This window comes from Quercus suber, unplaced genomic scaffold, assembly GCF_002906115.3.
Source record: "Quercus suber isolate HL8 unplaced genomic scaffold, Cork oak 2.0 scaffold_62, whole genome shotgun sequence".
Lineage (NCBI taxonomy): Eukaryota > Viridiplantae > Streptophyta > Magnoliopsida > Fagales > Fagaceae > Quercus > Quercus suber.
The window spans coordinates 45,486-117,574 of record NW_027069527.1 but is presented as its reverse complement, the minus strand read 5'-3'; the positions used below and the strand labels follow the sequence as shown (position 1 = coordinate 117,574).

Genomic DNA, 72,089 nt, shown 5'->3' with positions numbered 1-72,089 from the left:
TGAGTAAAGGTGTTCAAAAATTTGCAAATCTGACTTTGATCAACATAATTAATCACAAACAATTTCACTGAAATACTCAATCATAACTGTCAATAATTTTGTAATTCAATCAACCCCTCCTGGTATTTTTTATTGAGATATCTATAATTCAAATCCTCCGTCCAAATCGCAACTATTGAAGTATCAATATATATACATACACAGTTATCAAAAAAAATATATATATATATATATATACATACACACACAATCATAATTGGGTTTTGTAACCTAAAACCTAACTTGTTTTTATTAGCTTTTGGACCTTTCAACCCTCAAATTGGAGAATCCCACCTACCTAGTGGTTTGATGAATCATTGACCTTTGTTTTGCCATCCTCACCTCTCACCAGCATCATCCATCCTTCACACTTGTCGCACATCAAGTATGAGTCGCACCTAATCTCGATCTAAAATATGAGTCGCACATAATCTCAATCTTTATTCGATATGGCAAATATGATCCGCGTTGATGCCACTAGTTAATTGATCTACCTCCTCTAGCATCTAATTGGCAGAACTAGTCATCGGCTTGAAAGTAATCTTTAACAAATCCTTTTTATGTTTAGTGATTGTCCAAAACTCAATCTAATCACGTTGGTTGACAATTTGACCCTCAACTCAACCAAACCCAACCCATGAACACCTCTATTTGAGAGCTTAAACAATTCACTGGTTAGGTCTGTTCTGGGTTTCTTCTTCCTTTTTTTTTTTTTTTTTTTTTTTTCCTTCTTCTTTCACTGGTTCGGTCTTCGTGTTCTGGTTTTTTTTTTTTTTTTTTTTTCACTGGGTTCGGTGAATTTGGGTACTGCAAAAAAAAAAAAAAAAAAACTGCATCAGGTGACAGGTATGTGGCCCACAAATAGTGTGAAAAAAATTGAGTGATGGAAAGTGAGTGATGGTGCCAAACAAACATGGTATTTTAGAGTGATGAGTCATGGAAATTGAGTGACGAAAATTGAGTGATGAAATTTTTGCATCGAAACAGCCTCTAAGCATTCCATGGAACATACTCATAGGTGGAGTTTAGATAGCATTTTCAACGCTTGCGTTGCGCATTTGCATCTATTAGTAGGTCCTGTGCATTGTTCATAGGACCCACAAACCTCTTTTTTCATCAAATTTTTCATTAAAAATGGGTCTCACGACACTTTTACACATTTAAAAATTATTTTGTTATAGTATTTTAGTTTTCAGTTTTCAACAATAAGCGGTATCCAAACAAACCTATAGTGTGCGTTTGGGAAGCAACGAAAATTATAAATTATTTCACTATTCAGCTAATTTTTGCTACTATTCATAGACCTTACTGCACTTTTGGTACTATTCATAGCCTCTACTGTACTATTTTAACTAACTTTTACCTTTATATACAATACTTTCAGCAATAAATTTTTAGTTTCAACAAAATAAGCGATATCCAAATAAACCCTATATATATAAATTTCCAAAATGCTGTATAAATGAGGGAATATATTATGGGTCTGTTTGGATACCATTTATTTTACTGAAACTGAAAACTTATTGCTGAAAGTACTGTAGATAAAGGTAAAAGTTAGTTGAAATAGTACAGTGGGGCCATAATAGTAGTAAAAATAAGCTGAATAGTGAAATAATTTTAATTTATAATCTGTATCCAAACGGAGGCTTAGTGTGCGTTTGGATTGAGATGAAAAATTAAAATTATTTTACTATTCAACTTATTTTTTTTCTATTATATTATGGGACTTACTGCATTTTTAATACTATTCATGGCCCCACTGTATTATTTCAACTAACTTTTACCTTTATTTACAGTATTTTCAACAACAAGTTTTCAGTTTCAGTAAAATAAGCGGTATCCAAACACACCTTAGTGTGTGTTTGACAAAAATTATTTTGCAAGCTTGTTTTACTATTCAATTTATTTTTGCTATTATTCATAGGTCCCACTGCACTTTTTGGTATTATTTATGGGTCTTACTATACTATTTCAGTTAGCTTTTACCTTTATCTACAATACTTTCAGCAAAAAGTTTTCAATTTCAGCAAAATAAGCAGATCTCAAACAGACCCTTAAAATAATAAGCAATTTCAATGATTATTCAATGAAAATTTGATTTCTTGAAAATTTAGTTGTGTGTTTGATATAATTTTGTTTAAAAAGACACACACACACAGCAACAACATCATCATCATCCTCATTGTGGTTTTAAGATTATCTTGTATTTTCTTAAGACATTCAAATCAATAACATGTGAAGATAGGGAGGTGCAAATGGCAAGGAAATTGGGTGATGAGTGAAAATGAGAACAAGTAGATAAGGGTGTATTATTTAAATCCAATAAAAGTTACTTAAACATTTTCATACTCTCCTATAGTTCGCCCAAATTTGGATGAAAACATGATTTGACACTTTTAAGNAACCCAGAACAGACCTAACCAGTGAAAGAAGAAGAAGAAAAAAAAAAAAAAAGAACAGCCAACCCAAAAGAAGAAATGAAAAAAAAAAAAAAAAAGTCAAAACGTGGTCAAAAGGTGCGACTGGGTACTGTTTGTGGGTCCTCTATATGTGTTTAATTACAATATTGCCATTGAGTTATGAGTTATGGAAACTGAAAATAGCAAAAATGTGTTTTCAATTTTCATAACTCATAACTCAAAAATCAGATAATTGAGTGATGGAAATAGAATTATTGTGCAGCCAAACAACCTTTTTGCTATGGGTCCCACCATTTTAGAGAATTGAGTTATGAAAACAGAGAATTGAGTTATGAAAATAAGTGTACCAAAGACCCTCTTAACTTGCAAGGCTGTTAGGCCCACAAATGTTGGGACTCTATTTGTGAATGGAGTAAATTCATAAGATAATTAGTTGTCTCCATTAAATTGTTAAGAACTTTGTAACTTAACTAGTTGACATATATATATTAGAGCAAAATTTAGGTACAATATCTTAAGTGTTGTTCCTAAGGTTCACCTCTTAAGATTCAGCCATATGATTACTTAACTAAAAAATACACTTTCATCCTATGAGAAAAAATCCACATGGCAGATTCTTAAAAAGGGAACCTAATGAACAACACCTAAGTACTGTACCTAAGTCTTACTCTATATATTATATATATTTTAAAGGGTAAAACTTAGGTACAGTACTTAGGTGCTGTTCTTTATGTTCATCTCTGAAAATTCTGCCATGTGAATTTTTTTACATGAGATGAAAATGTATTTTTAAGTTAACTAGCAACATGACTGAATCTTAAAATGGAAACCTAATGAACGGTACCCAAGTTACCGTACCAAAATTTTGTCCAAGTTTAAAATCCTAGTTGGCACTTTTTGATATCTCTAAAAAAGACATTTGAAGCTTAAATACTCACTCCTATAATAAAAAAGGTTTAAATACTCACGCTTCCAACTATTGAATTATAACTTTCTCAAAATAAATAAACTATTGAATTATTAAAAAACAAATTGACCCATTAAAGTGTTTTGTTGTTGTTTATTTATAGAGAAATGCTAGAATCACAATATTTTTATAGCAAATCATAAGTGGCAAGTTGTTATGGTTTGTTACTAGTGGGATAAAAAAGTAATTTCAGTAGTAGGTTCAAATTATGAACAATAACAATTAACCACTTATGATCTGTTGTGAAAATTATGTGGACGTAACATCTCTCTTATTTATAATATAGCCCATTAAATTGTGCTCTTTCCATAACATATATATATATATATATGAGATGGGTTCAAGTTACACCTGATGTAACTCTTTAGAGTTACACCTTTTCTAAACCATTGGATTTAAGTAGATCCAACGGTAAAAAAAGACACTAATTAATACTAATATTCTGATTTGTATCTCATTAATTATCTCTTATTTATTGCATTCCATACCTATCTCTAATCCTAAAAAAACACACAAAAGTGTGCGTCTCTCTCTAATTTTTTTTTCCCACCATTTCTCAAAAAAAAAAAAAAAAATCATCTTCCACTGTCACTGCTTCTCCTTTGAAAATGATAAATTAACAATCAACATTGGCGAAGCACACTGGAATTACAGCTGTCGTAACATCAGAAGCCTTGAAATATACAAGACACAAATGAGAAAGAAAGGATGCATAACGAGGATAGTAATTCCAAGCTTTGCATTGTAGTCTCCATCAGCCTGAATCAGTCAATTAAATTTTAGTCAGCGACAATAGCTAGGAATGACATGAACATATTTGGTTTTACAAGGTTCAAACAAGACTTGAGATTTAGAAAGTTTCAGCCTCGGTGATTGCAAATCCTAGGAAAATTGTTGGTAACACAATTTTGTCTTTCAAAGGAATGAATTGTTTGTTGATAAGCACAAGAGTAAGATTATTTTTATATTTAAGACTATGTTGTATGGTTGGAAGAAGTACCAAACCATTTACTGAATTAAAATAATATAAAAAAATCAAACAAATATATTTGAGTTGGGAAAACAACAAAAATAAAAACTTGTATTATGCATTAAGGGAAAAGGATTGGAAACCGAGCTTAGAGTGGTGGAAATGTTGGATTCCACAAGACTGTGGAAGACTCCATTTATATGGCGATTATCCATCACTCCTTGGCCAAGACCACGTCCATCGTCTCTTACCAATCGGTTGTCAAGCATAATCCCTAACCAATATCCCTCTTTATTTCAATAACTTAACTGGATTGTTTGGTCTCTTTTTTTTTTTTTTTTTTTTTTGCCGATGACCTGACGGTGGAGGTGGAAGAGCAGTGGAAGAGTAAGAGACAAAGAGATAGAGAGGCGTAGAGTGGAGGATTTTTTTTTTTTTTGTGCTCTTTCCATAACATATATATATATATATATATATATTTTAAGAAGACATAACATAACATATTGTCATTTAAAAAAAAAATAAAACATAACATATTGATTTAATAAATTAGAATTATATGTTTTTAAAAAAATTAAAAAAAAAAAAGAACTATAGACCATTTTTAAAAATCTAAATAACCTAGTGAGTACTGAAAGTTGCTGGAAAATGGCCTTTATATATATTTTATATTTTTTTTTCTAAAGCAAATTTGATCAAAAAGATAAAAGGGCACCGTTGTTTATTTCTCTCTCTCTTAAAAGCCAGAAGATAGGAGGTGGCCTATAAATTTGTTTAATATCTAGATCAAAATCAAAATTAAATCAAACACACATTAATAGGTAAGAAAAAAAAAACACACACACACACACACACGAAACGCGCGCTTATCGCTAGGGTTTTCACTTTTTTAGGTTCAGTGGGGAAGAAGAAAAATTAAAGTAGAGCATTAACAATAAAATTTTCACTCTCGGGAAAGAAAAAACTGTAAGTTTTTCCAGCCAATTCTTCCATTCATTGCCTCCATTATAGTGTTTCAGTGCTCTTCTGCATCAGCATTGCTCTTTGGTTGCCAAAGGCACTGTTTGTTTCTCGTTAAAATCTTAATTGGGCTGTCCAATTCATTTTGCTAGACTTTTGTTACTGTTGATTTAATTGTCATATCACATTTGTTTATTTTTTTGGAAAATTTGTATAGATTTTTATGCATATTTTAGGTATTTTGGTATTCCAATTCTCAATCACAAGTTCTTTTTCTTTATCCCATTGGTTTGATTTGATTTTGGTTAATAATTAGTTGTTTTGCAAGTTAGAGTTTGATTTTTTTAGTGATCCATTTAGATTTTAAACAATGAGAATTTACAATTTTTTTTAATCCTTTTGGGTGAATAGATTTGTATTTTTTGTAGAGAAAGTACTTTTAATATTTGCATTATAAGTACTTTATAGTGCCATTTATTTAGACAAAAGCAAAGGTTAGTCAAAAGAAAATAATTGGATGAGCGACATATTTTAGCTTTTGCAATTGTATTGTTATTATTATTATTATGGGGAGTAAAATCCCAGAGCTACTCAATGGGCCTGGGGCACCATGTTGAGGAGTATTATATTTCCGAGGAGCAATAGTTGGCTGGAACGGCCCATCTAAAGGCAGGAAGCCCAAAAGTAGAGGGGGAGTACCGTCCAAAGAGGCCACTACTGGTCCGAAGATGTCTTACTCCTCGGTCACAAATAACCTTGATCAATCAAACGTGTGGAAGGTCCAAATGATCTTCCTAGCAATCCCAATGATAATGATAAGTTCTGGGTAGGTCTGGAGATGATCAGAACTAAAAAATATTTAAAGGAAAAGCTGCTACCACCGTATTTAATGCACTGCAACAGCTTTTCTGGCTGCATTTATGTGGAGAATACCCCTAAATAGTGTAACCTCAACTACCGCCACTCACAAAGAACTAAAGTAGACACATGACGTGACATGTACTTGAGTAGATACGCAGATGAAGAACAGGTGGACGATGGAGATGATGGGAAAGGGTGCTATATAAAGAATAAGGGTCCCTGATAATGGGGGACGGAGAAAAAAGAAAGAAAAGTTTTACTGTAGCTCTGAATGTTGTAATTACTGTTCACTTAATAAAACATCTCTTCGGACATTCATTTAGGGAGTTTTTCAAGAATTATTTCATGTTATCAACACTGCAAATAACCTAGCCAACCTTTGTTTAATTCATAACCAGCCCAGCTCTTTCGCCCACTCTCTACAAATTCATTGTCCTGAGTTCGTTGGGCCTTTAACCCATATCTTTTGGGCTTGGGCTACAAACACAGACCCTACAATTATTATTATAGAAATTTAAGTATGAGATTTTACTAAAAAAATTTTATTTAATAATCTTGACAAATTTGTAATTTTTGCAGAGAAAATAATCTCAGTAGATTATCAACAACAAATTATTTTTCTAATTGGTCCAATTAATCATTGTTTAGCAATGATTAATATGACATTTTGTTTGTTTGCAAAGCATCTTCATATGAGTATATTCTCATTCATTATATCTTTATGAATATATTGAGAAAGCTATATATTCAAGAAGAGAGATCATGATTATACTTTGCAAACTTCAAAAGAGATAGAATGCCTTGGAATTAAAGATAACATTAAAATAGAATATTACAAGTTGAAGATTTTTGAATGGTAGGAAAGCTTTATTTTTCTCATTCCTTTCTAACTATCATGATTGGAAAAACTTACTCCTCACCATAATCTATCACTAGTGAATTGGCTCATAATATGAGTTGATGAAAATTTTAATATAAAAAGAAAGTAAAAAATAAAGAATAAGAAAAAGAAAGCAATATGACATTGTTTATTTTATAAAGAATAAAAAAAAAAAAAAAAAAAAAAAAAAAAAAAAAAAAAAAAAANGTGCAAGACCTTCTTAGTAACTAAAATTTATGCTCAAAAATTAAATCAAATAAATCCAAAATACCTTAACAATTTCTTTATGAATAGATCTCCAATAATTTAATAGGAACAAAATCCAAACCTCATGTACATAATGCCAATTGGCCAATAAATATAAAACTATTAGAAGACCATCCAATCCCAAAATCACTAAGCTTCTTTTCCTGCCCACAACACAACATCAAACTCCCAAAACTTGGTATTATTCACAGTCTGAAACTAGAGGGGAAAAAAAGAAGGGCTGAGTTGACAACTCAATAAGTAACCAAAATCCTATTAAGTTCTATCAAGCAATAGATTTGTAAAGTATAAAATGTAATATGTGTTTTCAAAGTTATAATATTCAATGTGTTTTCAAAATACTGAAGAAGTTTCGTAGTCTCAAAATAATAAATTGCACATAAATCACATACTTTAATCTTACAACTATATCATAGATGGTTTAGAAGAGAGTCAGTTTTCCATGTATCAAAAGCTATAGCTTACAATACGTTCCAAAAAATACATAAGCAATTTAAGTGAGTCAAAATAGTTAAATACTCAAACATTTCCAAAATCACATATGTAGTTTTAAGGACTCAAAATGGTTCAGATACTCAAACATTTCCAAAATCACATATGTAGTTTTAAGGATTCAAAATAGTTCAAATATTCAAACATAATTCATATTCTTAACAATCTTATGACTATGGTCACGTTATATCCCCGTGATTGAGCATCAGAGTACTAATGAATAACCCCCATTAGCTGGGTATCAGAGTGCCAATGAATAACCCCCATTGGTTTGGGTATCAGAATACCAATGAATAACCCCTATTGGCTGGGCATCAGAGTACCAATGAATAACCCCCATTGGTTTGGGTATCACCGTATCAGAATCAATTCATAGTCAGATTGTCCATAATCATATATATCAAATCATAGTTTCTAACAAAAATATATCTTATTCAAATACATATATATAATCATATATTCAATATTCAAATATATTTGTGATATTTCTATATTCTTTACTTAAAATCAATATAGCAAAAAAACAATTAAATAAAATAAATCTTATATTCAATGCTCATATATATTTGTGAAAAATCTCTATTCTTTACTTTCAATCAGTATAGCTAAAAAAAATTAAATAAAATACATCATATATTCAGTAATCAGATATATTTGTGATAATTCTTTACTTGAAATCAGTAATACAATGGAAATAAAATTATAACAACTGTAAACAATTTTCAGTAGTTAAAATTACGCAAAATAAAACTAATTCGGATAAGGTTACTTACCTCCAAAAGCTATTCCAAAAAGAACTTTTCCTTAACAATTCCTCTAAAATCTTTAGATATTATCTAGAACAATTTTCAAATATTTTAATTCAATAATCAAATAATTTAAAAGGGACTTATAATGGTACCGACCAGATAAAGAGACCATAATTCCTCCTAATCATAATATTGTTCTATATATATATATATATATATTTTCCCTTCTGCCACAACTAAAATAAAAAATAACACTAATAGGGGGAAAAAAAAGGATGAAAACAGAAAAGAAATTAAATCAAAGCTTTTCTTCTTCATTTTCTTATTCTTAAATAAGTATATTAGATCAGAAGAAAATAGACCAAACAAAAGAATTTTATTTTCTAAAAAGAAAAAGAAAAAGTGGGTAGGCCGGGGAAAATGTCAGTAAAGTACATTTATCACTATCAAAGTTCTACTGTTTTAATCAGGTCCTAGTGTTGTTAACTGCAATAATGCTAAACCTTATGTCACTGCAATTGATTTTGACCCTTTTTCAGTGTATGTCAGCCTTGATGGTACTTAAAAAACGTCAGCCTTGATGGACATAAATTGGTATGTGACTGGCATCTGACTACTTCATATAAAATTTAGATAATTTGTCTAATTTACACTGTGTTTGGTTGGGTGAAATTTAAAATGGATAGAAAATGTAAGAAGGAAAAGGGAGTGGGAAACTGAGTTTTTGGAAATGGGAAGAACACAGGGAGAGTGGAAAACCCAGGAGAAAATTTTCTCTCCCGGGCCCACAATTTTTTTCCTCCCAAATTGGGAGGAAAAGCAATGAGAGAAAACTGCCTTAGTGTAGTTTTACCATAATGCCCTCCCAAATTTTTTTTTTCAATGTGACCTAAACGTTCTCTTCTCTCTTTTTTTTTCAACGTGGCCTGAACGTTCTCTTCTCTCTTTTTTATTATTTTTTTTTTCAACATGACCTAATCTAATTTTTACATTATAGTGGTGGGTTTGGGTGGTAAATTTGGCCATAAGCTTTGGTGATGAAGATGGATATAGAGTTGGTTCAATATAAAAGAATGTCTTAGTTTTCACATATGCATGTGTGAGACAAGCATGCAATTTCAACATTGAAGTGAAATTTGGCTCTGTTGTCCAAAATTTATATAACTTGTTCAGACAATGCCTAGAAAATTCATGTGTTAAAGCTGATGGAACCGTAGAGGATTCACTTTTGACCCAACCATGATAAAGTTGCAAAACATTTGAGCATAATACAAACAATATGTGGCAAACAATTTTAAAATGGGGGACAAATTATAATTAGCATAAATCACAACACTCCTAATAGACAGCTGAACACCAAAAGATAAAACAATGAAAAACCGTTACTTAGGCATATCACATATAGTGACAATCATTCATCCATAATTACCCTAAGACAAGTTTCTCACCTACATTTCACATAAAGTGAGAACATACAAGAAGAATCCAACAAGACCTAGCACATGGATGTCAAAGAAATAGTATGCGATTTGGAATTGAACATTGTTAGAATAATGGTTAAGTGCTTAGATTTAAGCTTTCTTAATAGTTTAAACTTTTGGACAATTGGTACTTTATCATGGTTTAAACTGAACATAATCATAAGTTTAAACTGAGCCCAGAAGTCTTTGTTACTATGTAAGGGGACTATATAATTACATATAACCATACTATAATGATTCTAAATAAACCAAGAAATTTAAGCTGTTCACCAGAGAGTACATATAATTACACAAAACCACAAACAACAAAAGTCGTGGCTTCCATCTAACCATTCTGTCTAACTATGCTGGAAATTGCAACCCATGAATTAGCAAGAAAACTAGTCTCATGCCTGTCAGCAAAAAAGCACTACATAATCAAATGCAAGAAAAATCAATTAAAAGAAATATTTAAACGCATGATACAATGATAATCAAAGATTTAATAGCATTGAAAAAATAACATCTTAGTTAATCCAATGTGTCGATGTTGCTAATTAGTCGAACTTTTTTTTTTATAAGTAATTAGTCGAATTTAATTACTATAAGAATCTCAAACTGCAATGACTACAAGTGTCTAGGTGTGACTACATTAAAACTACCGTACAAATACTCTTTTTTTTTAATAAAGAAAATGTATAGTAAGGTCCCACCGAGATTTGAATTCGGGTTACTTGATTCAGAGTCCAATGCACACAGAACATACTTAGCAAACGAACAAACAAAGCAGATTGCAGAGTCAAGCTACACTTAGAGACATTCGATTCCTATGACAAAGTAAAGTTCGTTTTCAAGAATATGAACCAGGTTGAAGGGTTTGGTTGAGCCTCTACAAGGCTCTAATCAGATTGTCAGATGCTTTGAGCTTTTTGGACTTTAGATGTCGTGCTAGTGTAGCATTTGAAAATAGTCAGCCTTAGCCTGCAAGGCTAAGTTAGCCCTTAGCTCATGCCCAGCTGACTGACATATCTATAATAATTGTTACATAGATATTTTTTACAACCAAAATGGCCAAATACCACTTATTTTTGAAATTTTTAGCAATAAAACACTGTTTCAGAAATAAATAGGAAACTACACTTTTTCTAGAACTCGAGTTTCAGAAACTCGAGTTCCTCATCAATTCTCCACTGTGGCACTGCTGAGCTGGAATTTCTGCGATTAAAAAAAAATTATGTGGTACTCGAGCTTGGTAAACTCGAGTTCCATGCAACACAATACTTGAGTATACCAGGCTCGAGTATGTTTTATAAATAAAATATAGATAAAAAAAAAAATTTACACAGTACTTGAGTTTACCAAACTCGATTACCATGTAAATTTTTTATTTTTTATTTTTTTTTTGTTCGGGTATAATTGACAAATAAACATAAAGATAAAAATAAGTGGCTTTTTTATGTTTTTATTTATTTAAACAGAAGCATTGTAAAATATAGAGATTTTAATTTCAAAATATGAATTTAATTTCTACATTAATTAAAATTGTTCACTGTTTTCTGTATAAACTATTTCTAAGATTTTGCATAAAATTATTTTCTTGTCAGCATTATTTAAGAAATTGTTCACTCTCTTTTCTGCATAAATTATTTTCTATTTACTGTTTAAAAATTGTTCACTGTTTTCTCATAAACACCTAGTGAAATCATGTTTTCTAAATTTAAATGTCAAATCTGAATACTTTTTCATGTTTAAATTTCACAATAATCGAATATATTTTCTGCATTGATAAAATCTATTTCTACATTAATAAAATTTGCTCTCTGCACATCATATTTATTGTATATTCAAATCTACTTACTGCATTCATAAAATCTGTTTTTTGCATTAATTAAAATGTTCACTGTTTTCTCATAAAAATTGTTCACTGTTTTCTGCATAAACTATTTCTGGCATTCTACATAAAATTATTTTATGTTCAGCATTATTTAAAAAATTGTTCACTCTCTTTTATGTGTATATTATTTTCTGTTCACTATTTAAAAAATTGTTCGCTATTTTTTCATAAAACACCTAATGAAATGTGTTTTCTAAATTTAAAAGCCAAATCTGAATGCTTTTTCATGTTTAAATTTCACAATAATTGAATTTGTTTTTCTGCATTGATAAAATCTGTTTCTACGTTAATAAAATTTGCTCTCTACACATCATGTTTACTATATATTCGAAGCTGCTTACCGCATTCATAAATTTTTTTTTTTTGGCATTAATTAATACTGTTCACTATTTTCTCATTAAAATTATTCATTGTTTTCTGCATAAATTGTTTTTAGCATTGGCATAGTTATTGCACTTAAATGGTTTTTGTGTTTTTTTTTTAAATATGTAACTGTGTGAATAATGGAAAAACTCCATGAAAGAAAAATGAATGATTCGTATAAATCACCTAACAGTAAATGCCTCAAAAAATTTGAATTTGTAAAAAAGTTCGAATTAGTTGAATGTAGAACTGTTCATTGAGTAAAACTGTTTTTTGCATTAAGTAAAACTATTCACTGTTTTCTCATGAAAATTGTTCACTATTTTCTACATAAACTATTTCTAGTATTCTGCACAAAATTATTTTCTGTTCAGCATTATTTAAAAAATTGTTAGGTTGCAGCATTATTTAAAAAATTGTTAGGCTATAGCATTATTTAAAAAATTACAGCTTAACAATTTTTTAAATAATGCTGAACAGAAAATAATTTTATGCAGAATACTAGAAATAGTTTATGCAGAAAATAGTGAACAATTTTCATGAGAAAACAGTGAACAGTTTTACTTAATGCAAAAAACAGTTTTACTCAATGAACAGTTCTACATTCATCTAATTCGAACTTTTTTACAAATTCGAATTTATCGAAGCATTTACCGTTAGGTGATTTATACAAATCATTCATTTTTCTTGCATGGAGTTTGTCCATTATACATATGGTTACATATTTAAAAAAAAAAACACAAAACCATTTAAGTGCAATAACTGCGCCAATGCTAAAAACAGTTTATGCAGAAAATAGTGAACAATTTTTATGAGAAAACAATAAACAGTTTTAATTAATGCAAAAATAGATTTTATGAATGCGGTAAGCAGCTTCGAATATATAGTAAACATGATGTGTAGAGAGCAAATTTTATTGACGTAGAAATGGATTTTATCAATGCAGAAAAACAAATTTGATTATTGTGAAATTTAAACATAAAAAAACATCAGATTTGGTTTTAAATTTAGAAAACACAATTTCACTAGGTGTTTTATGAGAAAACAGCGAACAATTTTTAAATAGTGAATAGAAAATAATATACACATAAAAGAGAGTGAACAATTTTTTAAATAATGCTGAACATAAAATAATTTTATACAGAATGCTAGAAATAGTTTATGCAGAAAACAGTGAACAATTTTTATGAAAACAGTGAACAATTTTAATTAATGCAAAAAACAGATTTTATGAATGCAGTAAGTAGATTTGAATATACAGTAAATATGATGTGCAAAGAGAAATTTTATTAATGTAGAAACAGATTTTATCAATGCAAAAAAATATATTCGATTATTGTGAATTCAAACATGAAAAAGTATTCAAATTTGGCGTTTAAATTTAAAAAACATTATTTACTAGGTGTTTTATGAGAAAACAATGAACAATTTTTTAAACAGTAAACAGAAAATAATTTATGCAGAAAAGAGAGTGAACAATTTCTTAAATAATGCTGACAAGAAAATAATTTTATGCAAACTCATAGAAATAGTTTATACAGAAAAAAAGTGAACAATTTTAATTAATGTAGAAATTAAATTCATATTTTGAAATTAAAATCTCTATATTTTACAATGCTTCTGTTTAAATAAATAAAAACATAAAAAAGCCACTTATTTTTATCTTTATGTTTATTTATCGATCATCCCAAAAAAAAAAAAAAATTTACATGGTGTTCGAGTTTGGTAAACTCGAGTACCGTGTAAATTTTTTTATCTGTATTTTATTTATAAAATATATTCGAGCCTGGTATACTTGAGTATTGTATTGCATGGAACTTGAGTTTACCAAGCTCGAGTACCATAATTTTTTTTTTTAATCGCAAAAATTCCAACTCAACAAGGCAACATTGGAGAATTGATGAGGAACTCGAGTTTCTGAAACTCGAGTCGTAGAAAAAGTAATAATTCCCTATTTATTTCTAAAACAGTATTTTTTTACTAAAAATTAAAAAAAAAAAAGTGGTATTTGGCCATTTTGGCCTCCCAAATAAACTCCATTTTCAACGATATTCAACAAAAAGACTCTGAAATAAGCTGTTACCACATTTTTGAGTCGTGTAGGACGCGAATTAGGGTTCGGCACAGTGCAAGTGGGCTCTATACGATATATAGTGAGCATTGCAACTCCGCTAGGAGTGTGCTGTTGAGCTGCGCTGCGCCCAAAAGAGCGATTAGAGTTAGAATAGAGAGTTTGAGAGAGAGAGTGTGATATGAGTATTAAAGAGCCAGAGCGAAAGAGAGATGGTGCAATGGAAATTCTTCGGAATGGAAGGATTCGAAAGAATATTACTGTTATCTCTGCCGATTGTATAATCTTTCGGTAGAAACAATAGAAATCATTATTATTCTTTCGATATCCTTCCGTTTCATTGATTTCCTGTCATTCCTCTCTTTCCCTTCATTGCTTCCATAAAATTGCTTCACTCTGCCCTCAGTTTCACTTTCACTGACTATTGTTGTCGTTATTTCGAACTACTTATTATTTTTCTTGTACGGACATCTTAAAGAGTTAATATGAAACTATTCTATATGATCACTTTTCTTTTTGGTTGTCATTGGGGTCCCACAGTGGAAATTTAAAAGCAAACGGAATTTTTTACTTTTGTTTTTTTTGTTATCGCAACAATAAAATCCTTTATCTTGGTGGTTTGTTTGTTTGTTTGTTTGTTTTTGAGTTATGGAAAAAGGATCAGGGTGGGGTCTGTGGAATCCGATGGAGACGGCGGCTAAGCCTCTGAAAGTCACGTTCAATGGGCCGGCCAACCACTGGACCGACGCGCTTCCCATTGGCAACGGCCGCCTTGGAGCCATGGTCTGGGGCGGTGTCGCGTCTGAGACTCTCCAGCTCAATGGTACGATGTAACCAAAACCACCTTTGCGGTTAGCTCATATTGTAACATTTGGGGTTCATATGGAGCAATCATCGTGGAGCAAGAATAAAAGTGCGCCTTAAAAACCCAAAACCCCGTTTAGCAACAGCAACCCCAAACACCGTTTAGCAATAGTTTATCCAAACGCACAGTACATATTGTGATAATTTTTAGTTGCTAAAAGGCCTAAAATGTTTTAGTACAAAATTTGTATTAACAACTTTCTACTTCTTGCCAAAAGTTGTGAGAAGTGATATGATAGGAAGTGAAGTGAAGCTTCAAATGCTGTTATAACTATTGTGTAGGTGCATTAGCTTTGAAAGTTGGGAAAAGTGATATGATAGGAAGTTTCATTTTGCTTAATTTCCTTATTTCTGCAGCGCCCGAAAATAATAGATATGGACAATTTTTTTTTTTTTTTGCTGAAATGGTCTGAATTGCTTGGAATGATTAACATGTGAGTGAATGCAGGACTTTTGTGGCTGTCTTTGCTAATTATGGAGTTTTCTTCAATTACCAAAGTTGTGCAGTAGCTTCTGCTTTTAGTTTTTGGAGTAATTTTAGTATTGATTGTGATACTAATTGTTTAATTGGCTGCTTTATTTCAATCAAGTTTGACATGCATTAGGCAAGGCTCATAGATATCATATTTTTGTTCAATGAACTCTAATTTAACTACCCTTATAAGTGCTAGGTGGAAGGTGAGGTCGTGGGTTCAATGTCCATTGGGGGCTTGTGTTACTTACCAATGAAAATAAGGTTCATAGATATCACATGTCAGATAATCTTCTGATTAATAATATCATCAGTTTTATGCTTTTTGTTGTACTAGTACAATTGGTGTTATGCCCAGATGGGTGGATGTTTCTTCTGCAACTAGATTATGGAAGATCTGAAGCTCAAATTTTTTATTTTATTTCTATAGTTAATTGGCAACCAAATGGAGTATCTGAAATAGATTAACAATGTTAATCAAAGTTTATAATAATAAGAAATATACATTTGTTTCATGGCTTTGTGTGACATACAAATGAGCAGAGAAGTGGACAACTCACAGTGTACAAAAATTTTCAGACGACACACTCTGGACTGGGACACCAGGCAACTACACTAACCCTAATGCTCCGGTGGCTCTATTAGAGGTCAGAAAACTTGTTGACAATGGTAAATACGCAGAAGCTACTGAAGTGGCCATCAAGTTGACTGGAAATCTAGCTGAGGTGTGTTATTCATTTCCTTTAATATAGCTGTTAATCTTCTTATTACCCTGTGCATGTAACTTTATAGTGATTGTTGAAACTGTTTTGGTGGGTTGTATTTTATATATAGGCTTTTATGTCCCAAACTGCATTTGATAAATAAGAATATTATGAATTATTTTTTGTTTTTCTTTTGGGGAGGGGGGCATTATGGCTACCCAAAATAATATTGTGTTTTTCAGCATCAACTATGTAAGTAACTATGAAAGTGGTCTTTATTTCATGAAAGAAATTTGCCTTAAAAGATGATAGAATCTGTCAACGCATGGAATTCCAGTGCTTGGTAGTAATTTCAAGCAAGCCCTAGATGGTGATTCTTGCATTCATATCTTTTTCTTATGTTTGGTGTTGATTCCAAGCAACTCTAGGTGGTGATTCCTAGGTATTTTTTTTGTTGTTTTCATCTCTAGGTGCTGAATCTTAGGTTCTATCCATTTATATTGTTCTCTTTTTTAATTTTCAGACAAATGTTCCCCTTGAGAGTTTGTTGCCCTGCATTACTGGTATATAGGGTATCCTAGTTTTCTGTACATTTTTAAAAGCTCAAGATCTTCATTGTCGAGGTTGATTAATTCATTCACAGAGAAAGCTCAACTATGTCTGGGTATTATATTGTAATGATTAACTAGTGATGATCCAGGTTTACCAACTTCTTGGTGACATCAAGTTGGAGTTTGATGCTTCCCATCTTACATATGCTGAAGAAACATACCACAGAGAGTTGGACTTGGATACTGCGACAGTACGAGTAAAATATTCTGTGGGTGATGTAGAATTTACAAGGGAACACTTTGCTTCCAATCCTGATCAAGTGATTGTGACAAAGATTTCTGGAAGCAAACCAGGGTGTCTATCATTCTCAGTGTCTCTAGATAGCAAGTTAGATCATCATTCTTACATTAATGACAAAAATCAGGTTATTATGGAAGGAAGCTGTCCTGGTGAAAGGTTGCCCCCAGCAAGGGATGCAAATGGCAATTCAAAGGGAATTAAGTTTTCTGCAGTTCTTGATTTACAGATTAGTGATGGCAGAGGTGTGATTCATGTTTTGGATGACAAGAAGTTGAGGGTTGAGGGTTCAGATTGGGCTATTTTGCTTTTAGTCGCTTCATCTTCTTTCGATGGGCCATTCATCAAGCCTTTAGATTCTAAAAGGAATCCTACGGCAGAGTCTATCAGTGCATTGAAGCGAATTAGGGATTTGTCATACTCTGATCTTTATGCACATCATCTGGATGATTATCAGAATCTTTTTCATCGTCTCTCTCTGCAGCTTGCAAACCACTCAATATCTGTTGGGTCTCTGGAGAAACATGCATCCGCAGCAACTGATTTATGTCTTGAAGGATGTAAAGATTATACAGTTTCAACTGCAGAGAGAGTGAAATCTTTTCAAACTGATGAAGATCCTTCCTTGGTGGAGCTTCTTTTCCAGTATGGACGATATCTACTTATTTCTTGTTCTCGGCCTGGAACTCAAGTGGCAAACCTGCAGGGACTATGGAATAACGAACTTCATCCAAAATGGGAGTATGTTATATTCTCCTCATTCCTTTAACTATTGTGCTTTCTCTCATCCACTTTTGCTGTATTTTTTTTTTTTTTTTTTTTTTTTTTGGGCTCGATATTTTTTCTGCTCTCTCTCACTCACACACACACACACACACACACACACACACTCAGCAGGGGTTTAGCGTGTACTTCAGATATATCAAATGTTGTGAAGAACACTCAAAACATTGAAAAGCAATACAAGACACAAAATTTAACATGGTTTGACAAACTTTATGCATACAGCATTACAGCCACAGTCAATGTCAACCAAAAATGCATTAATAATTATAGGAATTACAATCACACAAAAACTCTGACAAGTCTCACAAACATAAACTAGTCCAACTCCCATTACACCCAAAATAAATTTTCAATACTAACCAACAAACCTAAAAGTGAGATGCTCTCAATCCCAAAGCTCCAATACACCCGAGGCTCTCACACTTACACAATAACAAACTCCCAACTCACACACAAGTATCTTTCAACCCCGAAAGTACTACCAAAGTACTCTTGAAGAAACCTCTCTTTGTTCTTCTAAGAGTCTTCTCATTTTTCCATTTTCCCCTCTTGGGCTAAAATTACCAAATCTTTGCAATATTGTTTATCTAAAATACTTAAATACCTATTCCTTAGTGGACTAGAATAGAATACCTTTCTCACTGGATAAGGAATACCAATTTACTTCCTAAATATGGAGTTGACTTTTCATACTAAGAAAGCCCAAAACAAATTCAAAATAAGAATTTGAGGCAATTTCTGACCAAAAGAATGACCTTAATTAATGCAGCTCGTTGAGTTTGTAACCCCATCTTTCACTATTGCAATTGTTCAGTTTTCTTGTACATGAGGTAATCTAAATTTTAAGTATATGGTACTCTACTTTGTTTGCCATGTGGCAGTCATACTTGGATGCATTAGAAGCAATTTATGTCTTTAATTTTTGTCACCATTCCAATTTAAAAATAATTGGAGAATCAAAGGATGCTTTTCTCTCCTTTTTTCCTCAGAATTTCTTTTGGACTTTTAAAAGTGTTTATATTCCTTGTCCATCTCTCTAATTATTTGGGAGATTTTGATATCCCCAGTAAAAAGATTGTGCAGGAAATGAGGTTGTCTAGAAAGACATAAAAGAGTGCGAGAGATAGAAACGAGAATATTTGTCATATCTAAAAGTATTTGAGTTTCTACTTTTTTGCATGTCAAAAAATATGCAAAATTTGCCTAAACCTCTTCCTATAAGTGGTCACGCATTGATGTAAGATATTGATAAGTCATAAAGCACCTACACACCTACAATTACTTGTAAATTACTTGCATCAAGATTTAGTCTGAGAGTTACTAACCCCTTCATGTTTGTGTTCAGCGGAGCTCCTCACTTGAACATTAATCTTGAAATGAATTATTGGCCTTCCCTTCCTTGCAACCTTAGCGAGTGCCAAGAGCCGTTGTTTGATTTCATTTCCTCTTTGTCAATTAATGGGCGTAAAACCGCTGAAGTAAGACAGTTTCCCCATTCTAGTTTATATTAAGGCCTTAAATCAAATTATTCTATGTTATCCATATTATTTGTTTTTGTTGCTAAAACATTTATTAAAATTTTCTCATGTCAAGCCAATTTTGAACATTCTCAAATGGTGCAAGTTAGCATTCTCATTTTAAGTAGCGGGCATACAGAAATAGTAATAGACTAAGATGAGGAAGTCTTGCATTTGCCTGTGCATATGAGGTTTTCATGACAAAATTTTTTGGTAATCTTATAATAGGGAAGTTTAGTCTCTAACTCAATGCTGTTATGCTTTATACCGTGCCGTTGGGACAGCATAGTGCTTATCCAGATGAATCAATGCAGAAACAATTGTCAGCTTTCAGAACAGTGGAGGCAGCCTAAACCATGAAAATTTGTTTATATAACTTAGGCAATGAAGCATCAGAAGGCCTAAAACCAGCATGATCTCTGTTAACACCTTTGGCATCTGATATGACTGTTTTTCCAATAAAAAATTTTCATTTGTATATTCCTATGTGCAATTTTTTGATATCACAAAATGTTATTGGTAAACTATCTCATCGCAGAATGTTACAGGTAAATTATGAAGCAAGTGGTTGGGTTGTACATCATAAGTCTGACATTTGGGCAAAAACATCGGCAGATCAAGGTAATGTTGATTGGGCGTTATGGCCAATGGGTGGAGCATGGCTTTGTACCCATTTATGGGATCACTATACCTATACATTAGACAAGGTAAGATTCTTTTTTCTTTTTTTTTGTAACATGTTTATAGCTTCAGTCTATTGTTGGCATAAAAATCTGCTCGTTGTGAGAGGAAGGTTATAGAAAAGCACTCTTCTAATAGGTAGAAACTGTAGTAGATGAAATCCTAGGTTAGCTTTGCAAGTCTTCATGATTGCCCTTTGTACTAGAATTGGACAACTGAAACAAATTGAACAAAGTACTTCCGTTAGTTCTTTTAGGTGACAGATGGTACTAAGGTAGAACCTGTAGAAGATGAAATCCTAGGTTAGCTTTGCAAGTCTTCAAGATTGCCCTTTGTACTAGAATTGGACAACTGCAACAAATTGAACAAAGTAATGTGCAAGGGCCGTGGAATTTAGGCTTAGCTAATTAATAAGTCTGTTAAATTTTAATTTTTTGATGTGATAAAATAAACTTGTTGGTGAACCAATTGTCCAAAGCTAAAGATTGTAAACAAGCTCAACTATGTACATAAGCTCAGACAAACTATCACACAACTGATCATGTGCTGAACCAGAACACATCAACTTCTAACGAAAGGTATGAAAACTGTAGAAAGTAACACACAACCACTCATGCTATACCAATTGTCATGAACATTTATGTTGATATGTGAATAGCCTCACACACACATATATCAAGCTCATGCAGAGTGCTGTGGTACTTGTGTCTCATATTTTTAGTGCTACTTTACTAGATCAAGGAATAACATATTTTACTTATGGGGCTTGAATATTTTTATTTTTTTTACCTTTCTTAAACACGCTTTTGTTAATGTTGCAGCTAAGTACCGGATATAATTTCTGCTAACAGAAGCTAACTTACTGGATGCAAATCATTGCTAATATGTTCTGTCATTTGTGCTTAATTAGGATTTTCTTAAAGTCAAGGCATATCCTTTGTTGGAAGGATGTGCATGTTTTCTTTTGGATTGGTTGATCGAAGGCCGTGGAGGATACCTGGAAACCAACCCTTCAACTTCTCCAGAGCATGACTTTGTTGCTCCTGATGGTAAGTCTGCTTCCGTGAGCTACTCGGCAACGATGGACATGGCAATCATAAAAGAAGTTTTTTCTGCTGTTGTTTCTGCTTCTGAGGTGGAGTTTTTATTCTATACCAGACAAACAATCCTCCTTTTAATTTTCTTATATTCTATATCTTAATATCCTGATAGATTTTGACCACAGGTTCTGGGGAGGAAAGAGGATTATCTTGTTGAAAGAGTGCGCAAGGCTCTACTAAGGCTTTATCCAACAAAAATTGGCGGAGATGGTTCCATTATGGAGTGGGTATGTGAGTAGCTTGATTATATAAACTTCTTGCTTTGGAGTTAGTAATGAAGTTTGCTAATACAATGAGATAACAAACTCAGTCCGTGTTAAGACAGGCACAAGATTTTGAGGACCCAGATGTGCATCATCGACATCTTTCGCACCTATATGGGCTGTTTCCTGGGCACACAATAACTGTTGGGAAAACTCCGGACCTCTGTAAAGCTGCAGAGACTTCTCTCTATAAACGGGGTTTGTATATTTGTGTTAATTTTTATTATCTTTCTCTTTACTTATTTATTTTGCTAGGAACTAACTAGATTGATTATTTGGTGCTGCTATGTCACCCCAGATTTGGAACAATAGTCTTTAACTTTTTTTTTTTGGGATAGGCATAGATTATATAGTCTAAAATGTGCTAATTTTGATCAACCAACATCTCTCCAAGTTTGAGGTTCTATTAACATCCCCCTAAGATCCTTTTTTTTAATGCACCCTTGTTGAGGGGAGTCGACATGTTACAAGAGGATCTAAGAATAATTTTAGATTCAGATCCAAATGTGGTAGGTCTAATGGGTTTGTGTTTTAGTTGTTTGTTTGCTGCAACACTTAAAAAGGGACATGATTTGAATATGGTTCTTTCTTTAATGGTTCGTGTCCTTTTTGGTGGGTTTCTGTTTGATTGGCGTTTGCTCTGGGATTTCATTTGAGGTTGTTTTGTTTTCTAATTCCTATATCTTTCAATGGAAACAAAATGTAAATTTGTTGCATAATATTTAACAAAAGTGTTAATTTTACATTTTTGAAAAGTCATTCTAAATTGGTGAAGAAGCTGCATAAACTCTAGAAAGCACAAGTGCAATTATTGGAGACTCTTTGGGTGTGACCAGATTGACATAACATTGGATGGGTGTTAGAGAATTTTATACTTATACTTTCAAATGTCTTATAGTATAAAATACTAATATAATCAGATTGTTAGAGCATTCGCACCAGTGTATGTAAAATCATGTAAAATAGAAAAAGAAACTGTTTTTACACATTTTGCCTCAAAACTACACTACATCAGTCCTTCTAAAAATGTCTAAAATCGTGTATATCTATACACGAGTTACAGTAACCGTGTAAATTTACACGGTTACTGTAGCTCGTGTATAGATTAGTTTATTAATTTCTTTCGCTCCTTTTTTTTCTCTCTCTTCTCCGGGCTCAACAACCTCAGTAACTTCACCACTTCTCATCTTCTTCTTTTTCCTCAGATACACACAAACACACTCACACACAAACACATCCACACACAGCTCCGATCAACACAGATTCACTTGCTCAAAAAAAAAAAAAAAACACGAGATACACAAACACACCCACATACAAGCAAACCCACACGGACAAACAACAAAGATACTGATCGGAGCTTGACTGGAACGATTGGAGCTCGTTGATGGAGCAGAGCGTAGATCGGAGATGTGGCGTTTGATGGATCGGAGCGGAGATCGGAGCAGAGCGTGGATTGGAGCGGAGATCGGATCGGAGCGTAGATCGGAGATCGGTTTCAGCATGGTGGATCGAAGCTCGGAGATTGGCTGAGCTGTGGATCGGTGATGCGGAGCTGTGGAGATCGGTGATGCGGAGCTTCGGTGGTGGAGATTTGGTGGTGGATCGGTGGTGTTTGGTGGATCGGAGCTGTGGCGGATGGGTTTTGTGATTTGGTGGTGGATCGGTGATGCGGGGCTGTGGAGATCGGTGATGCGGAGCTTCGGTGGTGGAGATTTGGTGGTGGATCGGTGGCATTTGGTGGTCGGAGCTGTGGCGGATGGGTTTTGTGATTTTGTGGTGGATCGGTGATGCGGGGCTGTGGAGATCGTTGATGCGGAGCTTCGGTGGTGGAGATTTGGTGGTGCAGCGGTGGCGTTTGGCGGTCGGAGCTGTGGCAGATGATTTGGAAGAGAAGACCAGAGAGATGGGTGTAGAGAGAGAGAGAGAGAGAGAGAGAGAGAGAGAGCGTAAAAGAAATCAAAAAATGGTAGAGAGAGAGAGCGCGGGTATTTAAGGCAGGTAGGTAAAGAGAAATAATAAAAAAATAGAGTATAATGAATATTTTATTGAAATATCTTGTAAAAATAAATGAATTGATGTGGGTGTTTTGTAAAAGTGAATGTGTAAAATAGAAAAAGTAGGTTTTTAGTGTAAAAATGGATGTGTAAAATGAACATGCTAATGTAAATGCTCATATGTTGTGAATTTGGAGGATACATTAATCACAAGATAACAGTTAAGTGTGTTGTGGATTTAGCGGTAAAAATTGGTATCTGGAGTTTTCGATAAAAATATTTGAAGGAAAATTTAAAAAAGAAAAAAGAAAAAAAAGAAGAGGCACAAGAAGCTTATCCACCTCACCTAACGTGGACGGTGTCTATGTACGTATAAAGGAGGGAAGCTGCTCTTATTGGAATCGTTGAAGTTGGACTTGGGTCATTGCACGTTCTTGTGGTTCAATTCAATCCGCCTAGGAAGCTGATCATCTGCTTCCCAAATTTTTTTGTCTTCTGGCTTAATTACCAATCGGACGTTGACACATGTAACGAACTAGGATTAAGTTAAGTAAAACCGTACTGTTTCAACTTATTTTGTTAGACCATTGGATTATCTGGATTTTTTATTCTTAAGCCTTTCCTAGGATGCTTCCTTAAGTATTCGGTACCAAGTCCACTGTTGAATTGTTTACCTGTTGACACAAAGTTTGTGCGCCCGCAATTACAAACTCTTGCCATTGTCGGTTTACATTGGAATAGTGAACTCAGGAATTTGTCCTTTCTTTTAATGCTTATCCTCTAAATTAACACTATTTTAGGATACATTCGGCCTTTTGTTAAATTGGAAAGCTAAAATAATTTTCTAACATTTCATGCGTCCACAAAACGAGGAAAACCAAAAACCCATAATTTATTGGGTCTATTGGATTGAATTTGAAGATAAATTATTCAAGAAAATAGTACCTACTGATAAAGATAATGCCGACTATTATGTTCTTAAAAAAAAAAAAAAAAGCTAATGCCGACTATTCTCTAATATAAAATATAGCAGTTTGATAAGTCTTTACCTTCTCGGATTATATTGAAGCCAATTCAACTTTAAAAAAATCTTTATTTAAATTGCAATGGGTAAGAAATATAATAGAGCAGCTTGGTTTAGTTTGCGACGTGATAGAACATAGAAGTATAGAACAATTTGATTAGGTTCTACCTTGTTCAGTGGACTTCCAGAGATTGAGCCCAAAATATTTGTTGTTTGAGTTTTGACCTCTAAAGGGCAAGAAATTGTTTATCCAAATATCAGGAATTAGCATTTGACCTTTTAAATTTTTATTCATTTAAAACTTTTTTTTAATGAAACCAAGGATTAAGGTCCATTTTCAAATATGTACAACCTTTGCAAACAACAATAAATGTCAATTTACATGTTAGAGAACCTTTTTAGAACATATTTCACCATTTAATGACAACGACAGATCTGCTGAAACAAACCGTTTAAGCAAAACTCTTTTATGTATAAGAAACTAATTCACTTTTTTTTTCTTTGTATCCTCTACTTATCTCCAAACTCCAAAGGGTCGAATTCAAGTAGTTGTGTGTGTAACAATTACTATTTCTTCTTTGTTCTTTGTGATATTCCCCTAGTGTTTGTCACCATCAATAGTGCATCTTCACCAAACAATGATATAGAGTGATTTAATTGAAGAAATTGAGTTGATGTATCCCGGCCCCTATGACTTATGTTTGCTAAATTGGATGACCCTATCCGGCTATCCTAACCAGAAAATAGTATAGAGTAAAAATTGGACCAAATATATAGAACCTCATAGTTAGCTATAAAAACACCCTCCATTTCTTTTTTTCTAGAGATTTATACCTAACATGAATTTGATTTTTCTTTATACATAGGTCAAAAGGAAAAATAAATGTCAATGGAAGACCATTTCATTTCATTCACATCGGTCTTTATAGTCCATCCAAATCCAGAACATGGGTATAGCTAATTTTCGCCCATTCAAATAATGGGAATTGGTTCTCTTTGCTTTTGGAATTTGGATAAGCCTCCATTCCTTTTGTCCCATTCCCACACTGCCCAAATTCAATGGCAGCAGGCTCTAAAAAAAACATTGTTGTTTGCCGATTGGACTCAATCACCGCGTTTACCGCTTCAAATTTTAGCCAATCCCACCGGCTTTGATTGGTACACGTATCACCTATAATTGCGCCCTCTAACTAAAAAAGCAAGAGTCATGGCGTTTATTATTTAGTGAGTGGCATCCAACTCGGCACAGAACAAGCCAACTCTTCTTTTGATTTCGATATTTCTCGAGCCAACTAGAAAAATCCCGCGAGGAAAACCACGTGACATGTCCACACTAATTTCCCGACACGTGGCGTGCACATCACGTGACCCACACCCACTATATCATCTACTCGTACCTGTCTGGATTTAGGTGGACAGATCAAGTTCCACTGGCGGTGCCAAATCGACACTCGAGATCGTGCCACGTGGAGGCTACGGTTGGGATAGTAACGGTTATTTGGCTTCCACGTCCCGCGATGGGACATGTGTCGTTGAACAAAGTGGCCGTTGATTCTTCATTCTTCGGTATGGGCCGCCAAACCTCGAAAAAAAAGTGTGTAAAATATAAAAATGTTATTTTGTGTATTTTTGACTTTGAAGAGAGTCAATTATTTAATGCTTTGGCATAGGTCTCCTAGCAAGGAAGCAAGTTTTCTGGATTATCATGATTCATGGGGCATTACCTATAATGCACTAACAATGAGGAATTGGACCTTTTATCCATTAATAATAATAATAATAAGTCTTTGTAGAAGAGGATAGGGACGAATCAAAATTTCCTGGCATATTCTTGAGATGGTGTCGGTATAAAAGCACCCCCCCAAAAAAAAAAAGGGCTATTGTTGGGCTTGCTTGCCCCTTGATTAGAGATTTATATGATTATATTTTTATCCTTTTCAACATGCCGTGCTTCCACAGTGATTCAATTTCAAAGTCTCTTTTATGAATTTGCCCCCAAAAAAAAAGAGTGGGAGAGAGTTAAAAGCTGATGATTATGATTTTTGATACGATTTTTGTGCTCGCTTTTGTAGCAAAAAAGATTGTCATGGAAAAATAATGGGTATACTAAATTTTTTTAGAAGAATGGGCATACTAAATTTATTGAGAGTAAGATCCCTTCCGGATAAAACATGGCTCCAAATCCTTTATTGTGATTTGACAATTTGTGCGGCTTACCTCCTCGTAAAATTTGGGGAAATTTTTTTTTTCAAATTTTAGAAGTGTAACTAATTAAGTTTGCGTTTAGATTAGGATGAAAAATTAAAATTATTTTACTATTTAGCTTATTTCTGCTACTATTTATAGACCCCACTGTACTTTTTGGTACTATTCATGAGTCTCACTGTATTATTTCAACTAACTTTTACCTTTATCTACTGTACTTTCAGCATTAAGTTTTCAGTTTCAGTAAAATAAGCGGTATTCAAACACACCATAAATTTTATTGTTTAAAAGTAATAAATTAAACTTGTAGATTTTAAATTCTCAAAAAAAAAAAAAATTGTAGACTTTAAAAAATATCAAATGAAACCTGCAAGTTACAACCCATATTAAATTCTAAACACTATCCTTGTTCAATTTAAATGATTTGAGCTGTTTTCATTTGTTAGATCATTCACATCGGGTCTTTCATATGCTATATGTTGGTATATTTTATTTAGTATTAAAGCACAAAAATAACTCATTATTCAATCTTGCAATTGCAAAAATATTTGTAGCACAATTATAAACCAAAATATAATTTTTTATTCCCGTTTCCCTTTTGTTTTATCTCTCTCTCTCTCTCTCTCTCTAGTCACTATTTGCTCTCTCTTTCTCTCCCATGCCTCTGTTGGTGTGGTGGGTTGTGGGTGGTGTTGGCTTTGATTCTTTTTTCCTCTTTTTTTTCTTAGTGGTGGTGGGTTTAATGAGTGTGGGTATGGTTAGATTGGTTCATGGGTTGCTCTCTTAGAGCATTCACATCAGCTCATGCATTATACACATCCATTTTTACACTAAAAACTTACTTTTTCTATTTTACACATTCACTTTTATAAAACACCCACATCAGTTTATCTATTCTACCCCTTCTTTTATTTAAATAATCAATTTTATCTATTTTTTTATGAGATTAAATTCTATAAGGATGGAGTGTAAAACCTATGTTTTACACCATCCAATAAGTGATTGTCACATCAGCATTTTACTTAAAATTTATTAAAATTCAATACATCCTACCACACCTAATAACATCTCGATAGATTCCCAATTTGGTTGGATTTATATATGGGTATTAGAATTGATTGAGTGTTGATAGATTCAAAGGAATTCTGAGGAATCAATGGGCTGGAAGATCTCCGGATGTTCTTGATCTAGTAGAGTGAGTCCTTAGAAAACAAAAGAAATCAGCAGAGAAGACCGGTGGAAGCCGGCCTTTAATTCTCCGATGGTAAAGTTAGAAAATTGAAGGAGAGAAGAGCCCTCAATACTTCTCTAAAATTCTCTACCAAAAAGAAAAAGTCCCCTTACCTCTGCACAGAAAGGCCTTTATATAGCGGTAGAAAACAGTTACTTCTCTTAATCGTCGTAGAGTTTGGAGGATTCAGAGGGTAACTTCCTTAACTGCCACAAAGGTCACCTCTTCAGGAACTGCGTTGAGATTCGAGCGACACAACTTTTGGTTGGGAGTGTGCTTTTCACCTCTTCAGGAACTGCGTTGAGATTCGAGCGACACAACTTTTGGTTGGGAGTGTGCTTAGTCTTGCTCTGTGAATTGACCTCGTCCGTCACCAATGAAGGACGAGGTCTAGCTCTTTATTAATTCACCTCGTCCGTCACCATTGAAGGACGAGGTTCACAACTCGCTCGTCCTTCAATGGGCGAGCGTGTAGAAGGAGAAAATGGTGGTAATGGAGGGACGAATGTATTGAACACTCGCTCTCAGCTCTGAGCAATGATATGGACGACCATAAGGACGAGTGTTTGAACTTGGTGTTTTCTTGCACCATCAGCTTTTGTCCTTTATTGAGCCCAAACATTTAGTTTGGACGAGGGAAAAAAAACTTTAATATTAAGAAATGTTATGCTAATAATATTTTCACAATACTTTCATAATAAAATCATAAGTGATAGATTATTACAGACTATTACTGGTGGGTAAAAAAATTCAGTTGTAAGTTCAAATTAGAACTAATAACAAATTGCCACATTAGATTTTTTTGCGTTAGTGTTGTAAAAAGGGTCCAACTTGTGTCCAGTGAAAATTTTACTGGATACATTGGATCTTGGATATGTGTCCAAATCTTGCCATGTCCAGTGAAAATTTTCACTAGACACAAGCCATGCCCTTGTAAAAATGTTGTAAATGAAGCACTTCTCATCTTAATATTATATTTCCTAAATAAGGAGAAATGGAAGCTTTCAGTTAAACACACAAAACTTGTATGAAATAGGTAGAGAGGTCCTTTTAGTTTTTCAATTGGTGAGCCAAAACTCAATGTTTCAACAAACCTCTTTTTCCCTTTTTATTTTTTCATTTATATGTATTGACATTGGTTTGATACTTTAAGATCGCTTTTTAAAAAATATATACTTATATATGCTCACAAAGTGATTTGGTTTAGAAATAGTTATAATGGTACAACAAATTGTCGCAATATTTTTATAATTGTTGAGTTGTTAGGTCTTTACAGGTCAAAATAAAATAAAGTAATAAAATATTTATTGTGAAAATGTTGTAACATTTTGATGTTGTTACAATATTTTTACAACTACTAAGGTGTCAATTCTTTATAGGTTAAAATAAAATAATAAAATATTAGACCAAAACCCACTACAACTGAAAATAAAAGTGATGGTGCAAGAAAACACCAAGTTCAAACACTCGTCCTTATGGTTGTCCATATCATTGCTCAGAGCTGAGAGCGAGTGTTCAATACATTCGTCCCTCCATTACCACCATTTTCTCCTTCTACACGCTCGCCCATTGAAGGACGAGCGAGTTGTGAACCTCGTCCTTCAATGGTGACGGACGAGGTGAATTAATAAAGAGCTAGACCTCGTCCTTCATTGGTGACGGACGAGGTCAATTCACAGAGCAAGACTAAGCACACTCCCAACCAAAAGTTGTGTCGCTCGAATCTCAACGCAGTTCCTGAAGAGGTGACCTTTGTGGCAGTTAAGGAAGTTACCCTCTGAATCCTCCAAACTTGAGCGAGTTGTGAACCTCGTCCTTCAATGGTGACGGACGAGGTGAATTAATAAAGAGCTAGACCTCGTCCTTCATTGGTGACGGACGAGGTCAATTCACAGAGCAAGACTAAGCACACTCCCAACCAAAAGTTGTGTCGCTCGAATCTCAACGCAGTTCCTGAAGAGGTGACCTTTGTGGCAGTTAAGGAAGTTACCCTCTGAATCCTCCAAACTCTACGACGATTAAGAGAAGTAACTGTTTTCTACCGCTATATAAAGGCCTTTCTGTGCAGAGGTAAGGGGACTTTTTCTTTTTGGTAGAGAATTTTAGAGAAGTATTGAGGGCTCTTCTCTCTTTCAATTTTCTAACTTTACCATCGGAGAATTAAAGGCCAGCTTCCACCGGTCTTCTCTGCTGATTTCTTTTGTTTTCTCAGGACTCACTCTACTAGATCAAGAACATCCGGAGATCTTCCAGCCCATTGATTCCTCAGAATTCCTTTGAATCTATCAAAAGCTATACCAAACCAAATTTCAATAAAAGACAAAAACTATACTAAACCAAACTTATTGTAGAAATTAGAAAAGCTATTCACACTTTTTATATAAATAGGTGATCTCAAATTGTCAAACCAATGTCAATACATATAAATGAAAAATAAAAAGGGAAAAAGAGGTTAGCTGAAATGTTAGAGTTTTGACTCACCAATTGACTAACCAAAAAAACCTCTTAGCCTTTTTCATACAAGTTTTGTTTGTTTAACTGAAAGCCTCTGTTTCTCCTTATTTAGGAAATATAATATTAAGATGAGAAGTGTTGCATCTACAACATTTCTGTAACACTTACACAATAAAATTTAATGTGGTAATTTGTTATTGATTCTAATTTGAAATTGAAAACTCGAATTTGTGTGAAAACACAAGAGCTATTTAGACCCCAAGATTAATAAATACGGCTAGATTGCTTTTACTCTTACTTAATCAAAGTGCGAAAACAAGAGTAAATGTACGCAATGAACTGATATTACTCTAATGCATAAATATGAATAACAAACAATAAAAGTAAAGCACAAGAGTAAAGGAAGAGAGATGCAACCACAAGATAACACCAAGACATGTTATCGAAGAGGAAACCAAAGAACTTGGTGAAATCTTTTTCCACTGCCCTCGAAGCGGTAATCGATCTACTAGAGAATAAAGTTGGAGTACACGAATAAGAAAAGACCCTTTAAGCCAAGTCTACCCCATGTACTTGAGCTCTCCAAGGTCCGGCTACCAACTGACTTAACGAAGCCTTGTCTTCTCTAGCTCTCCAGATCACGCAATACGCCCAATTGCATCTGCCAAGCCTCACCAGTTTCTTTTGGCAAATCTCCAAAACTTCCTAAACTCCAAAACACTTTCTATACTCTGAAACGGTATGGGTTGTGTTTGGATACAAATCTTCTCTCAAGGTATGACAATGGGAGAGGGAAGGAGAAGAGGATAGAATGATTTCTCACTAAACATGAGTAGCTCTCTCTCTAAAAGATGAGTGTGTGTGTGTTGTAGAAAACTTATCTAGAGTTTTTTCTCTCTGAATGACCTCTTTTCACTTTTGTAGGTAATGAGGGTATATATAGTATGGGTCAAGGGTAAGAAAGTCATACTTAAAAAATCCTCTAGGCAGAGAGTTTCACAAGTATCTCGCGGGAAGGACTTACTCGCTAGATACTTGCAAAAACAACAGCTTGGCATGATTTTTTAACTTCCAACATATGCTTCTCACATGGCTCTTTCGTGGGTTAGTTTCTCGCGAGCTTCTCGCAAAATCCACTTATTTTTCATTCATGCACGATTCTTCACCAACTTAATACTAAACCCAATACAATAAAATCCTATAAAACACAAGGAATAAAATTAAAGCAAATACAACACTTTTTGTCATGGAATCAAGCCAACATAAAATGTAGTAGTAAATCACAACTTTACAATACCTTCCACTGGAATTTTTTTTCCCACCAATACTAGTCAGTAATAATCTGTCACTTATAATTTTATTGTGAAAGTATTGTGAAAATGTTATAGGCATAATATTTCTTAATATTAAAGTTTTTTTTTTCTTTCTCATCCAAACTAACTATTAGGCTCAACAGAGAACAAAAATTATACCAAACCAAACTTCAATAAAAGGCAAAAACTACACTAAACCAAACTTATTGTAGAAAGCTATTCACGCTTTTTATAGAGTTAGATGATCTCAAAGTATCAAACCAATGTCAATACATATAAATGAAAAAATAGAAAGGGAAAAATAGGTTAACTAAAATGTTGAGTTTTGGCCTAGCAATTGACTAACCAAAAGGACATCTTCGCCTTTTTCATACAAGTTTTGCATGTTCAACTAAAAGCCTTTGTTTCTCCTTATTTAGGAAATATACAACATTTCTACAACACTTGCACAACAAAATCTAATGTGGTAATTTGCTATTGGTTCTAATTTGAATTTATTACTGAATTATTTTTTTTTCCCACAAATAATAGTCAGTAATAATTTGTCACTTATGATGTTATTGTGAAAGTATTATGAAAATATTATAGGTATAACGGGTTAGGGTTGGGTCTTGCGGGTTTGGTTCATAAACGGGTCGACTTGAATGCGACACGATAAGAAACGTGTCATAAGTGGGTCAACCCATATGACCTGCAATAGACATGTTTGACATGCTAATTTATTCTTGTCAACCTAAAATGACACATTTAACACAACCCATTTAACTCATATAAAATATAAATATTTATTTTATTTTAGATTTGTCAAATAATTTTTATATCCAACCTATATTTTAAATTTAAAAAGAAAAGTGAGTAATTACAAAAACTTACAAGGGATATAATTAGAAATTGAAATGGGTTGAGGACTTAAAGTGTATGCACTACCTTTGGTATGTAAAAAAAAAATTTATTTCAAGATGAATGTTATATTTAATATTAAGCAGGTTGAAATGAGTTATGTCATATTCGCGTTAACCTAACACATCCTGTTTATTAAGCGTGTTAAGTGGGTTGGGTCAAGCCAACCCGCTTTATTAACAGGTCGGGTTAGGGTTGAAGGATTATAACATAATTATTAAATGAGTCAGGTTTAGGTTGAGCCGTTTAGTCGAATACCCCTACCTCGACATGACACGAACCCAACACACTAACCCGACTTGACACCTTTCACCAGCCTATGGCACCAGTGCAATTTTTTATTTTATTTTATTTTTATAGTTTTATAATTAAAATGAATGTCTTGATTTTTCAATTATTTCACTTAATGGATAATGAAAAACAAGCTTTTATTCTTTTATTTATTTATTTTTTTAATTCTCTTCATTTGTTTGTCGGGATTTTTTTTTTTTTTTTTGGGGTATAGTTTCTTAGGAGATATACCTTAAGTTCCTCAATTCAATTCAAACACGTGATTAAATTAAAGTAATTTCTCATTGAGGAAGATAATATTTATTTGGTTGATGCAACTATATGCATTTGAATTTAATTAAAAAACTTAATGTTTAACATCTAAAGAACAGTAAATAAGTATTATTCTTTTCATTAATGGTTGAACACATAATTAGACCCAACAATGAGCAAAACACCAGTTATTAGTGGAAATTGTTAGGTTAAAAATTGACCCCAATTAATTAATCAATTAATTTGAATGATTAATCAGTCCAAATTACATGCAAATCCAAATAAGGCACAATAAAATCATCGAACTAAATTAAGTGGAACAAACAATAAGTTTGACATAGTAATTTGATCATGATGGGGGAAACCCTCGTAGGCAAAACTCCACTGGGTGAGTTTCAGGTCACCATCCCCGAAGAATCCATTAGCAAGAATAGATGTTACAAGTACAAGGAATTTTACCATAGCTATCCCAAAGTACCTATCTACAATAGAACCTATTGATTTATAAGGAAGCTTAGCTCTAATCCCCAATGGGACTACTTCTTGTAACAAGATTCTTATTTGCACAAATCTCCTATTTGTGACTAATAGCACAACAAACTCCTTAATTGTTGTAGCTTTACACAGTTCATCAAACCACCCTTTGATGAATTGGTAGCAGCTTAGTACAAAACTCTAGGCACACAAATGTTGCAAAACTTCTGTTATGTGTGTCTCTTTGTGTCTATGACGATGGCTATAAAATATATCTATAATATGCTATGGAATCCTAATGCATGAATCCCTGTCAAGGCCCAAGTTATCATGGGTTAAAATGGAAAATTACTGTTTAGTTTTTTGGAAACGTGATAGATTGAGAGGTGTTAAGATATATCAAGATTCATTTATTCTCAATAGATTGATAGGTATCGAGATCTTTAGTTTCAACTTTTCTTGAGCAGTTTCTTAAGCAATCTTGTGTATTTAATAATACCACTTGCTTATTCAACCGAAGTCTTCTTAAACACACAAGAAACTAATACTCAATTACATTAAAAAAATGCCAATACATAAATTTTTTTAAAAAAAATACGACCTTTACACAAATTTTCAAGTGCTAACTTTAATGATTTCAACTTTGGATTAAAATAAATTGTAAGGATTTATTCAAAAGTAACTGTTTTTACCCTTTTTTGGACAAACAAATTATCCCCTTACGGCTTGACCCTTAGTCTCAATCTTTTTTAATTGTTACATTTTGATCCCTAAAGTTTAATTTAAAAAGAAATCCTTACGGGTACTTTGGATGGAATGGAACCCTACAATTTTATTTTAGTCTAAAAATCTTAGGGGTCAAATATAAAAATTGAAAGTTTGTGGACTAACTTGTGAATCGTACAATCAAAAGGATAATAAATTTTCCTTAAAAATAATTAATTTATCCTTTTGCAAACAAAATGCCAGTTGTACTAAAATTTTTACAACTACTTTTTGATGGTTTAAAGTTTTAGATCAAAATGATTTATAAATCATTCGAAACAGCAAATCATTTTACTATAGGATTATAATTTTCTGAATTTGTGAATTCTAATTTCCTGGAATCACAATTCCGTATCATTAGTAAATACTTTTGGTAATGAGTATATAATGATTTCATGAAATCACAATATATTTTTCTGAATTGTGAAGCCATCCAAACTGTTCTTAGAGATGAAAATCCATTTTTGCTACCAAGAATTCAATTTGAGGAGAGGAAAAAAGATCTACAACTTTTTGATACAAGATAGAAATTTTATTCTAATCTAATTTAAGTGTATATATGTGTGAAGTTTCTACTAAAAAACTTGAACCCTAGCCTTTGCCTCCTACCCCACAAAAATTATGTACTTGTGGAGTGACCATCACGCTAAAAGTGTGCGGTGATAAAAACAATACTTAAAACTTAGTTTCTATTCATAGTTGTTTCACCTTTAAGAATTAAATTTAACCATGTGATTGCATAAATCAATGCAATACAAGTAGTGTTACTATTTTTCATAACAACTAAATTCAACAGTGACTTATTTGTCAATGCAAACACATGGTTTAATTTAATTAACGAATTTAAGATACAACACCTACGAAATTGTACCAAGTTTTGGGGGGGGGGGGGGGGGGGGGGGTGGAGTGATGCTATCATGTGCCAACTAAATATTTGGAGCAAAACAAAAATTGGAGATACATAATACAGAAAAAAAAAAAAAATTATGCCACATAAATTGGACCAAGCTGCAACACTTGCTTCTTTAAGGAGATTCAAGGCCTTGGTTATCAAAACTTTTTATTAGTGCAAACCTTCTTTAACTTGCTCCTCCTAGATACAATAGTCCAACAATGCTGTGTGGCTTGAATAACCTTTGCACAAGGTGTTGAAACCCATAGTTCCACAGAAAGATCACCATACTTTACCAACAACCTTTGGCTAATGAAGTCCATTAAGCTGATTTAGTGGGACTTTCAATATTCATTGCAGGATATTAATATTAATCTAATGGGCTTTAATTTTACTACCCAAATTAATTGTTAGATATTAATATTGATCTAATGGGCTTGAATTTTATTACCTAAATTAATCTAATCCATTAATAATAATTAAATCTATTTTCCAACCTCTGATTAATTAAGTCTGTAGGGACATGATTTGTGGCCCAAGCCCAAGTCGTGTGGGATGTTGCCCAATGAGCCTAGTACAATAAATTTGTAGAGAGTGAGTTAAAGAACTAGGCCTTAATGAATTTAACAATGGCTAGTATGGGTTTAAAAAATGATCAAGCAAGAACAAGGCACAAAGGACTGAATAAATTCCCGGTCCGAGGAGGTGAATCTTGGCGTAAATCAATAGAACTGATTACAAATGCAACTATGATTGCTACAGTGTTCTTTCTCTATTTCTCCGATCCCCCTTTCTTCAGGGGTCTCTCACATTATATATCTCTTTCCTGGTGATCTTGGCCCTCTAGTTGTCAATCATCCCAACCACTACTCAAGTGCTTGTCCCATTAAACACCCATTCTGACTCTCTGTGAGTTGCGGTAGCCAAGGAAGCACTGTTCAAGAGTTTTTTCTACATAAATATAGCCAGAAAAGTAGCTGCAGTGCATTTAATACGGATGTAGTAGCTTTTCCCTAGATACTTTTGGGTTCCTTTCTTTCTCGTGTGTTTGTGAGGTATGCTTCTAACACTAGAGCTTCTATGGAGATTATTTTCGTCATTGAAATAAGTATCTGACCTATATTTGTCATGGCCAAGGAGAAATTCCTCCTCGAACTGTCTTCTACTTCTTTCTAACTCATGAGACCCTAAATTGGAATCCCCCATGGCTATTTGTCCCTCCTTGGACATGCCAATGTTCTCGGATAGGGCCCAAGGCCCAATATACAATTTTGGGCCCTTATCCCTACAAAGTCCATTAATCTAATTTAATGGGAGTACATATTAATAATGGGATAGGTAAGGAGTTTTTGATCTATTAATATAATTTAGTTACATGTTAATAATGGAGTAGATTTTTAGATTTTTATTATCTAAGCTGGTGTATATGTATAGGTACAATTAAAAATAATTACAATTATACTGTTCAAATTATACATTTTTTTAAGAAAATGTTCAAATTATACATAGTATTTAACTTACACTTTTTTTTAAAACATACTTTTGTAAAACATATATATATATATATATATAATATAGAATTTAATTAGATTTAGACTCTTCAGTTTTTGCACCCAATAATCTACTTGCCACAATTTTTTTAAAATTTAGATGGATGTATAGCGCAAAATTGGACTCCAATTGAAATCCAATTTAAAATCTAATTGGATTTGAACTCTTCGATTTTTACACTCAATAATATACTTGGCACGAAATAAAAAATTAGATAGAACACGTGGTGCAAAATTGAGAATTAAACTGAAATCTAATTGGATTTTCATTAGATTTCATTAGAGAGAGAGAGATTAATCTTTCCATTAGATTTGTAGAGTAGATTTTCATTACCAAATTAATCTTTCTGTTAGATTTGTAGAGTAGATTTTTATTACCCAAATTAATTTTTCCATTAAGAATCATTTAATATTAAAATGCTACAACAGAGTATTACCGATATTGCTTAGAGAATCGATGCCATCATTAGCAACCATTAATATAATCATCCTTTTTTGACGAAATTATTATAATCATCCTAATAATACAAGGTATGGGTTATTTATTTATGATTTTTATCATTTCTCATCATTGAGGTGCCTATATAAACCACTTTCAGTCTTTGTGATCTACCTGAACATAAGTCCAAGAGGTTCAAGCTTATATCATTGTCAATGGGTTCAAAGAAGTCATATTTGGCTGTGATTTTAATACAAGTTATATATGCTGGCATGATCTTACTCTCCAAAGCAGTGTTCAATGATGGCATGAACAGTTACATTTTCATGTTCTATAGACAACTAGTTGGAACTGTTTTCTTATTCCCTCTCGTCATGATTTTTGAACGGTAATTATATATGATTTCTTCTCTTTCTGCTGTTTATTTCATAAGAGTAACCTTGTTGTTTTGTTTTGGATTCCAGGAAGAATGCAACACCGCTGTCATTCATGATCTTGTGCAAAATATTTGTGCTTGCTTTTGTGGGGTATGTATGATTTTTAAAGCTTTCTCTTGGTGCCCTTGAAAGAAATGCCTCTTAACTTGTAGTCATTTCAAGAATGTAATGAATTTACATTGTGAATTATATTTGAAAAGTTTGATATTGTTGATATGGAGGAAGTTTTAGATCTATACATCTCTCAGCTATTTTGCATTTCAGGATTACTTTGTCCCTGAATGTTTATTGTGTCGCCCTTATTTATACGTCTGCAACTTTGGGTGCTGCAACAGTAAATTGCCTTCCTGTCACAACATTTTTCTTCGCAGTGTTGCTCAGGTAGTTAATTGCAATCATTCCTTCATTTGTGTGTGTGTGTGTGTGTGTGGGTCACATACAGATTTTATTGCTTTATTCTTTCTTTCTTCACCATTTTCTTAATGTTATTGAGAAAGAAAGCCAAGAAACTAGATAGTCTGTAATGTTTGTAGTAAAAATTTGTTATTTTAGATACTCTGGTAAAACAAAGTACTTTGCATAAAGACGCACCTATTTTTAAAATTGTCGATGTCTTTTTGCATAAAGAAGCTTCTACCCCTGCATTTCCCCCTTGGGTCAGCAGTCAAATTCCCAACTAAGGCTCATTTAGTACCAAAATTTTGAAAGTTTTGTGTTTGATCAAAAGTTAGTTGCAATAAAATTACCAAAGAAGCTGTAAAATTATACTAATTTTTATGCCTGTTGAGTCAGTTCAGCTATATTTGTTAGAGTCAATTGACAGTCACTGCTTTGCAGGATGGAGAAAGTGACATTGAGGACAATCCCTGGGATTGCAAAGGTTGCAGGTATGATAGTGTGCATGGCTGGTGTGATGATCCTTGCATTTTACAATGGCCCTCAGATGAAACCCTTAATCCATCATCCATTAATTGGATATCATAACAACCAAGATCAACAACTTCATGCTTCTTCTGGCAAACATTGGACACTGGGATGTTTCCTCTTGTTCATTTCAATCATTTGTTGGGGTTTGTGGCTTGTACTTCAGGTACTACTTTAGGAGATTAATTTGTGCTACTTATCAACCACAAAATTGCTCTAACAAAGGATTAAAAAATAATAATAAAAAGTAGAAATAAAGGGAAAATTTTGAAGAGTCCATTTACTAGATCTCCCATGCTCCATGTCAAATCTGAAGCAATCAGACCACATGTCACTCTTTCTAGTTACTTGGTCATATCTGATATATGTGACCAGAGGCACATGTCGGTTGTATTACCTCCTAGGGAACATTACTTTGCCTTCTGCTTCTAGGGACAGCAGTGGAAGCATAATTGGCAAAAAAGTGATTTTAAAATCTACTTTTCTCTTGATGATTCACATCATATATTTTAACTTAAATATTATATCATTTCATTTCCATAAGATGCTAATCCATGTTTGTAATAACTAACCAGAGTTACTGATTTTGATCAATACAGGCTCTGGTTCTCAAAAGCTACTCTTCAAAACTTACCTTCACCAACCTTCAGTGCCTATCAAGTGCAATTCAGTCATTTGTTGTAGCCATTGCTTTCGAAAGAGACCCTCGTCAGTGGAAGTTGGGCTGGGACCTTAGATTACTAACAGTTGTCTACTGTGTAAGCAGACAAATAATCCTTGGACATGTCTTCCCCATACATTGGATGGTGTGGTATCCTAAACCCACAAGAGTTAAAAAAAAATGATTATTGAATGACTTAGCGAAAAAGAAAATTTTGGACCTGTCAATTTGACATAGAACTTTTTGGACTTACTTTGATATTCCCTCCTAAACTAATTGATTGATATTTGAATAGAGATATGAAGTTTTACATGGTCAATGACTTAATGTATATGAATAGTCTCCCTAGTTTCTTTTCTTTTTTCATGTTTGAATTTGCTTAACAATAACGAAGGCAATTGCATTCTCTGACAGGGAACCCTGGTGACTGGAGTTTCATACTACTTACAAGCATGGGTGATAGAAAAGAAGGGGCCAGTTTTCCAAGCCATGTCAACACCACTAAATCTGATAATTACAATCATTGGCTCGGTGTTTCTCTTAGGCGACGTCATTAGTTTAGGCAGGTGAGTTAGTCCAGCCATAACAATATACCTTTTTTATTAGTCTTCAAGTAATGCATCTTTAATTTATTTTATTTTTTTGTTAATGGGGGAAGACTGTTATTTGGATAACTTAGTGACCTAACTTGCTCTGATGATCACCCGTGAACTCTTTTCTTGTCGACGAATATGTTTGAAAAGACCATAAAAACTAAGTTGGCAGTTTTTGATGTTTCAAAATTAGTGAGAGAGTCTTGGTCATTTTGTTATGCAATCAGGGAGGGAAATTTATGTGTGACATTAATTATCTTTCTCTGTTTGTAGTGTCTTAGGTGGGATCTTGTTGGTTGTTAGCCTTTACGGCGTTTTGTGGGGAAAGAGCAAGGAACAAAGTGTTGATATCCCAAGCGGTGCACAAGTTCAATCTGAAATACCATTACCACGTATAGACTCGAAAGGGGAAGAGGTGGCTAGTAATGAACCACCCTCGCTTGTGTGATATAGCCAGGAGTTCAGTATTTAAATGCAACCAAGCTCCTCGAGAAGGCATGAGAATTGATTGAACTATTTGCCGGTGATCGCTCCATCCATATTTCAAAATTACGAGGAACCATAATCATTATGGAATTCATGAATTCCTACCCTCAATATGAACCAGTTTAAACTCACTGTACTTTCGCTTAATGAAGTATTAACCAACTCAAGTTTGTTGGTGTCTCACGAAGAAGAGTTTACTAGTTTGAATCTCTCCTTCCTCTCTTTGATGCCAAAATTCACGTATTAATTTAGATATATAAAAAAACTAATAATATAGGAACTTTTGACATTTCGTATTTCCACAATTGTGCTCGTTGTACTGAGGACTATCAAATCAACTAAATGAACTTACATTACCAACTTATTTGGTTGACTACATGAATCCATTTTCCAATATCAGGATTAACTAAGCATGATTCGCTTAGCCTTATCTAAAGCTTGATTATCTATTAAATCTTAAGGATCACATTTTTTTTTTTCCTTACTCCTTTCTCTCTATGTTTTGTATTTGATTGTCCTCTCTCTCTCTCTCTCTCTCTCTAAATAAATTCTTCATTGACCAAAAAAATAGGGAGGAAGTTTCCCTCTTCACCTTCACTACACAACAAAGAACTGGGGATAGAGAAGATGGGAACAGTTCCCACCATATTAAAAAAGAGCCCATTTTGCCAAGCTATGGACAAGAAATTTGGCCTTGCTAAAGAAATGAACAGCATTCCAAGAACAAAAAGACACCAACAAACTATTAATATCTGCTGTCAATGATTCTATGGACTAATTAAGGGGACAGTTGAAGTTTGGACTAGTTGAAATATGTTGGGTATGCATGAGTGAATGAAATCCCATATTGAATAATAATGAGAAGAGTGAGTGGTTAATATAGTATTGTTCGGTCCAAACTCATGAAGCTTAAGCTTTTGGGTTAAGTGATGTTCCTATATATTATATTAACTACTCAATTGATGTTGTTCTTATAAGTTATACATCTTAGATCAATTGAATATATGTTTGACGTGGGACTCAACAACATGTGTTGCTACTGATACGACCCCCGCCTCGGCCGCGTGTAGTACCTCTTTTCCCGCGTGGGGCTATGGTTAGATCGAGGAAATTTTGGAAATTAACAGGAAAGAAGAAGGATAAATTTCTGGTTATGCTTCGAGGGATAACCGGGACCTCCTTAACAAGCAAAAGCTTGATTGTTTTACTGGAATATTCAGATGACTTCTTATTAATAAACGTAGACTATAAATAGCCTCCACTGAGCATACAATGCATTCCTAATGATAAAGATAAAATAACGTAAGTCCTATCCTATTTCCAAGTCCTATCTCTGTTGGACACACCCAAGCAGAGTCATTATTTGAAAAGCAACCCTATAAACATAAATAAGATAACCATTAATAACTCCTAAACAAATCCTAAACAATCAGATAACTTCAACAAGCTAGAACCAATCTTGTGCAGCAGATAACACTGATCCAGAGCAGCCAAGAGATAGTAACCACTGTGCTGCATAATCTGATCTGAACTGCTGTCCAATCCACACTACAAAAAAAATGCCTATTAGCGACCAAGAATTTGTGACGGACCCAAAAAGCCCTCTCAAAAAATCTTATTTGTGATGACAAAATAAAACCCTCACAAATACTTGGTAAAATGTGAAATATTTGCGACCAACAAAAAAAGCTGTCGCTATTATGTGTTATAGCCATCACAAATGCTAATATTTTGGAGGGAAATTTTCCCTCCATATTATTTGCGAGGGACAATTAAAAATCTTTCGCAAAAAGTATATTATTTGTGACGGTTAAAAAAATTCCGTCACTAATACTAAATTATTTGCGAGGGCTAGGATCAACCTTCACAAATAATCATTAAAATGTAAAAATTTTTGGAGGGAAATGTTCCCACCAAATTATTTCCGAGGGACAATAAAAATTCCTTGCAAAAAGTTTATTTTTTGTGTGAGTTAAAAATATGCCCTTACTAAAACTAAATTATTTGCGAGGGCCACGATTAACCTTCACAAAAAATCATTAAAATATTAATTTTTTTTGGAGATAAAAGTTATTATATGATTCAAAGAAAAATAAAAAGAAATGAATAAACATATAGCACTTTGTATTCTTTAGATGAACCTTTTGTTTACAGTCTAAAAAAGAGCATTTTATATACATCCTATATAAGAAAGATCTGTCCTTATTTTCTAAACAATTGTACCCATAAAAAAAATTATAGCACTTTCAACTTCAAAATAGTAGCCTAAAATTCAAGAATTTTAGCCTTTTGTACTCTCTCTCTCTCTCTCTCTCTCTCTCTCTTAAAAGTGAATAAAAATTTCTTTCCATTAAAATAATGCATAAAAGATAAGTTTATAGATCAAATGATAAATTACATCCGATTGGCATGAAAATTAGTATGCATGTTAAGAACATATAGAACATGTAATCCAATGGTTGGATTTTCAAAATATGAATTCAATAATAAGTTATTGGGTGATGTAATATTTTTTAGAGTTACAACACATGTAACTTGAACCCAACTCTATATTTTTTAATTCGATGTGAATTTTGACAAATCTATCATTAGATTACATTATCTTCATATATTTTTCATGCTTATAAAATTTTAAGGTGACCAAATATTAATTGTCATGTCATTAATCAATTGTTTAAATTCAAGTTTTTGTAATTTAAAATAACGCATAAAAGATAAGTTTATAAATCAAATGGTAAATTACATCCGATTGGCATGAAAATTGGCATAAATGTTAAGAACATATAGAGCATGTAATCCAACGGTTAGATTTTCAAAATATGAAATCAATAATAAGTTATTGGGTGGTGTAACATTTTTTAGAATTACGTAAGTGTAACTCGTACCCAACCCTATATTTCTTAATTCGATGTGAATTTTGACAAATTTACCGTTAGATTACATTATCTTCATATATTTTTCATGCTTACAAAATTTCAATGTGATCAAAGATTAATAACCATGTCATCAATCAATTGTCTAAATTCAAGTTTTAGTAGTTTAAAATAATGCATAAAATATGAGTTTAAAGATCAAATGGTAAATTACATCCGATTGACATGAACATTGACATGCATGTTAAGACTATATAGAACATGTAATCCAACAGTTGGATTTTCAAAATATGAATTCAATAATAAGTTATTGGGTGATGTAATATTTTTTAGAGTTACAACACGTGTAACTTGAACTCAACTCTATATTTCTTAATTCGATGTGAATTTTGAAAAATCTACCATTAGATTACATTATCTTCATATATTTTTCATGTTTACAAAATTTCAAGGTGATCAAAGATTAATAACCATGTCATCAATCAATTGTCTAGATTCAAGTTTTTGTAGTTTAAAATAATGCATAAAAGATGAGTTCATAGAATAAATGGTAAATTACATTCGATTGGCATGAAAAATGGCATGCATGTTAAGCACATATACAATTTGTAATCTAACGGTTGGATTTGCAAAATATGAATTCAATAATAAGTTATTTGGTGGTGTAACATTTTTTAGAATTATGTCAGGTGTAACTCATACTCAAACCTATATTTCTTAATTCGATGTAAATTTTGACAAATCTACCGTTAAATTACATTATCTTCATATATTTTTTATACTTACAAAATTTCAAGGTGATAAAATATTAATAGTCATGTCATCAATCAATTGTCTAAATTCAAGTTTTAGTAGTTTAAAATAATGCATAAAATATGAGTTTAAAGATCAAATGGTAAATTACATCCGATTGATATGAAAATTGGCATGCATGTTAAGACTATATAGAACATGTAATCTAACAGTTGGATTTTCAAAATATGAATTCAATAATAAGTTATTGGATGGTGTAACAGTTTTTAGAGTTACGTTAGGTGTAACTTGAAGTCGACCCTATATTTCTTAATTCAATGTGAATTTTGACAAATTTACCGTTAGATTACATTATCTTCATACATTTTTCATGGTTAAAAAATTTCAAGGTGATCAAAGATTAATAGGCATCTCATCAATCAATTGTCTAAATTCAAGTTTTTGTAGTTTAAAATAATGCATAAAAGATGAGTTTATAGAACAAATGGTAAATTACATTTGATTGGCATGAAAATTGGCATGCATGTTAAGAACATATAGAACATGTAATCCAACGATTGGATTTCCAAAATATGAATTCAATAATAAGTTATTGGGTGGTGTAACATTTTTTTGAGTTACATCAGGTGTAACTTGAATCCAACCTTATATTTCTTAATTCGATATGAATTTTGACAAATCTACCGTTAAATTACATTATCTTCATATATTTTTCATGTTTACAAAATTTCAAGGTGATCAAAGATTAATAGCCACGTCATCAATCAATTGTCTATATTCAAATTTTTGTAGTTTAAAATAACGCATAAAAAATTAGTTTAGATATCAGATGTTAAATTACATCTGATTGGCAATGACATTGACATACATGTTAAGAACATATAGAACATGTAATCCAACGGTTGGATTTTTAAAATATGAATTCAATAATAAGTTATTAGGTGGTATAACATTTTTTAGAGTTACATCAAGTGTAACTTGAACCCAACCCTATATATCTTAATTCGATGTGAATTCTTACCGTCCAATTGGTCTCAAATTTTACCAACACCAATATGTCACCATACTCTTTAATCCTAATGATCAAGATTTGAATATGAATTTCACTAAGTCCGGTAGTATTGGGACCATCTATTAAGTTTGATCGGGTTTGACCAACTTTGACTAAACTTTGACTGTGCATTTTTCTAAATCCAACTGTTTAATTGTGACCATAATTTACCAGAATGAACCTTTCATTACACTCTTCAAATCCAACCGTTAGATTTCAAATCTAAGAATGGCACATGATAGATATGTGTTGTGTACCTATATGGCTATATATATTCTCTCAATTTTACCATCCAATTGGTCTCAAATTTTACCAACATCAATATGTCACCATAGTCTTCAATCCTAATGATCAAGATTTAAATATGAATTTCACCAAGTCCAATGGTATCGGGACCATCTATTAAGTTTAATCGAGTTTGACCAATTTTGACTAAACTTTGACCACGCATTTCTCTAAATCCAATCATTTGATTGTGATCATGATTTACTAGAATTAACCTTTTATTATACTCTTCAAATCTAACAGTTAGATTTCAAATCTAAGTATGGCGCATGATAGATATGTGCTATGTACTTGTATGGTTATGTTTACTCAATCTAACTATCCAATTGGTCTCAAATTTCACCAACATCAGTATGTCACCATACTCTTCAATCCTATTGATCAAGATTTGAATATGAATTTCACCAAGTCCAATGATCTTGTGACCATCTATTAAGTTTGACTGAGTTTGACCAATTTTAACTAAACTTTGACCGCGTCTTTCTTTAAATCCAACTGTTGATTGCTATTGATCTAAGAATATGAGTTATATTTTGGGAAGAACACAAAGAACATAAATATGTTCTTCCAAAAAATTAATAATAATGAAAGGAATAAAAAAAATCAATTTAATTATCTTATTTTATTTTTAAAAATTTTAAAAATTGAATTTTTTTTTAATTTTTATGTGATTTATTATTTATTTAAATGTTGACGTGAAATTTTTACTAAGCTATAGCGATATTTTTATAACCCTTTGCAATAGTTATTAGACAAAACATTTTTTTTATCCTAAAAGTTAAATATTTCTAATATTTTTTTATCCTTCACACAAAATTTCTCACACGCATAAACTTTTTTTTCCCAAAATTTTCATTTGAAGCTCTTGCTCCTTTGACTTGTACATCGCCATGGCCTTTAGATCCTTCAACTTGTACTCCCTAAAATTCATTATTTTATTACTTAAGCTTTATTATTATTATTATTATTAAAGAAAACTCTAATTATATAGCCTTATCAAAAAAAAAAAAAAAAAAAACTCTATGGGACAAGCTCTCCCCCCAGATTTTTTTTCTTCCCGCAAAAATTTTCCCCCAATTTTTCATTTCCCACTTTTTTCCTTTTTTTTTTTTTTTTTCTTCTTTTGTTCATTCAGATTGTTTCTTTTCCTTCTTTCTTTTCATTTCCCACTCCTCTCTCCCCTCACACCTCTTCTCTCCCCTCACGCCGCCACCCCTGGCCACCGATCTGCTCTCTCTCCCATAACGCCGAAGTCACAATCCCCAGCCACCACCGACTTGTAAAGCCCCTCACAACCCAATCGATTTCAGGTTGTTCAGGTAAGCTGAAAAACAGCGTTGTCATCTTCTCTAAAACATACCCTTGTACTTTTCATTTCAACTTTTATTTATTCTCATCATCATTATCAACTATCAATTACCGTAGATTTATTATGTTGTTCTTTTCTTATTCTTATCAATGCCATAACATACGGAGCTTAACAATATTATCTTTTTTTTTGTTTGATGTTTCGAGTGCCCACATGTTGTTTGTCAAACAACACTGGAAGCCATCATTCCTCTATAGGAAATAGTTTTTCAGGTTTAAAACCGGACAGGTTTTTATTGCTATGGGTATTTACTGCAAATCTGTGGCATCAATTGCTTTCATTTCTCTTCTTCAGAGAGAGAGAGAGAGAGAGAGAGAGAGAGTACAAAAGGCTAAAATTCTTGAATTTTAGGCTACTATTTTGAAGTTGAAAGTGCTATAATTTTTTTTATGGGTACAATTGTTTAGAAAATAAGGACAGATCTTTCTTATATAGGATGTATATAAAATGTTTTTTTTTAGACTGTAAACAAAAGGTTCATCTAAAGAATACAAAGTGCTATATGTTTATGCGTTTCTTTTTATTTTTCTTTGAATCATATAATAACTTTTATCTCCAAAAAAAATTAATATTTTAATGATTTTTTGTGAAGGTTAATCGTGGCCCTCGCAAATAATTTAGTATTAGTAAGGGCATATTTTTAACTTGCACAAAAAATATACTTTTTGCAAGGAATTTTTATTGTCCCTCGAAAATAATTTGGTGGGAACATTTCCCTCCAAAAATTTTTACATTTTAATGATTATTTGTGAAGGTTGATCCTAGCCCTCGCAAATAATTTAGTATTAGTGACGGCATTTTTTTATCCGTCACAAATAATATACTTTTTGCAAGAGATTTTTAATTGTCCCTCGCAAATAATATGGAGGGAAAATTTCCCTCCAAAATATTAGCATTTGTGATGGCTATAACACATAATAGCGACAGCTTTTTTTGTTGGTCGCAAATATTTCACATTTTACCAAGTATTTGTGAGGGTTTTATTTTGTCATCACAAATAAGATTTTTTGAGAGGGCTTTTTGGGTCCGTCACAAATTCTTGGTCGCTAATAGGCATTTTTTTTGTAGTGAATACTAGTGTTGTTAATTAAAGTAAGTGGCATGTAACTTAAAGTAATTACTATCACTATGCTAGGTGCTAGCACTTCTTCTTTTGGAAAGGAAATTAGTTTAAACTTTTAAGCTTGTTAGCACAAAGTTGCATAGAAAAACCAGCATCTTAATTAGATGAGGACACAAACTTATTGGAAACCCATTCTAATACTTTGGATTTGGGAAATTGTTCTAAAAACACCCAATTAATTGGTAAGGTTATCTTCTATTGAAATCTTTTATTTCTACTATTGACCTTTAACTAGGGTTTCTTGACATTATGCCAAAAACCTTGTAATTTAATTGGCACCTTCCCATGCACAAAGTACTTAGGGGTCTAGGGGGGAAGGGTTTAGCTACGGAAATAGCAACATATTGTAACACTAATTGGCTTGGACTCCTTGGTTTTAACTACTAAGTTGCCAAGAACTTCGTAGTTTAACTAGGTCCTAATGTTTCTAACAGAATTTAGATTCCCCCATCTGAAGTCCCAACTATTAAATTATCCACACACAAAAAATGCAAAGTCCAAATTAAATAATTACACTCATTAATAAAACCCCCATTCCTTCATAAAATCCAAAATAAGATCTAATAGACCATAAATTTAGTCAAATTATTCAATGAAAAAGTCAAATAGATGGGAGAAGATTTCATATAAAAATTCTTATTCCATCTCTCAATTTGATTATAATATTTGGTCATTTTGGTGTTTTTATTATTTTATTTTTATTTTTTAGGGTTATTTTGTCATGACCAAGGTTTTCGGAGGTATTTTGACCATTTAGAGGTTCAAGGGTAATTCAATTGTTTTGAAGATAGATATTGAGTGTATTTCAATCCTTTCAGAGTTTAAAAAAATTATATTGATCATTTTGTTGTTTTTGTTACTTTGGGGGTATTTTCTAAATTTGAGGTACAAAGATATTTCTGTCATCTTGGATGTTTCGAAAAGTATTTCCATCACTTTGGAGGTTTTAGAGTTATTTCATTCATTATACTATTGTATAGATTTCAAGTGTATTTTGGTGATTTTGAAATTTCTTATTTTGTTAATATATGTTTTTTGGTAATATATATATACATATATATAAAGCAGATTATTGGATAAATTTGCATGCATAAGGATGGCAATTTCATCTTGACTGAACCCCAATTTGTCTCCCTGCTACAAAGAAGTGATGGGGCAAGGACATGATAAAATACACGTCCTCACCGCTGAGGTGGGGTAGGGATGGATTTTGGTCGCCTCGCCCTAACTCACACAAAGCATATTTACTTAAATACTATTATACCTTTTATGATTACAAAATTACCACTAAGGGTGATAGGAACTTTGCCGTATTATTTTATTAAACAATTTAGCATGTAATTTGTGTTTTTTACTAGTGTCTAACTTCTTTATTTTATTATTGAGTATTATTTTTTGGGAAAATAATGTGGTTTTTGTTATTATTTTGGCATATGGAGACTTTGTACTATATAACTTTTTTTGAGGGGAGATTTTGTACTAATTAATGTCCGGTTAGTTAATTTGGTCTAGAATTTTATTATATTAGTGCTTAATATTTGTTCTAAATTATTGAGTATTATTGCTTGGTAAAAATTATGTTTGTGAAATTAAATTTAGTATTATATTATTGTATATCTTAATTATGTTCTAGGCAAGTTGGTACGAAACAGGTTGCCTCGACCTACAGGGAAGGGCAGGGCCGTATTAATGCCCCGTTATTAAGGGCACGTTTGGTAGACTATAATAAACACTGTAATGTAAAAGATATTTCTATAGCATAACTATTCGATTATTTGATTATGTTTTTATTACAATAAATAGTTATTCTTTATGAATAGCTATTTTTCAAAATGATGAATAATTATTCCTTATCAAAAGTACTAAATATCTATTCCTTCACTTTATGTAATACATTTTTAAAAAAATTTCTTAAAAAAACCATTAGTTGCATATTTTCAAAATAAAAGAAAATAAATTTTCCTTGTTGTTACACCTTCTTTTTAAACTAATGAATAGTAATACTAAAGAATAGTAATACTTATTATATTCCAACTTAACGTATTTCTTATAATACTTATTCTTATTTCCATGTAATAATCATTACAGTATACCAAACATACCCTAGGTTTTACAGAGGGCTTGATACGGGTAATAACTAATAACTATATATTTAGTTAAATCAATAATAAATGTTAAGAACCAAACTCATTATTTAGTTAGATCAATATACGACACCATTTGAGCAAGTTGGTACCTCTTTTTAGAAAATTCTTAGACACTCTTGGAGTATGGAGAAATATCTCTTCTCGCATTCATAATGGACCTCACTATGAATTTATTAAATAGACTCCACCATAAATGTGAGAGGAGAGAGCACCACTCTCTATGCCCTGAAAATATTTAAGAATTACTAGACACTAATAAGTGTTTTGCAGAGTAAGGGAAGGGCATGGGTTTAAGCTGTGGAGATTAGTATGTAAATATTCCTAATTTTCTCAACAAAATAAATAAATAAATGAATAAACCCTTTATCATTTGACCCAAACTTGCTCATTTGCTGGGAAATTATTCCATCTTCTTGTCAGTTAAGGGTACGTCACATCTATGGGAATCACATGTGAGGCTATATTTTTTGTAAGGTGGGTGTAATACACCGAGTGAATTATATAAATTAACCTCATTTGCCACCTTTAAACAAACATTAAAACTTATATAAAAGCATAAAATTAAAATTAATTAAAAAAAAATACATACCCATGCTTGTAATGCCAACCCGATAAATTAGCAGCTTCATTTAGAGCTTCCCTCCACCTTTTCAGCTTCTGGCTATCCTTGAATTGTTCTTCATGTTTAGCCAATGCTTCCCCAATCTTACCCTTTTGGTTACGTATATCTGATGGAACTACATCGTAAAAAATAGGCAGCACCACCTGGTCATTTTGCTTACACTCAAGAATTTTGATAAGCTCATCCAAACACCAAGTAGAAGATGCATAATTTTGAGAGAATACAATTATCAAAATCTTTGAGCTTTCAATGGTTTTGAGAAGCTTCACAGAAATTTCTTCTCCCCTTTGAAGGTCATCATCAATAAAGGTATTAATACCCTTTTGATGCAAAGCATTATACAAGTGACCTGTAAAACCGTAGCGGGTATCTTCCTCTCTAAAACTTAAAAACACGTCAAAATTCTTGGATTGATGGGTGAAAGAGAAAGATGAGGCTCCTTTGATGGTCACAAGCGCCATTGGGATTTATGAGCACACAGAAATAGAAGATATAAACGGAGGAGGAGAAAGAAAAAAGTGATTGAAATGGGAATTTAAAGAGATGATAATAGGGCATTCACCAGTTTGGTTGAGGAAAGTGAAGAGGATAGAGACAAACTAGATTATTTGAAATAGTTAGACTTGCTTTCGGTGTGTTCAAGTTTCAAGGGGTTTTTTTAGAAAATAACTTCAAAACCCAAACAATATTATTAGTTAGGCAACGTTTCAAACATATTGCATTTCTAATAATTCGACTTCAGAGGAGTCAATTTTACTGTTCATATAGCCTATTCCTCGTGCCACGTAGCTCAATAAATCGAGTCCTTTGCACTCATTTTTTATACATAGAAATCGACTTCGGTGGGGTCGTTTTCAATACAAAGAAAACGACTCCACTGGAGTCGTTTTCTTTGTATTGAAAACGACTCCACTGAAGTCGAGTTGCCCAAAAACGAAAAACAAAGAACAAACGCAGAAGAACGAACCCAGAAGAACGAAGAACCAAAAACGAAGAACGAAGAACAAACGCAGAAGTCGATTTGCCCAAAAACGAAGAACGAAGAACAAACGCAGAAGAACGAACCCAGAAGAACGAAGAACGAAGAACAAAGAACAAAGAAGAACGAAGGACGACAGAAGAACGAAGAACAAAGCACGAACGCAGCAAACGAACCCAGCAACACACACCCAGCAAACGACGAACGCAGGCGCCGACGAACCAAACCCCGACGAACCCAGCAACACCGACGGCGAAGCACGAAGAACAAAGAACGAACCCAGCAAACGAAGAACAAACTCCAGGCATCGATCCGATCCGATCCGATCTGATTTTTTCGTGTAGCCTTTTCTTCGTTTGCTGGGTTGCGCCTGGGTTTGCTCGTCGGTGTTGGGGTTCGTCGGGGTTTGGTCAGAATCGGCGCCTGGGTTCGTCGGCGCCTGCGTTCGTCGTTTGCTGGGTGTGGTTTCAACCTCTAGCAAGAAAAATCAGCAACACATGGTGCCGCAAATGTTTGTGTGGAGCATTTGATTTCTATACAAAGAAATCGACTCCACTGGAGTCGTTTTCTTTGTATAAAAACCGACTTCAGTGGAGTCGGTTTCTATGTATAGAAAACGACTCCAATGGAGTCGATTTCTACACAGACAAATTAACTTCACTGAAGTCGATTTATTGAGCTACGTGGCGCGAGGAATAGGCGATATGAACAGTAAAATCGACTTCTCTGAAGTCGAATTGTTAGAAATGCAATATATTTGAAACGTTCCTAACTAATAATATTGTTTGGGTTTTGTAGTTGTTTTCTTAAAAATCCCTTTCAAGTTTTCAACCACTAAGCTCTACTTTCTAAAAATAAATACATAAATAAACTGCTACTCTCAATTTTCTAAGCACCACCATTTTGACCCGAATATAAAATGCAATTTCTTAGAAGCTTCAACAACCAAAAAATAAGGTCCCGTTTGGTAGATGTGTTTAAAAATTGAAAATTATTATTTAAAATTTTTTGTAAAAATACATGTGGGTGAAAAAATATGTAAAAATTCGTGAAATATTGTTTAAAAACTGAAAATTATTGTTTGGAAACACTTACCAAACACCCCCTAATTCTTCAAGCTTTTCAAGCGCCATTGATTGCTGCTTTTCACGTGGCAATATCTTAGAAGTATTGTGTGAAGTCAAAAACAATTCTTTGAACTTTGCGCAAAATGAAATGCATCTATGTATCCGATTTTACCGTACAAATCAGAGAGAGAAGGTGGGTAGTCACATGGGGAAAAACTTGAAAAGTCGTTGTTCTTAGCTAAAGCTGAGAATAGTCAAGACTTGAGACCTATGATTTATTTGTGCTTGTTGAGATTGTTCTGTCCTGACTCTTGGGTTTGTGTTTGTTGATCTTTGTGTCTTGGGTATCTTGTTATTTTTTGTACTCGGAGCGTGCTTGAAGATTCAACTCTGTTCTATGAGAAAACACATTGTTCTTGAATTTAAAAAAATCATAATTTGTCGATCTTTATTTCACTCTTTTTTTTTCAATATATTTTTTATTTTTAATGGTAAAAGTGATGAGGTGGATCGTAAATGTCTAACACATCGAGAGAAAAAATGTTAAAAGGACCCTTATCACGTGTGGATAAAGTATAATTAACTCTTTAGTCAAGGATTGATGCATGTGAATACTCATCAAGAGACAGAATTCATTATCTTGAGGTTTGTAAGACATTAGAACCAAGACGTTGAATTAATCTAAGCACACAAAAGTACAACTCTCCACCAATAAAACCAAAATTCAATAAAAGCAATATTTTTTCTCTTTTATTTTTTAATAATTTGATAGTTATAACAACAACGGAAAATAGATACAAATTTTAGTTCTCCTAACAAGTTATACCATTAAATTATAAAACTTTGACAAATATGCAAGTGCTTTGATGCCTGCAAATATAGTCCAAAAAACATTTGCTTTGGCCCTTTGGCCATGGTCTAGAGTAGAAGCCAAGTAATAGATTTAAAAAAAATTACAATTTATTAAGGCGATAATAAGCTGTAATTAAAGTTACATCATTTTCATATGCATTAATCATTTATATCTCGTTTATTATATAATAGTCACAATAAATTATGTCAATAATTATGAAGAATTATGCCACTAAATTTATTACCACAACAAAAAGACACTCACTTACTTTTGTCATTCCAAATTGCCTAAGCAAGAAAAATATATTCACTACGGTTGCATATTAAAAAGTTGTATTGGTCACTTAATCAATGTGGGAATCTGTTCATAATATTTTTTTTCTTTTTTCTTTTTTGAAATCTGATCCATCTTTTACTTTAATCAATGCTTGAATCAAATATTCAAGTTAGTTTTGTAATATTAGATTCAAACAGCCAACCAACAACGCACCAGTGGTCTAGTGGTAGAATAGTACCCTGCCACGGTACAGACCCGGGTTCGATTCCCGGCTGGTGCATTTCTTCTATATTCCACTTCTTTTTTTGAAAGAATTAAACGATAGTATTATTAATGGCGTACTTTTTCTTTTTTTCTTTTTTGAAGTTGATGACCTTTCAAATTTATCAAATTTCCAAATCTGCTCATACCCAAAAAAAATTTTTTTTTTTTTAAATTGACAACTTTCAAGATTTATCCAATTTCAAAACCCAAACGTCCATACCCACACAAAAAAAAAAAAAAAATAAAATAAAATAAAAAAGCAAAAAAGAAAGATCTCTATTTTGATTTGAAAAATTTTAAGACCACAAATTATTCCATAACTTTTTTTTATTCACAACCGTGATGTGGCAAATTAAACAATATTATTATTAATTGCATACTTTTTTTAAAAAAAAATTGATGACCTTCTAAATTTATCCAATTTCCAAATCCAGATGCCCATACCCCAAAAAAAAAAAAAAAAAGACCTTCATTTTGATTTGTTAGGAGAAATTAAACAATATTATTAATTGCCTACTTTTTTTTGGTTGAAATTGATGACCTTCCAAATTTATCCAATTTCCAAACTGAGACACTCATACCAAAAAAAAAAATGCAAAAAGAAAAAAGAAAAAAAAAAACCCTCCATTTTGATTTGAAAAAGTCCAAGACCACAAGTTATTCCACAGTTATTTTGTCACTATGATGTGGCAAATTAAACAATAATATTATTAATTGCCTTTTTTTTTTTTTTTTTTTGAAATTGATGACCTTCCAAATTTATAAAATTTCCAATCCCAGAGGCCATACTCCAAAAAATGTGAAAAAAGACCTCCATTTTAATTTGAAAAAGTCTACTACCACAAAATTTTTCACAAATTTTTTGTCACAACTCTAATGTATTAGAGTATGATTGGTGAAGAAAAAATAGTGAGTTCATATGAAAGTGAATGTTAATCACTCAAATTTAAATAATATTATTATTAATTTCCTACTCTTTTTTTTAATAAATTGATAACTTTTCAAATTTATCCAATTTCCAAACTCATATGCCTATACACCCAAAAAAAGACCTCCATTTTAATTTGAAAAATTATATGACTACATAATTTTTCATAACTTTTTGTTACAATTGTGACATGACAGAGTATGATTGCTGAAGAAAAAATTGTGAGTCCTAATCTACCCTACCACGCCAAAAATGTGACAAAAAAAATTGTAAAATAATTTATATTCCTAAAACTATATTTTAGTAAGAAAAATGCTAACGAATACTTTTAGAACAATAATTAATAATTCATTTAATGAAAAATTTTATGTGAAAAAAAAATTATTATTTTAATAAATTTTTTCATTTCTCAGAATAAATTTTTTTTAAAAATAAATTATTAAGCAGGACCTTTTTAGTAAAAGAGAAAGTGACATAATCAATGACGGAAGAGATGGCGGCAAGTGGGAAATTGCTGAATTTCCCTTTATTCGGGGAGAACTGAAAAGTTCATGTCAGAGTGTACCATTCTTATCGCACATTGATTATTCACATTATCCGAAAGAAATAGGAACACTAATCAATGACATAATCAATGATGAAACAAAGGTTGAAAATTGGAATAATGCCGGCTTAAATTTGGTAGTATTTTGATTCGATACTATAAATATGTGTAGTGGCTGCCACTGACAGTAGTTATCACTTATTCTCACTTCAACTCCTAATCCTAGGTACGTGTCTTTACTAAATTTTTAAAACTAAACTAGTATTTACCTTTTTCTTTGTTTTTGCAATGTTATTATTACCTGCACTGCTCTATATATATTCGATGTTGTTGGTAAATGAACAGGGAAATCCTATGACATTGAAAATCCTCGAAAGAAAAACACAGAATTTGGAAGATGGCAGAAGGGAAAGAAGTCCAAATTCCAAAGGTGAAACTGGGCAATCAAGGCTTTGAGGTGAAAAACCCAATACCATTTCTTGAATTGTGAATAAACCCATTTCTTTTTCTTTTTTTTATCTTTTTTTTTTCAAGAAACTTCCACTTTGTATAAGTCCAACTCACATTTCTTTGGAAACCCATCTGCATAATTTGGTCTATTTCGAGATTTTAAGGTTACATTAACTCATCTACATAATAGCTTCTCGGAGTATTTGATGGAAGCTGATGATGCCGAAAATATCAACAGTGGGTTGCACAATGCTCGCACCCTCGAGACGACACCTGCACAGAAAAAAAGAGGACCTAATAGAGAGCACCGGTGTGGTGCCGGCCAAATACCCTCCGAAGGTCAAGTCAGAAAGAGTGCTCACAACTCTAGAGTGCTAGAGAGGGTTAATTATGCGTACCTTGGCTTATGAGGGTATTGGGGCTTTTATAGTGGCTTGAGATTGACATCCCTTCCTTGATGCGGAAGTCTTTTCCTTATAGGACTCTTCCTATGGAGTCCAAAACGTGTTTTTTTTTTTTTTTTTTTTTTTTTTTTTTTTGCATAAAGAGATTCAAGTTTAAGAAACATATTTTATACTATTAAAAGATTAAATGAAAATTTTCATAATATGCATCTTTTAAATAATGCATCTTATGAATGTGAAGTAATTGTCTAACATTTAAGGAAATTAATATAAAACAACAACAACAATCAAAGTTACGGAGAAAAATTGAGAGAGGAAGTCTAATATATGTGCAGTGTTAGCTAAAAGATGAAGGAAAAAAAATAAAAGATATCTATAACTAAGTTTTTGTACTTATCTAAAAAAATTGATAGAGAGATATAGAAAAATTTGATAAAAGCAATTATGATTTTGTGTCTCTAAATCACTACTAGAGTTTGGTGCAATTTGGTGTGCCACTTGCTAGCCCTTCAAAATAGAGTAGTGTAGATAAGTTTCACCTAAATATAATTTTTTTTTAGTTGTAGGTCTATAGAGTACATACAGAATAAAACACTAATGATAGTAGTATGGATAAGTCTTATCTAATAACCGTGTATTGGAAAAATAATAATAAAACACTAATGATAATTTTTATTTTTATTTTTTATATAAAAAGGCTGAAGCTTATCTTGTTGGATAAACAAAAACGGTTGATAATTCTTAAACGGAAAAACCAAATTGGGATGTGAACAAAAAGAGGAAGTTTACTTAAAATCAAATAAGAAAACACTTTGATTTATCTCAAAAAAAAAAAGAAAAAAAAAAGAACAAGAACAAGAAGATAATATGAACAAAATGTAGGTTACATGTTTTGTTAAAACACCAAAATAATTATTTGGTGTGGTAAAGTTGATAAGAAAAAAAAAAAAAATTTATTTTTAGCTGGTGTGGTAATTTTTTAGATAAAAACAATAAGTATTTGTTTTTCGATAAAGTAACAATAAGAGTACTTAAAAAATTTCTTTTTTATCTTCTTCTCTTTTGTTATTATTATTTTTTTTTTTCTTTTTTTGGGACTAAGTGTTGGGATTTCTTATATATTATTAGGTAAATTTATGTCTTTTGCATTGGCCTTTGACGTCTGATGGAACATACTCAGTCCGGAGTGCATATCATCGGCTGTATGCGGAGTTTAGTCGACAGGCTCTACCTAGCTCTTCGAATGCGGAGGGAGAGGGAAAGGGTCGTGGAACGGTATTTGGAAGCTCCGGGTTCCTCCGAAGGTTCATCATTTTCTTTGGAGAGTGGTCCGAGAACTTAGTCTGTTGAAGCGGAATGTGGTGGCTGATGGACCGTGTGAGCTCTGCCGAGAGTCCAATGAGGACTGTCTTCATGCGTTATGGTTGTGTGACTCGGTGAAGGCAATTTGGAGGTCTGATCAGTGTTTTTCTTTTATGCTTTCCGAGCGTTTTTCCAGTTTTGCCGATGCGTTTTTGTTTCTTCGCAAGGAGGCTTCTCCTCGGTTGGTGGAGCAATTTGTTATGGTGGCGTGGTGTATGATGATGCCGAAAATATCAACAGTGGGTTGCACAATGCTCGCACCCTCGAGACGACACCTGCACAGAAAAAAAGAGGACCTAATAGAGAGCACCGGTGTGGTGCCGGCCAAATACCCTCCGAAGGTCAAGTCAGAAAGAGTGCTCACAACTCTAGAGTGCTAGAGAGGGTTAATTATGCGTACCTTGGCTTATGAGGGTATTGGGGCTTTTATAGTGGCTTGAGATTGACATCCCTTCCTTGATGCGGAAGTCTTTTCCTTATAGGACTCTTCCTATGGAGTCCAAAACGTGATGTAGATTGACATCCCTTCCTTGATGCGGAAGTCTTTTCCTTATAGGACTCTTCCTATGGAGTCCAAAACGTGATGAACAAGTCTCCTCCTTACGCGGAAGATTTTTACCAAGTATACCAGATCTCCGAAGTCCTACTAGCGCAAGGACTCTATTTGGGCTCTTACGAGAATGGGCCAAAATATCCCTCCTTAGGGGCTCAACAGGCCCATGGATAATCTAGCCCAGCATAATTCAGCCCGTCTGTGTCCGGCCCGTTCACAATAGGTCCGTCCATATAGGGCCGTGCCAACGATGGATCCGTCTACTTGGGCTTAAGAGATTTTTCCCCTTTCAGTGTATTTGGGAGCGTCGAATAGAATCAGATTGCGCCAGCAGGCTAATTTGGGGGGTTGGGGAAGTGTGCAGGCGTGCTTGTGAGCTGTTGAAAGAGTTCCACGATGTGCATAGAAAGATTCCCCGGATGGTGATTCGTAGTAGTGACTCTCGATGGACTCCTCCGGCCTCTGGCTTGTATAAAATTAATTTTGATGGTGCTCTATTTGAGGAGCAGGCTTGTGCAGGATTAGGAGTGGTGATCAGGGACTCGGCAGGTTTGGTTATTGGAGCTTTGAGCCAAAAAATTTGGTACCCAGAGTCTGTGGACATGGTGGAGGCTCTAGCTGCTAGTAGAGCCATTGTTTTTGCTAAAGAACTTTGTCTTCAGTCTATGGTGGTGGAGGGAGATTCCTAACGAGTTATCCAAGCTATACTTGCGGCTCGGCCTTCAAGGACTATGTTTGGTCATGTTATTGCTGATATTCATAGTTTAGTTTCTGATGTTAATTGTAGTTTTTGTCAAGTTGAGAGAGAGGGGAATAAACTTGCTCATGCCCTCGCTTGTAGAGCAGTTGCTTCTGCTGATTTTGATGTGTGGCTAGAAGATCTACCACAGGATTTAGAGAATGTTTTTCAGTTTAATTTATGATAATAAACTTTCTTACAGGATTCTAAAAAAAAATAAAAAAAAAAGAAGAAAGAAGTTCTTTACACTTTGACCAGGCAACTCGTTTAGAATGACTGAGCTTACATATATATCATCAATATTATTTGCTGATATACCATTTCAACACTTTACCCATCATTCTTTTTCTACGACAGTTCAAAATAAATGAGAAAATTTGTGATTTTTTTTTTTTTTTTTGAGAAACATAAAACTTGTGAATTGAAAAAAAAGCTAAAAAAGTTGAGTTTAGACACCATGATTGCACCAAGTGGTTGCATTAAATTGCAAAAATATTTATTAAAATATTTATAAACACTTTTTTTTTTTTAATTAGTTGGTTAATGGCATACAACTACAATATAGACCTAATAAGTTAGTTTGAATAACAAAAACTAAATTAACGTGTAATCATTGTTCATTTAAATTATTAATGAAAAAATATAAACAAAAAGAAACATCACCCAAGAGTTTGTTTCGCGAATCCAATTTTTTTTATTAGTTGATATATAGATAAATATACATTACAGATTACCATCTATGCTAATTAGGAATTGCTATTATATTACAACTCATTCAAATTGATTTGATCTCAATAATAATAATAATAATAATAATAACAAAAAAAGAATTTGGACCGCACACAACTCTTCCCAAATATGCACGTTTTGTTTTGTTTTTTAAACTTTGGTGAGATAGGGTTTGTTGGACTTGCAACAACACGTTGTCAGTGAAAAAGTGTTGAAGAAAAAGTAACTTATTTTAACTTTTTATCTAAAAAGTTGTTAAAATTTGTTGTAATTTGGTGCCACAGTTTTGCACAATCAAAATTTCTAAATCCAGTTACATTTTTTAAACCCTAACTTTGTAATTTAGTGTAGCCATTTGGTGTAACCATTGCTTCTAAGCCCAACTATATTTATACTAGTATTATTCTCATGCATTACACAGTTTTGGCTATCAAATTTTTAAATAATTTTTGAGAAATAATAAATTAATAATCACTTTAGTCTAAATCATATAAATTGTATATAAAATATAGTTTTTAAAGGTCTCAAACAATCACACAACATATTTATATGGAAAAAAATAATAATTCTCTTCTGACTTATCGTTTGTCTTATAATGACATGAATATTATTCAAATGTCTTGTGGGTGCTAAATATAGGTATTTATATTGATATTTGTAAAAACCAAAACAAAAATTAATTAAAGTGAAATTAGAAAAAAAGAGTTACATGCTCATAATGTTAGAAAATCACTTCCACACACATATAATATTACTAACAACAAAAATAAAAATAAGAAATAGTAACGTAAAAATTTAACTATTTAAGAAAATTAATTTAATATAATAACGCATATATAAACATAACAGAAATACAACCCATAAATAAAAAGATGAACGGTTCGGCTCACCCACTAACTTTTTTTTTTTTTTTTTTTTTTTTTTTTTTTTTTTTTTTTTTTTTTTTTACTGCTGCACATACTTTTTTTTTTTTTTTTTTTTTTTTTAATTTTAGGAACATTTTTACCTAAGAGTAATGTATTTACTTAGTAAAAAAATAAAAAAGTTAGAGTCATAATATTTTTGCAACAATTTCACAATAAAATTTAAGTGGTAAACTATTAATAGCAAATAAAAAAATAATATCAATAGTAGGTCTGAATGAGGACAAATAGTAGCTCATTACCAAGGCTTTGTTGTGAAATTATAATGAAATTGTTATCCAAAGCAATACTAAAAGAAAAAAAAAATGTATTTACTTGTCACATGTCACTTTCTATTCTCATGGCAAGTATTAAAAAAAGGGGTCCCACTTTATAATAATCGTACTTTTTGATGAATAAAAATCTTTTAAAAAAAAAAATCCTGCTATTATGTCCTTGTAGGCTTGTACTGTATAAGACACTAAACATGGCAAAATTTGCCAAACAATATATTTTTCCAAAAAAATTAGGCATGTGGCATGCGTTCAAAGTTATTTAGTAAGTTAAATTATTTTTGAAAATCGACTTTGGCAAAATCAACTTTGGGTTGGAAAATGAACACTACAGCGGCGTTTTTTTAGTTCCTATGGCAGCGTTTATAGAAAATGCCACTATAGGGTACCTATAGTGGCGTTTTTACAAACGCCACTAAAAAAAACGCATCTATAGTGTTCCTTTTCCAGCCCAAAGTCGATTTTACAAAACTCGATATTCAAAAATAGTCTAATTTACTAAATAACTTTGAACGCATGCCACGTGCCTAAATTTTTTGAAAAAAATATACTGTTTGGCAAATTTTGCCCACTAAACATAGATTCGCAGGCTCCCACTAAATTTTTCTTCTGACTTCTTTATAGTTTCATCGTTTTTGCTGTAAACCCAAAGTTTAACTATTAAAAAAAATTCTCTCAAACCAAAAAAAAAAAAAAAAAAAGATTGAAATTTACACTAGTTTTTGCTTCTGTTGATGGAGGTAGAGGTGATCTTCCATTGACGATGTAATGAGTATTCTTGTGGATAGGTAGGCAGGTTATTTTAAGATCCTAATACCATATACTATATAATAAAAGTTGGATTTAAAAGCTATAGTTGCACCAAGTGGTTTCATCAAATTGTAGAAATATGTTTTAGATTTTTCAATAAATTCATTCACTTAAGTTTTGAGATTAAAAACAAAAAAAGTTTTGATCTTTATCAACTTCTTTGGATAAAGTAACAATAAGTGTTCTAATGAACTTCTTCTTCTTCCTCTTAAAAAAAAGAAAATTAAATTAAATAAAAATTTTATTAGCTTAGGTTAGTTTTTTTTTTTTTTTAATATTTATAAACATTTATCCTACATCATCGATTTCCTAATAATAAAGTGACAAATTTAAAAATATTATTTTTTCTTCTCAATTTTTTTTTTCTTTTGGAATAAATAAAAAAATAGCCAATATTTATTAACTTTAACGTAAACTTAAAAAAAAAAAAAAATCTAATAACATTAACTATTTTTTTGGGATAAAGTTAAAAAAAAGAAAATAATATGCAATTAACATAAAATCCTTAATTACGTAAACTCCTTTTTCTTTATGTTCATATCAAGTTATCAACTTCTTCACAACTTAGAATTATCTAATATAAAAGTGGGGGTATATATATAGTTTGGTATATTTTTCCCTTTTTCCTACCTTACAGTTTCTTGATGCATTCTTTCCTTCTCATACTTACCTTACATATGAAACTTGCACGTATGTATTTGCCTTCTTCTTTTTGTTTTTTTCATAAGATTCCCTTCTTTATTTTTTTTTTCATCAAATTGAATATGTTTTGTGTGCGGGTTGCCTTTTGTCTAAGTTATTTTTGTTAACTTTGATCTAATTTATGTGCTTATTATGGTCTTCAGAATCAATTGTATATCTTCCATGAAAACTAACAGATTAATTTTAACAAAAATTTTATTCACTTTTTGAAAGATCTGTTTTTCAATATGTGTAGATCCCACAGGTAGCCATGAGACCAAGATTTGAGCATCCAAAACCACGATAATGAACATCACTCCACAAAGAATGGAGACAGAAAATTGATTACATATAAAAAGGATGATATAAAAACAATGGATATTTAAGTTGATGAGAAATCTCCATGACTTCCCTGCCTCCCCCTTGCTGTCAAAGTTAATTCAATTCTAATGTGAGTATCTTTACTTTAACTCTAATTCCATATTTTTTTAATGTTTAGAAATTAATATTGTTTGTAAATATTGAATTCAGAGTTTCTTTGTGTCTATATATTTATGTGTGTTATTGTGAATTTTTCTTTCAATTTTTTTTTTAATTTTTATAAATTTGGGTAGTTTTAATTTGTAAATTCGAGATGATTGCTTGAGGTTAAAGTAAAAATATTAGGTCAATTTTAATCATAATTCATGCCATAGTAGGGTGTTAGATGTTGACATTAATTTTATACTTATTTACATTAATTAACATAAACATCTTAGCATGTTTATTTTTTATATTAATTTGACACTTTGAGATGCAAGCATTTCATTATAATTAAATATAAATGTTATTATGCCAGTATGTTATAATTATTATTTGTTGTTCCTCACCCTACTTCACCTTAATTGTTCCTCTTCAATCATTAATTAGTGTTTCTCAATAAAAATTTTCATGTTATAAGTTTATGACCAAAACCGAGCAAAACCCGGTCCATTTACTACTAAAGGCTTTTAAAAAAATTAAAACTTGCCATAATCTTTAAAATATTTTTACTATTTTATTTTTATTATATTTAATTATATTATAAAAAATATATATTTTTCCTTAATTGTTATTTGAATAAGTAAAAGTTATGTCTTAGTCCGACCAAGTATAACATTTCTCTTTAATCATTAATTGGAGTTTCTCAATAAAATTATTCATGTTATAAGTTTATGACCAAAACTGTGCAAAGCTCTTCCCGTTTACTACTAAAAGCTTTAAGAAATTTAAAACTTGCCATAATCTTTAAAATATTTTACTATTTTATTTGTTATTAAATTTAATTATATTATCAATTTTTTTTTTAAATTTACATAATATTCTTTTATCAAGCCTGAATGGTTTTTAGACCCCTTAATATAACTGGATTAACTTAGTTAATTAGCCACGTGATTAACTTAGTCAAATTATGCAAATCTAAGTTATCACAAACACACAATCATATCAAGTATAAAGCAGCGGAAAAGTAAATAACACAATGATATGATGATCTAGGAAACCACACGGTAAAAACCTGGGGAGGATTTGACCTAGCTATCCTCAAGGTAAACTTGAATCCACTATCTTGAAAGAATCGAAGTTCATACAATAAGACTTACAAGCCCCCACACTCGACTTCTTATTGCTACCTACCAGTAGAACTTACTGACATGACCACGTACAAGCTCCGAGACCACAAACTCCTTCTTTCTTGGATTCTCCAGCAAGTACAAGCACCCACACTTGTTTTTCTTTAAGCTTCAATGACAGCAACGGAATTGATCATCAAGGTGTAGATAACATCTCCTCCTTGAAAATCCTAAGTTTTGTGTAAAGGAAAGCTCATCTAGATCTCACAAGAGATTTACACAAAACAGCAATATGAGCAACAATACAACTCTTAAGCAATCAAGACTTTAGAGAGGTTTGGGTACAAAACCCTAAAACCAAAAGAGGCATAAGAGACACTCTAATCTCTCTCTCTTCAGTTTAAAAAAAGTGGTTTAGGGTTTCCTTTATATAGTGGGAGAAGTAGATCTGAAACTGCAATCCTTAATGGGCTTAAGTTGCTGTTTGGGTCGACTTAAAATTTTACAGATACGATTTTCAATTGTTTGAGCCTGTTTTTCGATCGATCGAACCATGCAGAATATGAAGTCTTCTTCCTGCAGCTTGTATGTTCTTGAATCTTGACTTGAATCACCTTGAGCATTGTCTAATAAAACCTTTTGACTCTAAATTCTATATCTAGACAAGCTTGTGTTCACGATTTGCCAATTGTTCTAAACATTTAGAACCTAACAAAGCCGTGCATCACACGAGTATAATACTAATATATATATATATATATATAAAAGCAGAGACTTCATGTGGGAGAGTATAAGGTTCTGCCAAGTGGCACATTCGTTGAGCTTCTCTCAAAGGCTTCCACCTTATCAAAGTTTACATTTATGTAAAACTTTTAATTCATTGAATGTGTCAATGAAGTGAATACACATGAATTATCTATAAGTATGCACTAATTATATATATATAAGAAAGAAAAAACATCACGTGAGAGACCATGCGGTTCTGTCATGTGGCGCTTTGTAAGAGTAATTTTTCATTTAGCTTTACACCTCAACTTCTTTACATATTTGGATTATAATAAAATTCTATTAATAGGATATCACTATTTTCACTAAGTGTTTAACTTACCACTATCATACTTCAATAACATAAACATGACATCATAAATTTTAGATTATATTTCCATAAGCCAACTAAACATTTACATTTTTCTCAAAAAAAAAAAAAAACATTTAGATGAAATTACAAATTTTTTATGCTAAATCCAAGCCAATGTAGAAACAAAAATTATGATTAACAATTTCAGCAAAAAAATAAATGATTAAACAAACAATCAACTTATTACACCACATTTTTTTTTTTTTGAGAAGATATTACACCATATAATAACTAATTTCTAATTTATGTAACTTTTTCTCTATAGTTTAAATTCTCCATCCCCTTAATTTTGTATTACATCATTAATTTAAAGAAAATCTCTTTATGTTATTGCAACTTTACTTCATGTTATTACTTTAAAATATTTTGGATATTCTATAAATTTTTTCACATAATAGCTTAAAGTATTATCCGCGCGTTGCGCAAGACCATGGCTAGTTATCAATAACTGTTAGTCTCACTTTTATTTATCTATAAAAACGCCTATTTGCGCTTTAAACTTTTCTTTTTTACTCTTCTGTTTGCATGGTTACATTTTTTCTTCTTCTTTCATCTTAATTAGTATTATATAGTGTAATTGGATCTATGCATATGGTCCAAATGTTTTTTTTTTTTTTTTAATTAATTTTTTTATGTAAAAGTGTGAAGAGAAAAAAATAGTTTGATATGACCAAAAAGGTTGCATGTTTTGCTAAAACACTTGGAGAACTTGATAAGAACATATAAATTGTTGTTTCTATCTAAAAAGTAACTGCAAGTTGGTGAAGTCACTTGACGTAATGACAGATTCTAAATCAACTTTTATTATATACTAGTTAAAGGCACGTACTTTGCACGGTTTTATCATAAACTTATAGAATATATATTTTATAAGAGAAAAAATAACCAAATAAATAATTATTATAATAACAAAAAGGAATAAATTTTATTGGTATAACAACTTCAAATATAAAATGAAAACATCTCAATAGAAAATTATTAGCTTGTAACTTACAAATTCTGCTCTAATGAGACTTGTAATTACATGTATCAAATTGTATATATCTAAATTTTGTATATAGTGAATCTGTAATATTATTAGCTACAATAATATTAATGAGGAAAATAAATGTTAGAAGTTGTTTTACATTTGGGAGATTGTTGAATACCTCTTTGTACACTATATTTTCAGTGTTTGTTTGTTCTTGTTTGTCATTGTTCTTTATTAAAATCTTTAGTCCTTCATGCAATTGGCCTAGGCTAAACACTAGACTTGGCAAGTTCTTGATTTTTGTTGATTGTCATAGCATAACAAATTGTTTTCTTAATCTTAAAAAGTATTAATTATGATATTTTTTAAACTATAATTAACATGTAATCATGCGAAGATTATCATTTTGATGCTTTTTATTTGATAAAATCATATATGTTTAACCATATTAATCATATATGTGTAACAATGTATCACCATTGAATATCTCTTTGGCTACCTAATCAAAAAGTAAAGCGGTGTGTAATTCATGTATGGTATACAAAATAATAACAAAATCATATCTAAGCATATTTAATGATTGATTCTCAAACCATAATTGTGGGGGGAGAAAAACCCAGCCCAACTTATTGGGCCCAAGGCCCTGAATGAGGAACACTCTTCATCCGAGGAGATGGGGCTTTCAGTCGGATGCCCACGCCAATGGGGGATGCTTGGAGATGAACACGTATTCCATCCGAGGAGATGCTCATATGTCCGAGTAGTCATGAGCCCTCGGATCCGAAGAGGTTTGATCAAGCACGAGTATGGGAGGTTCAAGTGATCTATTTGACAAGTGTCAAGAGGGAGAGGAACCTCGGACACACATAAAGATAACGGCAACGGAGAAATATCAAGGAGGCATACTTCAACCACCACATTTAATGCACCGTACCTACCTTTCTGGCCGCATTTATGTGGACAGGACACCTGAACAGCGCTTTCTCAGCTACCGCCACTCACATAAGGCTAAAGGTGGGATGATGGGACATGTACTCAAGTGGGAGCCGGGATGATGAACAAGTGGACGTAGGAGATGTAAGAAGGTAATGCTATATAAGGGAAGGGTACCCCTGATAGAAGGAGGAGGGAAAAGAGGAGAGAGAAAGGAGATATTAGATGATTGTAGCTCCAGAAATAGTAACCTTTGATTATCAATGAAAAACATCTCTTCGGACAGAATACTCATATTAGTCCGAGAGCACTACTTACTCAATACTCAGATCTGGTGTGGTAAGTGTTTAGGCTATGAACCTCTCAAGGGTATAGAGATGGAGAGGTAGGAGTTGAGGAAAACCACAAGAAAATGTGTAGATGATTGTAGGTATAACGATCTCTAACTCTCAAGTGTTTTTGCTAGGGTTTTTTCTCTGAAAAGCACTTCTTACAATTTATAGGTAATGAGAGTATATATAGTATGGGTAAAGAATTTGGTAAAAAAATTTATCATTTTGCCAAACAAAATGTTTCACGGGTACCTTGCAGGATGGCCCTTTTCACGAAACACTTGTAAACTTGACAGTCTGGCATGACTCTTCAGCTTCCAGTCATGTTCTTCAGACGTGGCCTTTTCACGGGTTACTTCTTGTGAGTTAGTCGCGAATTGCACTGATTCATCTTTGAAGTTTGATTCTTCACCAATCTCTTACACTCATCTCTTACAAATAAACCCACATACATCCAGGAAAATGATTAAAGAAATTATAATCAAATTTGGCATGGAATTAAAGCCAACGCAAGCTAGTTGGAAATAACAACTTTACAAATTTCTTTTGTTTTTTTTTTAATGGTTACTGAAAATGGTTTAATTGCTCTATTTAATTACTCTGTTACGTCATTAATTATTGCAACAAACCTATATAAAAGAAACAGTTATATCCAAACTTTTATTTGTTGAGAATGTATATCCAACCTTAATTGATATGAGTGTGGATCTTTCTTAAAAAAAAAAAAAAAAAAAAAAATTGATGAGTGTGGATGAATTTTGATTTCCATCGAATTTTGTTCTTCTACTTACAACTATATATTTGTTTACTCTAATTTTTTTAATAGGTTTTGTGCATTTTTTGTTTTTTGTTTAACCTAATTTTCTTAAGTTTTATTCAATTTATATGATTATTGTAGGGTCAGTTTTTGCGGCCCAAGCCCAAGGAGGTATGGATTCGGAACCCACTGAGCCCAAAACAATAAATTTTGTAGAGAGTGGGCGAAAGGGCTAGGCAAATAATGAAAATAACAGTATTAAACAACAACACCAATGCGAGAAGTTGAATTAAGGTGCTNATATATATATATATATATATAATAATTTTTTTGTTCTTATCTTCTTTTCCTCTAATTTCGAAGTTGATAAAAATCGTAACACTTATTTTTTAGATTTAGAATTCAACTTCACACATCCACAAATTAAGCTCGCATTAGACTTTTTGTTTTTATCAACTTCTTCAATGTGGAGTGTGTGTATATATATATATATAAGATAATTCATATAAATTATATAATAATTTTTTTTTCTTCATAAAATTATATATTTTATATGTTTATGAACAAAACAAATCAATATAATGCATGAGCTTTCAACTAATATATATATATGTATATATATACACATATATATAGTTAAAAAATAGGAATATAAACGGTTACTTTTATTTGTTATATATTTAGAGACAGATAATAAATATAGACATTCGCGTGAGGTAAGTAGAGAGAGAACCGCCAAAGAGTGCCGCAAGAATAATGAAAAACAAAAGAAAGAGAAATGCAGTGAGCCAGAGAGAGAAGATGGTTAATATATATATATATATATATATATCTTTTGTTCAGACCAGTTTGGAGAAAGCAAGAATCATGTTATATATATATATATATATATATAACCAAGAATAATGTTCGTTGGTCAGACAGTGATACTTCTTTTGTATTGTAGATGCATTAAAAGTCACGTTCATGATTGAACATTTAAGGTACAAATTTTATAAATTCACAAGCAATTTTAAATTCAAATTGATGGATGTAGTTTCAATTATATGTGGTTAAAATTATTTGAATCTTTGTATGTTTACCAAAAAAAAAATACATGGGTCCTCTGGAATATGGAAGTATGATGATTTTGAAAGCTTAGATTTGTGTGAAAACACACAAGCTTGTTTAGACCCCAAATTAAAAATTATAACTAAATTGCCTTTACTCTAACTTTATCAAAGTACAGAACAAGAGTAAATATGCGCAATGAACTGAAAACACTACTTGAAGCCATATCCATCCACACTTAACAATAAAATGAAAGCTTAAAGAGTAGGGAAGAAATATGCAAACACAAAATAACATCAAGACGCGTTATCAAAGATGAAACCAAAGAATTCAACAAAAAGCCTCTCCGTGACCCTCCAAGTCGAAATCAATTTACTAGAGAATAAAATTGAAGTACACGAATAACAAAAGACCCTCCAAGGCTAGTTTACCCATGTACTTGAACCCTCCAACCTCCTGCTACTAGTGGACTTCTCGGAATCATGTCTTTTCTAGCTTTTTGGATCCCGCAATTCAGCCCGATTCATCCGCCACTAAATGGCTCCTTCCAATACTTCTCAACAGTATCAAACCTTACTCAATACTCAGATCTGGTGTGGTAAGTGTTTAGGCTATGAACCTCTCAAGGGTATAGAGATGGAGAGGTAGGAGTTGAGGAAAACCACAAGAAAATGTGTAGATGATTGTAGGTATAACGATCTCTAACTCTCAAGTGTTTTTGCTAGGGTTTTTTCTCTGAAAAGCACTTCTTACAATTTATAGGTAATGAGAGTATATATAGTATGGGTAAAGAATTTGGTAAAAATATATATATATATATATATTTTAAATCTAAAAAAATAGAATTTGGATTTTAATCAAATTGAGAGTTGAGACTTTTATCAACTTAGAAATTATAGACGAAAAAGATAAGAACAAAATAATAATACCTATCTGATACACCCTATCTCTATCCACACTATATATATCCCCATTATTTACATATGTTGAGGAGTGCTTTCAAAGAGAAAACCCTAGCCACAATCTTTGAGAGTTAGAGATTGTCATACTCACAATCCTCTGCATAATTCATTGTGGTTTTTCTCAACTCCTACATCTCCATTTCCATATCCTTGAAAGGTTGATAGCCCAAACACTTACCACACCCTTTCTGAGTGTCAAGTGAGGATTTTGTGCTGTTGGGAAGCATTGAAAGAATCCAAGCTTTGGCAGATGCAATCAGGCGTATTGTGGGATCCGGAAAGCTAGACAAAACACGGTTCCGAGAAGCCTTGTTGGAGTAGGAGCTTGGAGGGCTTAGGTATATCGAGTAGATTAGGCTTGGAGGGTCTCTTGCTATTCATGTATCCCAATTGATTGTTTCGTGGATCGATTTATCGCTTGGAGGGCGCCAGAGAGGTTTTACGCTGAGTACTTCGGTTTCCTTTTTGATAACACATCACCGTATTATTTTGTGTTTGCGTTCTTTTTCCCTACTCTTTTAGCTTTCATTTTACTACTGTGTTTTAATGAATATAGCTTAAAGTAGTTTTATTATTTATCCACTCGCAGTTACTCTATTCCTCACTTAGTTTAAGTTAGAGTAAAATCAACCGAGCCGTAATCTTTAATTTGGGAGTCTAAACAGCTCGTGTGTTTTAACACATTTTTGGGCTTTCAATTGATATCAGAACGGGTACACTTATTTGGTTTCATTACCTACGTGTGATCCTTGACCCTTTTGTGATGGACTGATCACAATCGCTCAATGCTCCACCATTTTTTGAAGGGAGCAACTATGTATTTTGGAAAGTCCGTATGAGGGCATTCTTGTGTGCTAGAGATGAGTTGGTATGAGATTCCGTTAAGAATGGGTATGTTTAACCCACAACAGCTAAGTTCGAATGGGACAAGGCAACTCTTGCTTTAGCGAATGCAAATAGTAAAGCTATTAACGCTATATTCTGCGGTGTGTCTATTGATGAATTTCATAGGATATCATATGTAGAGACTGCCAAGGAAGCTTGGACGATTCTTGAGACTACCTATGAGGGTACTAAGAAAGTCAAGGACATAAAGCTCTAAATGCTTACCACTCGATTTGAAGAGCTCAAGATGGGTGACGATGAGTCTTTTGATTCATTCTATGTGAAGCTCAATGAAATCGTAATTGCCAAGCTCAATCTCAGAGAGAAGACTGAGGATGCTAAGGTGGTGAGAATGATTTTAAGGTCCTTACCGGAAAGCTTCTGTGTGAAGGTCACAGCTATAGAAGAAAGTAAAGATTTGGATGAGATCAACATCCAAGAACTCATTGGATCTCTCCAAACATATGAGCTTGGACTGCCTTCCCACAAGTCGTGCAAATCACTTGCTCTCAAAACCATTAACGAGAGAATGGATAATTCCTCCGAAGAAGATGATGTAAAGAAGGAAGTAGCATTTCTTGCTAAGAACTTCTGCAAATTTCTGAAGATGAAAAACAGTGGGAAGTCGTTCAACGAAGGAAAGTTCTCATCCTCCAAAGATGACAAAAAGGAGTTCAAGATAGAGATGGGAAGGATTCTCATTTCCCTCAAGGAACTGTGTGCTATGAATGCAACGGACATGGACATCTCAAGAAAGAGTATCCCAACTATTTGAGAGGGAAGGGTAAAGTGTTTGCCATTACCCTTAGTGATTTTGAAAGCTCAAATTTAGACACAAAAGGAGAATGTGATAGTGAAGGAAATTACAGGGCCTTCATGGCAATCACCTCCGTTGATTC

General features: G+C 32.5%; 3 protein-coding genes and 1 non-coding gene across 4 annotated transcripts; 3 read left to right on the top strand and 1 right to left on the bottom strand.

The window, feature by feature from the left end:
• Positions 1 to 14,416: 14,416 nt before the first annotated feature.
• Positions 14,417 to 22,934, top strand: LOC112039219 (alpha-L-fucosidase 2). Its single transcript, XM_024072063.2, has 8 exons — positions 14,417 to 15,216; positions 16,309 to 16,454; positions 17,134 to 18,023; positions 19,414 to 19,546; positions 20,134 to 20,292; positions 21,177 to 21,401; positions 21,492 to 21,593; positions 21,692 to 22,934. The coding sequence occupies exons 1-8, from the start codon at positions 15,042 to 15,044 to the stop codon at positions 21,893 to 21,895; spliced, it is 2,034 nt and encodes a 677-aa protein (XP_023927831.1). The 5' UTR covers positions 14,417 to 15,041; the 3' UTR covers positions 21,896 to 22,934.
• A 14,619-nt stretch (positions 22,935 to 37,553) lies between these two features.
• On the top strand, positions 37,554 to 40,893 carry LOC112000379 (WAT1-related protein At5g64700). Its single transcript, XM_024032498.2, has 7 exons — positions 37,554 to 37,804; positions 37,881 to 37,943; positions 38,118 to 38,234; positions 38,691 to 38,943; positions 39,377 to 39,535; positions 39,853 to 40,004; positions 40,305 to 40,893. The coding sequence occupies exons 1-7, from the start codon at positions 37,632 to 37,634 to the stop codon at positions 40,477 to 40,479; spliced, it is 1,092 nt and encodes a 363-aa protein (XP_023888266.1). The 5' UTR covers positions 37,554 to 37,631; the 3' UTR covers positions 40,480 to 40,893.
• Positions 40,894 to 50,336: 9,443 nt separating this feature from the next.
• LOC112004363 (disease resistance protein RPV1-like) lies at positions 50,337 to 51,201 on the bottom strand. Its single transcript, XM_024036594.2, has 2 exons — positions 50,708 to 51,201; positions 50,337 to 50,343 (listed from the first exon to the last, which is right to left on the bottom strand). The coding sequence occupies exons 1-2, from the start codon at positions 51,199 to 51,201 to the stop codon at positions 50,337 to 50,339; spliced, it is 501 nt and encodes a 166-aa protein (XP_023892362.2).
• A 2,923-nt stretch (positions 51,202 to 54,124) lies between these two features.
• TRNAG-GCC (transfer RNA glycine (anticodon GCC)) lies at positions 54,125 to 54,195 on the top strand. The gene has a single exon. It is a non-coding gene; the product is annotated as a tRNA-Gly (tRNA).
• The last annotated feature ends 17,894 nt before the right edge of the window (positions 54,196 to 72,089 follow it).

What these genes read in the sequence shown, in the direction of transcription:
- LOC112004363 (XM_024036594.2), bottom strand. Translation starts at nt 51,201, where the DNA reads ATGGCGCTTGTGACCATCAAAGGAGCCTCATCTTTCTCTTTCACCCAT.
- LOC112000379 (XM_024032498.2), top strand. Translation starts at nt 37,632, where the DNA reads ATGGGTTCAAAGAAGTCATATTTGGCTGTGATTTTAATACAAGTTATA. An exon ending in TTCTTCGCAGTGTTGCTCAG is followed by an intron (nt 38,235 to 38,690) that starts GTAGTTAATTGC and finishes ACTGCTTTGCAG; the next exon opens with GATGGAGAAAGTGACATTGA. An exon ending in TACTAACAGTTGTCTACTGT is followed by an intron (nt 39,536 to 39,852) that starts GTAAGCAGACAA and finishes ATTCTCTGACAG; the next exon opens with GGAACCCTGGTGACTGGAGT.
- LOC112039219 (XM_024072063.2), top strand. Translation starts at nt 15,042, where the DNA reads ATGGAAAAAGGATCAGGGTGGGGTCTGTGGAATCCGATGGAGACGGCG. An exon ending in ATACCTATACATTAGACAAG is followed by an intron (nt 20,293 to 21,176) that starts GTAAGATTCTTT and finishes GTGCTTAATTAG; the next exon opens with GATTTTCTTAAAGTCAAGGC. An exon ending in CTGTTGTTTCTGCTTCTGAG is followed by an intron (nt 21,402 to 21,491) that starts GTGGAGTTTTTA and finishes TTTTGACCACAG; the next exon opens with GTTCTGGGGAGGAAAGAGGA.